The sequence below is a fragment of the Pelophylax lessonae genome, assembly GCF_965119305.1.
Source record: "Pelophylax lessonae genome assembly, chromosome: 6".
NCBI lineage: Eukaryota > Metazoa > Chordata > Amphibia > Anura > Ranidae > Pelophylax > Pelophylax lessonae.
Window position 1 is genome coordinate 281,338,878 of NC_138773.1, and position 72,089 is coordinate 281,410,966.

A 72,089-nucleotide genomic window follows, 5' to 3' on the forward strand; every position below is an offset into this window, starting at 1 on the left:
GGCCCTTGTCCTCATCAACATGGGGGCAAGGTGCTTTGAGGTGCGGGGTGCAGAGCCCCCCCCTGCCCCAAAGCACCCACACCCCCCCCCCATGTTGAGGGCGTGTGGCCTGGTATGATCCAGGGGGGGTGGGGCCGCTCGCTCGTCCCCTCCCCTTTCCTGGCATGCCGGACTGCATGCTCGGATAAGGGTCTGGTATGGATTTTGGGGGGGACCCCACGCCGTTTTTTCGGCGCGGGGCTACCCTCAAATTCCATACCAGATCCGAAGGGCCTGGTTTGGAACCTGGGGGGGAACCCCACGCCGTTTTTTTCCCCATTTTGGCGTGGAGTTCCCCCTCAAGATTCTCACAGTGCAGGTCGCACCGCAAGTCGGATCACCCTGATCCGACCTGCGGTGTGACTTCCATTCAAATCAATAGGCTCCCATAGGGAACCATTGATTTTGAATGGAGGCAGAAAAAAAACGTATAACGTGGCTTAACGCACGTTAAGCAACGTTATGGAGCCTTTAGCAGCGTCAGACGTTTTTTGCAGCTTGACGCTGGAGCTCCTGAACCCACAGTTTCTGGGTTTTTTTTGGAGCTGTAAAACGCCTATGCCACTTGGAGCTCCTAAAAGCTCTATGTGTGCATGAGGCCATAGAATAACATGGATGGGCGTTCTGCAGCTGCAAAAAAAAACGTCTGACGCTGCTAACAGCAGCTGTAAAAACGTCCAGTGTGCATGAGGCCTTAAGAAACCCTATATACAGCCTCAACTGAAAAAGGGTCTAAAATCTCTGTGTGAACAGAAAGACCTCATAGTGCGCCCTGCAGACAAGGGCGGCGGTATCGTCGTCCTTGATAAACAGGACTACTATGATGAAATGGGTAGAATCCTAGGCGATCAGGACACCTATATCAAAATACAAAATAACCCTACTACTTCTTTCAAGAAGGAATTGGTGAGACTGGTGGAGAAAGGCTATGAAAGGAACTTAATAAACAAGAAAGAAAGATCTTTTTTGGTTCCTACAGCCCCTCGCATCCCAGTCATGTACTATTTACCGAAAGTACATAAAAACCCGGTAAATCCTCCTGGTCGCCCTATTATTAGCGGCATTAATTCTATTACATCACGTATTGGAAAATACATCGATTTCTATAATTTCTATCTACAACCGCTGGTTATTGAAACTCCTTCCTTCATTAAGGATACCTGTGATGTTATCAACAGGCTGAAAAATATCAAGTTAGAAGGTGAACATCTGATGGTGACAGCAGATGTCACCTCGCTCTATACTTGTATCCCTCATGATCAGGGTTTAAACGCTGTTGACCACTTCTTAAAGACAGATAAATCTATCTCTCCTTCACATCGAGATTTCATTCTAGATCTGTTGATATTTGCTACCGGGAGGAATTATTTTTGGTTTAATCACCAATACTTTTTACAACAAAGGGGTGTGGCCATGGGGGCGAAGTTCGCCCCTAGTTTGGGCAACCTCTTTATGGCCAAATGGGAGGAGGATGTCGTCTTTCCTTATGACGCACCCGAGCTGGTTCTCTGGGTGCGTTATATAGACGACATCCTCCTCCTGTGGAAGGGGGACACCTCATCTCTCGAGACATTCATGTCATTCTTGAATGATAATACGAGAGGTATCCATTTATCTTTTGAATATAGTTCCACTAATATTCATTTCTTAGATCTCAATATTTCCATAGTGGACAATCAGTTTGTCACCAGTACTTTTTTCAAGGACACAGACCGTAACTCGTACCTGCCTGTTGACAGCTGTCATCACAAGGCTTGGCTGGGTGGAATACCTAAGAGTCAATTCATCAGACTTAGGAGGAATTGTACTCATGAACATGAATTCCTCCAACAAGCCCAGCTGCTAAAGGATAGGTTCTTAGTTAAGGGTTATAATTCTGATGTTCTTGAGTCCACTATAATGGAAGTAACCCAGATTGATAGAGCAAAATTACTTTCTGGGTCAAAAAATAAAAATAAAACAAAAAACCAGTCTGACTTTGCTAAATGGTCCTTTTTTACCAATTTTTCTATTCAGCATAATTCCATCAAGAGAATTATTTCTAAACATTGGGATGTACTTAGAAATGATCCCATTTTGGGTACCGTATTACCTGTACGACCCTCGGTCACTTTCAGAGGTGCCCCTGCATTAAGAGGACAATTAGCTCCCAATGTACCGGATGAACCAATTAAACCAAAAAAATTTTTTGCTGATCTTATTGGTTTTTATCCCTGCCGGAAGTGCAGAGTGTGCGAATATAATTGTGATAAAAGAAGGAAATTCACATCTTTTCAATCCTCTGTCACAGGGAGTCTTTACCATATCAAGTTTTTCGCCACTTGCATAACTACTCATATTGTTTATTTGTTAACGTGCCCCTGTAAAAAGCAGTACGTGGGACGCACTATAAGGTCCTTTAATGTGCGTGTTAATGAACATATTACGAGCATTCTCACAGGCAAGGATAAGCATACTGTAGGTAAACATTACCTTCTTTATCACCATAAAGATCCCACTGGCACTTTATTTCAGGTCATAGACCAGTATGTACCTCCCTGGAGGGGTGGCTCAAAAATTCGTGGTGTCTCTAGGAGAGAGACATACTGGATCTATACTTTGAAGTCCTACCATCCTTTTGGGTTGAATATAGAGTGGGATATAAACGCCTTTATAAACACAGCTTAGCGTATTAAATATCCCACTCCCACCTGCCTTTCTGGCTATCATTTGCCTTTTACGTTCCCTTTATCCTTATTCGTTCTTTTATGTGATTTTATCATTTTTATTCACGGTATTTTTTTAAAAATATTTTTTTAAAAATATTTTTATTACATTTGTCTTTTGGCTGTATACATCATGTAGTTATTTAATAAAAATATTATTTTTTGTTATAGATATCCTGTATTAAGGGTCACCTAATATGGAGATAGACTATGGACTGTATATAGACAAAATTTGTTATTATGTCCCTTCAACTGTGGACAATTGACATTTTTGTTTTTTCCAAATATTGGTTTCTCATTTTTTAAATGAGCCCACTATGATGATATACTATGGTTTAAGATAACTAAACCGATTTTTTCCCCTCCTTTTCTACTCTTTTGTTGGCGCTGTTTAACTATAACGTCATCATTTTATTTTTATTTTCCTCTTTTTTTGTTCTCTTATTGGCGTTATTCACTATTTGCTGAATCGGCCAATCTGAGTTGTCTCCATTTCTGGTTTGTTGACCTGGTGCAATGATATGCCCTAACTTCCGGTAAAGAGGTTCGCCTTGCCTTGCTGACATCGCTTCCGCCCAATCCCGGATGTGATGTCGGCATATCCGGTTTTACATTTCAGATGGAGGCTTGGGGTTGATGATGGTTAAATGCCGTCCCCCCTCGATGTTTTGACGCTGACATCACTTCCGCCCAGTCCCGGATGTGATGTCAGCATATCCTGTCTTACAATCCAGAAAGAGGCTTGGAGTGTACGATGGCTAATGCCATCCCCTCCAGGCATTTCATCACTTCCTGTTAAATACTTATTTTCCCCTTATGATTTAATAGGCTTCATTTTTGGCGCTATACCATAGTGAGGCTTGGAACGCACGCCGGTTTTACTTCCGGTTTCCATGCAGTCCACTGCCTACTTCCTACAGGTGTACCCAATTAATTCTACCTCTATATATATATGAACACTGGCTACCTGCTGACTTTATCTTTTGAAAAAGGCATTTATGCCGAAACATGTAAAGAGGACTTGGTCAGCCCAGCTGTTTTACATCTTATATGCCTGTCTTTCACGGATGTCTGTAAGTGTATCAGCTTTATTGATATTAAATTGATTTTAGCAATATTACGCTATATGTCCCTCCATTTTTTTCGGTTTTACCACCCACCATGTGGAAGGGGAATCTCTGAATTATTTCATCTACCGGAGATTTGCATGGTTGCCGTTGGAATCGGTGAAAAATCTGTGGGGACACTCCATCATTCTTAAGCCTGTTTGACTCCTACACTATAAGGCGTTTTGGGGTCCCATCCATCTGGTGAGCGCAATATATTTCTACCTTCACTGGTGACGGGATTTGCTGCACTTATATATGATTTGCACCATTATATATTGGACTTTTTCTCACCATCCATTGTTTATGTTACTTGTGGAATGCTTCCTGCGATTGGACAATTTATTTTGTTGGGAATTTTTTTCTTCTAGCGCTGCACATATTTTTGTATTTGTATTGATTTATCACTCTCCTTAGTTCAGTGATTGATGTCAGCTGCTTACATTTTTTAAGTTAGCGCAACAATCTCTATTTTATTCTGTTTGTACACAGCTACAGCGCGGTTGTCTAGTTCTGGGAGGGAGTCAATAGACTTCCTCCCAGAACCCCACCCACTTTGCGTCTCCTGCGGTGTGCTCTGCGGCCACTGTGCCGGAAGCACACAGCTGATCACAGATTGAGGTAAAGGGCCAATCACAGCAGCCCTTTACCATGTGATCAGCTGTGTCCAAATCACACCTGATCACATGTAAACCGACTTGCTGGTTATCGGCAGTCATTTCCTCCCACACTCTATCTATGGGAGGAAAGAAGAGCCAGTAACCGGTAAGCCTATCAGCACATCGTTTACACTGCAGCTCCACCATGTCACCCATCTAAGCCCATCTATCAGTGCCGCCTATCAATGCCCATCTATCAGTGCCCATCAGTGTCACCCATCAATGCCCATCAGTGTCACCCATCAATGCCCATCTATCAATGCCCATCAGTGTCACCCATCAATGCCCATCAGTGTCACCCATCAATGCCTATCTTTCAGTGTCGCCCATCAATACCCATCTATCAGTGTCACCCATCAATGCCCATCTATCGGTGCTGCATATCAGTGCCCATCAGTGCTACCTCAACAGTGCCAGTCAGTGACACCTCATCAGTGCAGCATATCAGTGACGCCTCATCAATGTAGTCTCACCAGCGCACATCAATGAAGAAAAAAAAATATATATATTTATTTGCAAAATTGTATAACAGAATCTAAAAGAAAAAGTTTTATTTATTTTTTTTCCTGTCTTTAATTTGTTTAACAAAAAATAAAAAAAACCCAGAGGTGATTAAAATACCACCCAAAAAAGTTTTCTCAAAAAATGATAAAAATTTCATATGGGTACAGTATTGCGTTACCGCGCAATTGTCATTCAAAGTACAACATAACTAAAAGCTGAAAATTGGCCTGGGCTGGAAGGGGGTAAAAGTGTCTGGTAAGAAAGTTGTTAATATGATTTTATACCTCCTTGTAGTGTCCTCTATGAGCTCCCGAACCTCTTATTCCCCCTCCACTTTTGTATATTTTGAAACAATCAGTGCACGTTAGTTGCAGTCATATGCACTGATCTATACACATTATAAATCTCATAGTCCATCTTGGAAGTAAGATAGGGTAGCCTTGTTCCTACATACAGTGGGACCATGGAGAACAACTGTAGCCACCCTCTAACGAGAAGTCAGATCACAACAGCAAAAAAAAAAAAAGTTGGAGATTTGGAGGGGACTGAGAACAATAGAAGGTGCTTTTCTGAGTTAAGAACACTTATGCCTCGTACACACGTTCAGATAATCATACGAAAATAATCACTTTCGACTTGATCGCACGATAATCTGATCGTTCGTACACAGCTTTCGACAGCCGATCACGACAGTTCGTCCAACAAAATCCGAAGGGACAAACACGAAAACTTCTGTCGTATGATAGCCTAGGGAACGACAATCGTTTAAGCAGTACAGTGTGCGTCCGCTAAAACTCGATCAACAGGACCGCGCGTGATCAGAAACACTAAAATAGCACGGAAAAAGCCTGGCTGCCATTGTTTTTGTTTTTCACCATCTGATATGTAGCTACGCAACCAGGAAGCTTTTCCGAAATCGTACGAAAAAAAAACCTACGTTTATATGCATTGTTGAATTTGATATTAGTATCATGCAACAAAATGCGACCGATAAGTTGTCCGATTATCTGAACGTGTGTACGAGGCATTACTGAAATAGATTTAATTGATTTAATTTTTTTAACCAGAGTTTAGTGTCACATTAGCCCAAACCTAATGCTTCATATTACCATTAACACATAGCTTTCCTTTCCTGCGAAATTAAGAGTATCTTCAAAGCCTACTGAAGTACTGAAACCAAGAGAAATGTATGTAGTTTCGCTTTTCCGCTGAGTTCTACTAAAGAGATCGTTGTTTTTTGTAGGCAATATGTGAAGTCAGGTTGTCTGGAACAGTGTGGGTGGATGGGTGATGGCACTTTCAAAACATGACATTTGTTGAAAAAACCTACAAAGACGACCACAATTAAATCATGGTGAGTCATGGGCAGCACCCAGACAGCAAGCTGGGGAGGCGGAATGTTCTGTCCTGACCAAGACAAAGGGACTAATGTATCAGCAGTTAAAGGGGACCTAGCACATTACCTGTAGCCTATTAGGATGATAAAACTAAAGGAAATCAGTCACATTGCTTGTCTAGAGCCAAATTACAGGTTCTTTTGAAGATTCACACTCCCCATTACACTGATTCTTTCCTGATATTCTCTTCATCTGCTATAGCCCTGAGTTTTTACCTTGTGCAAGCTCTGTGTTGGGGGTTACACAATGCTGAAGACCTTCTTACCTTATTCCATTTTCAGGTATTTCCAGAAGCTCCGAGAGACCAATGGAGCGGCAGGAGAGTAGCAGTGGTGGTGGTGGCGGCATCAGTGATGGTGGTGGCGGCATCAGTGATGGTGGTGGCGGCATCAGTGATGTGGTGGTGGTGGTATCAGTGATGTGGTGGTGGTGGTATCAATGATGGTGGTGGTGGTATCAATGATGGTGGTGGTGGTATCAGTGATGTGGTGGTGGTGGTATCAATGATGGTGGTGGTGGTATCAATGATGGTGGTGGTGGTATCAGTGATGGTGGTGGTGGTATCAGTGATGGTGGTGGTGGTATCAGTGATGGTGGTGGTATCATTGGTGGTATCAGTGATGGTGGTGGTGGTATCAGTGGTGGTATCAGTGATGGTGGCATCAGTGATGGTGGTGGTGGTGGTGGTATCAGTGATGGTGGTGGTGGTATCAGTGATGGTGATGGTGGTGGCGGCATCAGTGATGGTGGTGGCGGCATCAGTGATGGTGGTGGCGGCATCAGTGATGGTGGTGGCGGCATCAGTGATGGTGGTGGCGGCATCAGTGATGGTGGTGGTGGTGGTATCAGTGATGGTGGTGGTAACAGTGATGGTGGTGGTGGTGGTATAAGTGATGGTGGTGGTGGTGGTATAAGTGATGGTGGTATCAGTGATGGTGGTGGTGGTATCAGTGATGGTGGTATACGTGGTTGTAGCAGAGGTGGTGGAGCTGGTGATGGTGGTGGATGGGATATGCAAGAGAACTTTATTTTTCCTGAATAGAACAGTGACAGATTCCAAAGGAAAGGATTTAAATGAAAGCACATTCACCTAAATAGCGACCGTCCTAAATCTTGCAAGAGGTACCCAGAGTCATGTGCCTGCCCCATCTATCTGGTGTTAGTATCAATAGCTTAATCTTCCTCTTTTTTTTCCTTCCCAGGCTTGCAAAACAAGGTACTAATGAAGCACTGCTAGGGGTGGCAAATCTATTTATTTATCTTAAGATTTAAGTTCACCTTTATCAAAAGCACACTATGCTGTCCCAGATGGGTATATTGTGGATATATTGCAGGTCTTCTGTAGAAAGACTACTACCTTCAAACAAAAATCAAGGGTCCTACTTTGCAGCATGCTGGAAGAGTACAGGCTGTTCTACTCTGGATGTGGCTGCTTTCTAAAGAAAATTAACTGTAATGCCTCGTACACACGGGCCAAGTGCTGGGCGCAATCGGCCAGTTCAATAAAAAAAAGTCGACGTTCAGCCCATGTGTAGGACACTTGGTCTGGCAGAAGCCAATGGCTGAGAGCACTGACTGGAGTGTTTTACCGGGGGGATTGTCCCCTTGTCAGAGCACAACAGCTCAGCAGGTGAGATCGCTGTGCCAACATTGGATTGGTAGTACAGCAGCTCTGACCGGCACTGCCAGTTTATTTCCGTTCAACCCTCTGACCGAAAAAAAAACTAATAGTATGTACAAAGCTTAAGACTTTGCACAGCTTCTGTTTTGATGCACATGGAATGTATGTAGATGATTTAAACTGAAATTATAGGTGAGTTTAGGTACATTTTTAGGGCTTAATTTTCCATATCTTACTGTCTGTTGCAAACTAGAGGTAAAACTTGAAACCCCCTAGTTAATTACTTTAACTACTTAAAGATTATCTATCCCATTGTGTTTCTTTATCTCACTAACCAGTTTTTCAGGAATAAGGCACATGTGATGGCCCTTAAGGCCTAGAATATAAATGGAATGCCTGCCTCCTGTAAACTTGTCCACACGTACAACCATCATAATGACCATGGGCCAGTTAAATAGTGTCACAGACCTTAGGTAATAGGAGCAGCCACAATTCAGTCCTTGTTCTGGCTGGGTCCATAGCTGCCATAATAAAAATGGAACAGTTGCTGGGGCTTACCGGTTTAGGGGGCCCACTACAATGGCCCTCTTCTTCCTGTTAATGTTATTGGTCCATAAGGACCAGTCAATACCTAGGCTGAGATTGAGACGAAAGGTCCTGTTCCACCAGTAACTTCTGCTGTAGAACCACACTTACTCTCAAGCATGGGACTTGTGGGAGGCTGAGCGGGCTACACCCCCAGAATCCAGAGCTATTGGAGTGGGTCGGAGGTCAGGCAGTCATTTTAAGTAATTTGACACTTTCCCTGTATCCCACCCAGGAGACATTTGAACCCACTTGTCCTATCGATGTTGGTCCAAGGTGATTGACTATAAAGTGACCACTGCCGAAAATGGTCACATTGGTCATAGATTACAAGACAATTGTGGATTGCGTTACAGGATGCAATAATAAACTTCAATGATAATCTTTACTAAACAAAAATAGAGGACTCCATCCGCCGTGATTGTTTAGATGGACGAATCCAATCGTCTTGTGGCCAGCTTTAGTCTGGAGGTGCAGGAATAAGGTGTATTACTAAACAAGTGAGGGGGTGCCTCCTAACTACAAGGGTAGTCCAAGTCTAATTCCTGGAGTTGGGTTGTAAAGCCTCAAGGTTTTTCACCTTAATACATTCTATACATTAAAGCGGAGTTCCACCCTCAAAATGAACTTTTCACGGTCCACTTGCTTTAACTTGCCAGAAAAACAATTGGATAATTAAAATTTTTTTTTTGATTCACTAACCTTGTTTTTAAAGAAAATATACTTACCTTCCTTCCTCTTCCTCCCTCTGCGGCCACGGCCCGCGCTGCCACTTCCTCCTTGCAGATGAACGTCATCGATCTCAGGAGTCAATGCGCCTGCACCAGCCCTGCTCATCACTTCCGGTGCAGGTGCGTCATTCCCTGCTGAACAGCTTCTGGGCATGCCCAAAAGCTGTGCAGGGATGACGCGCCTGCCCCGGAAGTGACGAGCAGGGCCGATGCAGGGCATTCTGGGACTCCAACGTCACCGAAGAGGACGCTCCGGCTTCAGCTGCCCACACCTGAGATGGCAGCGCTGGACAAGACATTTTCAAGGTAAGCATTTCTTCGAAAAAGGTAAGTGAAACAGGCTATCGTTGCTTAAATGCACTAGCCCTGACTGCCCTGGGGGTATTTTTATCTGAAGATTTTTTTGTTCAGGGTGGAACTCCGCTTTAAGGTGAAAAACCTTGTGCTGAACCTCCCCCAGATCCCCCTTTTTTCTTACCTGAGCCCAAACCGATCCAGCGATGTGCTCGAGCGCAGCGGCTCCAGGCGCTGTCTCTCTCCTCATTGGACAGATGGATAGCAGTGGGAAGCATTGGCTCCCGCTGCTGTCAGTCAAATCCAGTGACATGGGAGCATGGGGCGAGGCAGAGTCCCACTGTCTGTCATTGGACGCAGCAGCAGGACTCGGGAGCAAGCCCACATGGGTGCCCCCAAGGAAAGCGGCTTTCCGTGTGGGCACCTGATAAAGAAGAGGGACCTGGAGCACACCCAAGAAGAGGATCAGGGCTGCTGTGTGCAAAACAATGCACAGAGCAGGTAAGTATGAAATGTTTGTTATTTTTATTATAAAAAAAAAAAACCGAGGGTTTACAACCGCTTTAACTCAACAATGACCATAATTAGCAGCATTTCAAATGCTGAACATTTACTCTATTGTCTAAGCAAGTTCTAGTTTGTTTTATAGCAATGTCTGATCTTCCAAGACAGCATTGGTGCCCCTGAACATTAATCTTACAATGTTGGCAATTAGGCCACAAAACAAGAGCCTGAGTTGTTAGTAGATGACAGGTCCACTTGCAGTGGCTGGTCGCATTTGCCTCCTGTTTAATGCTATAGAGCAGGGGTGCTCAAACTACGGCCCTCCAGCTGTTGAGGAACTACACGTCCCATGAGGAATTGTAAAACTCTGACATTCACAGACATGACTAGGCACGATGGGAATTGTAGTTCCTGAACAACTGGAGGGCCATAGTTTGAAGACCCCTGCTATAGAGGGAGATTCAGAGGTCACCAATGCAGCAGGGGCTCTGAAGACTTAAACCGGACAGTAGATGATAAAAATGACAGTGTGTCACAGTCTGCCATTACCGAACAGGTGAAAAAGACAAACGTCTTATGTAAGCAGGTTTAACAAGGGATCATCACAGCTCAAAGCCTTTGTGGTTTCTTAATGATGGATCATTGAAGTCTGCCTGTGCATGCTTGTCTGCTGCCGGATGAGACAATTTTCTATAACTTCGGGATGGTGATGGGTAAGATGGGGCAGAATAAAGACGCTGTAAACCTGGGGATCAGCCCATCAAATAATATCAAAGGCAATTGCTGCTAGTTAAACTATTTTATTGGCTGTTTTATGACCCGGATCACAACCTAAGCCTAAATTCAATGCAAAAGTAATGTTTTCTAGCTTCAAGTAAGATGTGTGATGTATAGAATGTATATATTGTCAGTACCTGAAGTTGACCGGGTATCAGCTTCTAGAAGTCCCTGTACTGCAGGGATGGAATATGAGAGGATGAAGCAGCACAAGGAGCCAATCAGTCATGACAAGAAGCGTGATGATAGGAAGAGAATGCAGAGTGACAGAGAGATTTGCTCATCACTGTACTGCTTCTTCTGTCACTGTCCAATCACAGAGAGGGAGGGGGGTCCAGGAAGATGTGGGCTGAAGTATGTTGACCTTCAGACAAAAGGACATTTAGTTGCAGAAGAAAATGTTTTTGTAAGAATCAAAAAGGTGATTGTAATATTTTTACTTGAAATGTGTTGTTAACTGGTACTGATCTAGTCCATTTATCTTGTCAGATCCCCATATTTTTTGGATTATGTTCTCCCTATGTTGGTGCGAGGTTCCTTCGAACACTCATCCTTTCTCCCACAGATTAATGCAATTTTGTTACTACACAAATGTTACTAAAATCAAGGCTTCCAGTATAGATACTTACCAGATGCCCAATCCTGTCAATCTACTGGATCTTCAGCACCACTGGTTCCTCCTGCTGACCTCCACCTATTACAGTAATGACCTGGAAGTCTGCAGGGGGAACCAGTGAACGTTGCAGGGTCAGAGTGGCATTCATTCTGTTATCTAGCAGGTATGGCTTGGCTTAGTGATTTTGGTTAAATGAGTTGGTTTAACTGGCTCCCACCCAAAACATTAAACTGGCCGTATACTAGTACAAGGGTGTCAAAACGTAATTTCATTGTGGGCCGCATCAGCATTATGGTTGCCTTCAAAGGGTCGGTTGTATCTGTAAGACTAGCTGTCCAGCAGTGTTAATTTCGTCGACTAAAACCGACTAAAACGTTTTCGTCAACTAACATAATTCAGATGACTAAAATACGACTAAAACTAAAATGGCATTTTAGTCAAAAGACTTAACTAAAACTAAATGAAAATTTAGATTTTGAATATTAGATTTTTCACTCCAGGACCAGCAGTAGTATATAATATGTTTGGAAATTGTAGAGAAATGCTTAAATAATGCATTACAAAATTACAATTGAACTACACCCATTCGATTATAGATGACAAAAATGAGCTTTAGTCGACTAAAATGTAAGACATTTAGTCGACTAAAATATATTGGAGTTTTAGTCGACTAAATACGACTAAAACTAAAACACTTGCAGAAGACTAAAATGGGACTAAAACTAAAATGCCATTTTAGTCCTAAGACTAAGACTAAAACTAAAATTGAAATTTGCTGCCAAAATTAACACTGCTGTCCAGAGCAACTCACTGCCCCTTACATCAGATGTCAAAAGTCCCCTCACCATCAAAAGTCAAGAGTCCCCCACCATTCCTTACATCAGTGTTTCTCAACCTTTTTTCCAGTCATGGTGCCCTTGAAAAAGTATTTTCAGTTTTGAGGCACCCCAGTTTAAGGCTTGGTTGACATTACTGTGTGTTGGGGAAGGTGCGCAAAAGTGCGTGCTTTCCTGGCCTGCAAACAAATGCGCTGCGCTTTTAGCAGAAACACAGGGGTGTCATTAACTCTTAATGGTACCCCACGCACTGGCAAACGCAGTGCATTTTTGCAGTGGTGCAAAAAAAACAAAAAAAAATATGATATGATCGGGGACGTCTCTATTTTTCTGCAGATAGGGAAACCTATTGAAATTATTGGGCTGCACGCAGCAGCACAGATATGAACCTCCACTTTGGGATGTTCACCTCCATACCCCAAACCTCCCCTCTCTGCTCACCTCCCCACCTTGAACCCCCCCCCCCCCTTCTATGCTCACTTCCCCACCCCCCTACCTGCAGCTCAACTTCGTACCCTGAACCCCCCCTTTCTGCTCACCTCTGTGCTCACCACTGTACCCCAATCTCCCCCTTTGCTCACCTCTGTACTGCAAAACTCCCCTCTCCACTCACCTCTGTACTGCTAACCAACCTCTAAATTATTGTATTTTTACATTTTAAGAAATTCAGTACAAAAGGAAAAAATAGTGAAAAATAAATAGCCAATGATGATTTCTTTATGAATTATTCATGGTCTGCATGGAGCAGGGGGGCTGGCAGGTGTGTGTCCTTTGCCTACCTACCTGTAAGGTGTCTCCTGTTCCCATGTCAGGAATTTGGGAGTTATAAATATTGTACAGAAAAAAAAAAAAAATAACACACAACAATACCGGTCCCTTCCCTTCTATGGTGACAGGTGAGTTCAGGTCTTTCTGATGCTAATCGTGCCAATTCCTGGGAGGAGAGGCACATTCTGCAGAACAATGGCGGGTGTTGGTCCAACCTTATCAGAATATCAAAAGCTATTATTAACCATCAGGAGTTGGCTGCTGTCAGCCAGAGCATAGCTGGGAGGAGGTATACTAAAGTAATTAAGGGTGGTAATATCTCGATAAAGAACAGTTCAGACACAAGCCTCGAGCCATTAAAGTGTATGTACACCCAAAAAAAAAAAATGTACTTCTATTTTCTCTTTTTTGGTCTGTTTGGTAAACCACTGAAAGTGTTTTATTATATCTATTGAACAAGTGCAAAATATACCTGCTGACTTTGGCAGAAATATTTTAGCAGAAAAAAATGGAGTTGCACTTTAAATGCTACTGTTCCTCTCCGACTTTTCGGCCGAAAAAATCTGGTGTGCAGGCTATAAAATTTTTGTCCGCCGTCAAAACACGGCCGATTTTCGTGCAGTCAGTACAGATTTCTACAGGGAAAAATCTAATGAGCAAGACTGGGCATGCTCAGAGAAGAAAGAACACAAAGAAAGCAACCCAACACATGAAATCACTTCTGAAGTAGAATTTTGTCTGGCGAGAAAATTCGTGTGCAGTCTAGGCACATTCCAACCAACAAAACACAACTCTGGACAAAAGACGGAAGATCGGTCGGCCAATAATCGTTGCGTGTGTACGAGGCTTAAGGCTTCATTCACATATAGGCATTTCAGATCATGGGCAGAATTGTACAAGAACTTCTTTTGGGCGACAGGCATCCCGCAATTCTGTTTGCAGTGTGTTTGGGGTGCCATTGCAAGTCATGGGAATTGCATGGACGTCCCACGACTTGCAATGGTTCGGGATCGTGGGCAGACTAGTAGCAGTTCTGCCCGCAATCCGAAACGCCTGTATTTGAATGGAGCCTTAGAAAACAAGTAAAATGTGACACAAAATGATCTTCAGTAAATGTTGCATTGATAACTATAACATATGCACACATGAAAATTCTACCATTCTTTTTGAAGTATACGTAAACCCAAATCACTAAAGACATATATAATATTTCAATTGTTAATATAATTTCAAATATACTCAATATTTCTAAATCTGTAGCTTTAATTAAAATACCACCAAGTAAATTTCTGCCACAAAGATCTTTGTTCAGGGAGGAGACAACCCTCTGCACAGTTGCTCTTTTGTGTTGTCACCTTCTCACAAACCTTTTCAGTAGGGACTATAAGTGACCATTCCAAAGCTCAAAAACAGTAGTCAATCATGATTTTTCTTTTTTTGTACACTGCCTGTGCCACATGCACACTACAGAGTACACAATCAGCAACTCCAGAGTACATGTGCAAGAGGTAGATTGTCACCTCCTAAGCCTAATGCTGGCCATACATGTACAGAATTTCGGCCGTTTACAGACTGAACAAATATTCGTTGTTTGAAAGCGAATTGTCCACTAACTGATAGAATGAATTCCTTTTTATGTGATTGTTTCCATGTTCATAGTGATCATTCGATAACAATAAAAACATAATACAGAATATTCTTTGTTTCCATTATAACATACACATATAAACTTTAGTTAAAACAGTAGAAGTTGTCGTTTCAGATCCATCGACATTAGCTGGGCCAACGGTCGCAATCGTTGGTAAAGTTGGGTTCATTAACGGCACGAATGTCAAACTATTTTTCGAAAACGATCAGTTTCGGCCGAAAATTCTGTGCATGTATGGCCAACATAAGGCTCCATTCACACCTAGGCAATTTGAATCATGGGCAGAACCACCGCGATTTTGCCCACGATTGCGGCAAGACGCAGGACGTGTTTGTGATGCCATTAAAAGGATTATAAAGGCAGAAGGTTTTTTTTTTTATCTTAATGCTTTCTATGCATTAAGATAAAAAAACAAAAAAAAAAAAACATTCTCTGTGCAGCAGCCCCCCTCATACTTACCTGCGCCCATCTCTATCCGGCAATGATGCAGAGTGTCTCAGCTGCCCAGGACTCACCTCCTCATTGGCTGAGACAGCAGCGCGATTGGCTCCCACAGCGGTCAAAGTCAGTCAACCAGCCAATTAGGAGAGAGAGATAGGGCGGGGCCAGGTCACAGCTCCGTGTCTGAATGGACACAGGGAGCTGTGACTCAGTTTGGGTGCCCCCATAGCAAGCTGCTTGCTGTGGGGGCATTCAACAGGAGGAAGGGGCCAGGAGAGCCGAAGAGGGACCCCAGAAGAGGAGGAAGATCAGCACTCCCCTGTGCAAAACCAACTGCACAGAGCAGGTATGTATACCATGTTTGTAATTAACCACTTTGCCCAAATGGATGTACTGGTATGTCCTTGGGGGTTCGGTGGCAATACTGGGATGGTGGGTGCACCTACAGTCATCAATCTGGGTATTTTTTTTTTTTTTGCAGCCGGCAATTCCAATTCAGGCAGAAGTGATCCGAGTGGCTAAGTAGCAACTCAATCACTTCTGCAGGTGGCAGAAGGGGGGTCCCAGGCAAGGAGCGATGTGGCCGGCGGCAATAGCTGCCTGCTACAGAGAGAGAGGAACTGACATCATTCCCCTCTCTCTAACCCTGGAAACCTGGAGCGACGAGTATTCCTCACTTCTGATTTCGCCTCTGTTTACCTGGCCACCAGCGGCCAGAGAAGCAGCTGATCAGATTGATCTCGGTCTGATCGACTGCATGGGGGGCCACAGGAGAGATTTGGAGTCTAATAGACCCCAAATCTCTCCATAAAGAGGAGCTGTCACGGCCCATGCTGTCACAAGGGATGTTGTTCATCTCTTGTGATAGCAATAAAGTAATTACAAAAAAATAAAAATGTTTTTTTATAAAATAAATCAAAAAAATATAAAGTGGCACCGTCCCACTGTGCTTACACATACGTTACTCCCACATGCAATGGTGATCGCACCACACATGTGAGGCATGGTCACGAACGCCATAGCAAGAGTAATAATTCTAGCACCAGACCTCCTGTGCAACTCTAAACTGGTAACCTGTAAAAAGGAGTTTAAAGCACCGTAGATTTCCACCATTCCACGGTGCAGATTAAAAAAAAAAAAAAAAAAAAAAATTGGGCTAAGTTTATAAAAAAAAAGAAAAAAGAAAATAATGAAAGTGTTTTTTTCCCCCAAAAAAGTTGCGTTTGAAAAACCGCTGCGCAAATACCGTGTGACATAAAAAATTCCAACATATACCATTTTATTCTATAGGGTCTATGCAAAAAAAAAAAAAAAAAGGAGACTTTACAATCACTTTAATTTCTCAACAGTACCCTGAACGCGGAGCGATGTTGCCATGACTGTCCCATAGCAAAATCGCTGAAAAACAGCACAAACAATTGCGGGACGCGTGTTGCTTGGGTGACATGCGTCCTGCAATTTGTCGCATCGCAGCAAAATTGCTCCTCATTTGGGGTGCCATTGAGAAATAATGGCATCGCAAATGCATCCCACCTTTTGCCACGATTGTGGAATCAAATGTCCTAGGTGTGAATAGAGCCTAAAGCCTGGTACACACAACAACATTTTCTTTTCTCCTTCAACCCAGCGGGCTGAACGAAAAAAAAAAAAAAACTGTCAGCTCAGGTAGGATGTTAGTACAGCGATCTCCCCTGCTGTGCTCCCTCCACCAGCACATTTTGGTCAGCACTCTCAGCCATTGGCTGAGAGCACAGATCAGGAGTCGGTCGGCAGACCTTTTTTGGTCATGCCCCCTTCCTAAGAAGCTGGCTGAACGGCCGGCTTCTGTCGGACCGGCTGCAGTACACAGGCTGAATGTCAGCTGGATTCTATTGAACCGGCCAATGCGGCTCGACATTCAGCCCATGCGTACTAGGCTTTAACCTGGGGTTCAGCAGGAACCAGCTGAATTTCTATCCATTTCCATTTCTATCTATCTATCTATTCCCGCTCATTAAAAAAGTCTATCTAGTCTTCTACTTCTCATGATCCGGCTTGTTGGTAAATTTTCGCTCAATCTTTGCATACAGCGAATCGGCTGCATTGCAGATCAGTGTATTCTGATGATGAAGGGAGTCTCCCAATCAAAATACAATGACACATCAAGGAGGATTCCCGCATCCACCTCGAATGTGTGGACAGGGGAAATCGGCTCCGTTTTTTTCATTCAGCCATTTAACACTGAAACATGTCTTGGCAGGTTACAATTTCTCTTATTCAACCTGGGAATTAATTTGACTCCCCCATTCACACCAAACAGCATGGATGGAGGAATCTCGACAACTCGCTATTGTATTCTGACAGTTGTCACCTGTGGGTGTCAGAATACCCAAACAGCGACTGCATCTGATTGTTAAGCCATGGTGTCATAGGCAGAACAACAAAAACGTATACATTTATTAAATAAAGAAGACACTTCTGACACTAGACTTGCAATTGGTGTAATTGGCTGCGGCCATTTTATTAAATTAAAATAAAGCACTTAAATTAGGAGTATAAATATAAAAATTATACTTTTATGGTTCAGCCAAAAAGCTTGAACTAACCATACTGTTGTATCTATTAGACAACAAATAACTTAACATTGTAGTTCAGTCAAAAAACTCGAACTACCCATAAATAATAAAAAACAATCCCCCATCAACACAATGACGACCGCGACAGAATCCAGGGCGGGAGGGAGGGATGAATTTTCTTCTTCTGCTCCCGCTGACTGATCGATCTAACGGATCTACCTTCTTTTATAGGAAAAATCTTGTGTCTAGGTGGTGGTTAAATTTGTCAATTTTAACCAATTAGAGCCCATTCACATTAGCGCAACTTGGCAGCCTGACAAGTCGCGGTCCATTGAGTAGTACAGGACCCGTTCTAATAGGAGCGACACAAGTCGCTCCGACTTAGAAAAAGGGTCCTGTACTACTTTGGGGCGACCTCGGAGCGACTTGCATAGACTTCCATTATGTGAAGTCTCTGCAAGTCGCGCCGAAGTCACGGTGCCTCAATGTGAATGGGCTCTTAAAAAAAGGTAATTATCCTAATGACCAATTAAATTGTTACTTCACTAACCAATCAAAATTATTTTGTTAATAGCCAATTAACTGTTATAACATTTTTTTTTTAAAACTTGCTGTCATGCCACGGCCCCATACATGCAGCGCGGGTACAATAAGACCCGCTCTGCATTTTCATTAGTTTTTCGCCAGATTCCTTGGGAGTTTCAGATCAAAGAATATCAGGCAGGAAGGTGCCAACAGGCCCACCCAGGATTGGCATTTTAGTTGGTTTATCAGGAACTGGCCAAAATTGTCTCCATGTATTGCCAGCTTAAATTCTCCTTGGTGTACTCTACTTTCGATGTTCAGACCTGGTCATGTCTCAGACATTCCTGAATCCTTTTTTGAATGACAACACAGTAATGTTATCTTCTGCCCTTCTCGTAACCCGACAATGAAAATCATTTGGCTTGATGAACGGACACAGCTATTGACCCTACACATATTTAAATGATTTTCTAGATAGGGCTAAACATGTCATTAGATGAAGTCAGGTAATCATCACCTGAGTGTCTATTGTCCAACATCTCAACCATCACACTCTAAACAAAGGATGTAAATCTACTGAAGTGTAGCTGTGACAAAACCCACTCATTATTCTTCATTATCATAAGAATGACTGGTTATCTAGAAGCTGAATTAACTAGGACAAGTTAGAAAACCTTCCACTCCTCTATTTATTCAGACTTTGTACTTTGTCCATTCGGAGGATCCATCGCAATGACTGCCGCAGATGCGCTGTCCTGGGAACTCCATTATAAGGACCATAATGGATAAAGCTAAGCATTTGAAGTGGATAATAAATATCCATATTAAAAGGGGACAACAGAAGTGGTGGTACAGCAACAAATGTGTGCCAGTGCAGGCTTTATATCTGGCCGAATATTAGAAAAAAATGTCTAAAAACGTGTCTCCTGTAAAGCCCAGCTCTTTACAACTCCTTCCTTTTTTGAAATTTTAAAGATTACAATGAATGATGAAAGAGGAGTGCAAAGCAGTCTCTGAATGGTGCTTGTGCTGAGCGATTGGAGATCACTGGAGAAGCAATGTCTACATCAATTTCCAGCTCCCAGGGGGATCAGCCAGGTATATACATACATAGTCACATTAGTCCAAGCTGGACCAATGTAACCACATATCACAAGTCAATGCCTGGAATTCTTTAAATTGAGGACATTTTACTGGGTGTCCGTTTGTGTAGCCTCAAGCCCCGTACACACGTACCGATTGTCGGCCGTAAATATTCGGCCGACGACCGATCGGCCGATTGTAGGCTTGTTAGTATGATGCTTCCGACAGCGCACTTTCGGCCGAACAGAATCTGTCGTGTAGGCATTAACATTTTTGTTGGCCAACACCAGAACGGCCGATTGTTCACCAGTCAGTACAGAATTTGGCCGACAATATGCATATTAGCAAGACTAGGTATGCTCAGAAAAGAAAAAACACACGGAAAGTAAACCATCACATGACATCACTTCTGCAGTCGGCTGTTGGCCGACAAAATTCATGTGCAGTCTTTTGCAGTTTTTCAACAGACACGACAGCCCTGGACAAAAGACGGCCGATCGTTCGGCCGACGATCGGTACATGTGTACGGGGCTTTAGACAAGAGTTCTCCTTTCTTCCTGGTCTGTCCAACCTCATGGGGGGACACATGAAAATCAAATCCTGACCGATTTTAAAGTTGTTCATTTGTGAAGCCCAAACATTATATATTTTCTGAAAGCAGACACCCAGGAGAATAAAATATTGGCATTTACAATTTATGTCACACAATATTTGCACAATGGTTTATCAAGCACAAATTTTCAGTAAACAATACACTAAAGTTCATTTTAGGACACACAAACACAATAAATTATTGGTTAGTGGAATATAAAAGATGAGCTTGCACCAAGTAAACAGATATCCAACATGTCAAGATTTAAAATTGCGTACACTCGTGAAACTACTTCGAACTTTGGTACCATAAAATTTTCACAGGCAACACTTTAAAAGCCCCTTCAGGTCATCACTTTAGAGTAGAGATCGTCCGATTATCGGCAAAGCTGATATATCGAGGGCCATTATGCACTTTCCCTGATATATCGGAATCGGCCACCAAGGTGACCGATATTGTCGATATTTCAGGAAAGTGCTTGTACTGGAGTGATGCCTGCAGCTAGAGGCATCACCCCGATACCGGCGTCCATAGCCGACGGTCGGCTGTCTTGTAATGACAACTGATGCGGCTGAGAAGCCACTCGGCTGTCATTACAAGAAGCAGGAGGGGACGCCCCCCGTGAGACCCGGGCAATCAGCCTACACTGGCCCAGAAGACCCAATTCGGCTCTGATCAGGTCTCCATGCAAAAACCCAGAAGTGATGTCATGAGGGACATCACTTCCGGGTACTGTCTGGCGCCAGATTAAAAAAAATGACAGCATTCATAACAGCCAAACTTGGCGTTTTGAAAGCTTAAGTGCAGAGGAGGGGTTTGGGGTCTTTTAGACCCCCAGATCCCTCCACAAGAGTACCTGTAAAGTAAAAAAAGGAAAACCGATATTGGTCGATCACTACTTTAGAGTTCAAAGGTCAATTCGCCTTTACCAAAAAACTGCCTATGCAGGCAAGGGGCGCCTGTAGATAAAACAAAGATTTTGCAGATTTGGCCAGTTCATGCTCTTGCTATAGGTGTAGGCCATTTATGTACCTCCTGAATCCTGACTGGAATACTCTCTGGATAATGCTAGGACGTTGCTAAGAGAGGTCCAGGTCTTATTGTGCACCTCCACCATCCCAGGAGTGAGCACGTTCTCTGAATCATACCCCCTTACATACTCTTCTCGCTATCTTTTTGGGGGGGGGGTAAGTGCTTGGGTGGGGTGCCAGTGATATCTGAAACTGGAAGTGATGTTATATCCGATGCTTCTTGGTTCTCTGCAGCTAGGGAAGGTACCGTATATACTAGAGTATAAGCCGAGATTTTCAGCATGTTTTTTCATGCTGAAAATGCCCCCCTCGGCTTATACTCGAGTCACTGTCTTTTTAAAAATGGCGCCGCCCGGCTCCGACGTGTCACCGCGCATGTGACGCATGCCCGAGAATAGCTGAACGTGTACGGGCTTTCCCGAGCATCAGGGGCGCATTCGTGGTGACGTATTGGCGCCGGGCGGCGCGATTTTTAAATCAAAGGCGCCTCACCGAAAGGTAAGTGATACTCCTCCGCAGCCCCTGCATTTCCTCATGCAGTGCTGCGGGCATGGTACAGGACATTCTCCTGTACCATGCCCACAGCACTGCATCTCCTGTGCCATGCCTGTGCATACTGTGCCACGCCTATACCATCACCTGTGCCATCTCCTGTACCATGCCCGCAGTCCCTATTGTGTCTCGTGGTGGTCCAGTTGCTGCTGCATTTCCCACCCTAGGCTTATACTCGAGTCAATAAGTTTTCCCGCTTTTTTGTGGTAAAATTTGGTGCCTCGGCTTATATTCGGGTCGACTTATACTCGAGTATATACGGTAGATGGTTTCCCTCCCCTTTACCCTGCAATTCCTGCAGGTGGGACAGTAGAGTCTGGGAAGCCTGGCCGGGGCGTCACATGGAGAATTAGGGAGGACGCCTCAGTTGCAGGCAGAGAATGCATGTAAAACCCCCCACTGCCACAGCATAAGCCTTACGTTGGTGGCAGTAAAGGGTAGAGTGTTTGTATAGCCCAAACCTTTTTTCACCTCACAGGAAAACGCCTGGAACTTTACACCCAGAATATTTTCAGCCTCTCGCCATCCATGCGCTTGAGGCCTGACTTTTTCTCAACATGAAAGTGCAGTCAAAGCCCTAAGTGAGTCTCACACTGTATGACAGTGGATACAGTAAACCCCCCTCCATTGCGGGGGTTACGTTCCGGACCCAGCCGCGAAAAGTGAAATTCCGCGAAATAGAAAAACCCTATTAAAATGCATTGTAGGCATGATTTTTTTACTGTCACTGTACGTGTAGAAGCATTTTAAGGTCTTTAAACACACTTTTAAAACAATAGAAACTCATTTAAACACATAAAAGATACTTAGAGACAGATCAAGAGCTATGAAAAACACAAAAATCTTTCATTTTTAATGATTTATATAGTAAAATAACATTACAAAAAAAAACGCGAATTACCGGGACCGCAAAAACTGAACCGCGATGTAGCGGGGGATTACTGTATATCGGGGAAAAAAAAAAAAAAAAAAGTAGATTGTGGTTGGTTGCCCCAGGCAACAAGAACATATTTTCATCTAACCTTTGCATAAACAAGGCCTAATATTTAAAATGCCAAGTTAGATATTAAAAAAAAATGACCTCTCGTTGCCACAGGCAACAGAACCATTTTTCAGTAGTCTTCCATTTAGTATCGGGATCGCGGGAGCATAACAAAAACATTTCCTTTACAATGAAGTATTATGTGTTAACGCCAGCAGCCATCACAGAATGCCTCAGAGTGGTGACACTGATTAATGGCTGTTCCCGATCCTCCACCATAACATCCACACATGTCACTGGATTTCATTTACTGAGATGTTCTGGGGCACACGGGTCAGCATGTAGGTCACCAAAGAAGAATGGAAGCAGAGGCCTGCTTTGGTAAGTACACACCCAGTGCGTGTCATGGACAGAGATGGCTTCAAAGACAAGGTGTGAGGACCACACAAGCGGTCCTACCTGGACACATTCAAAGGGAGAACCAGCAAATTCAACCACCAGCACAACCCTTCACACAACAGATGACTGACATCCAGGAGGACCTGCAGGTCCCAGAGCTTCATACCAGAAGATATTACAGCACTCTGCAACCCCCATCAACATCTACATGCCCCCATCACATGTGACGTTCAAAGTTTTCATCATCCATCTTCCTTTACCGGTCATCCTGGAAGTGCAAGAACTTTCACACAATTCTAATTACAGCTGAAGCCGTTCAATCAGCCATGTAGAGCATTACTCCACTGCTTTAGACCCTGTTCACACCTGAGCGTCTTGTCACGCTTATGCCGAACGATCAACGGGTAGAATCATATTCATGTCAACAGACCCTGTTCATTATTGTGTGTTGCTTGTATCAGGTCACACATCACGGAAAAAAGGTACAGGAGCATCTTTGAGCCATGTTTCCGGTCCACATAGACTGAAAAATGCTTGATACACATGGGTGCATAACATAATTCCTGAAACGTGACACTTCCGTGTTTTGGTATAAGACGTCATACGCACACGTGGAGGTAAAACACCAATGTAGAGAAGCATCAATGGGTACAGCCATTCATTTCTATGGCCGGCTGTATACCCCACCCTGTGGCTCCCCTGGCACAGGAAAACATGCTTTTTTATGCTAGGCATATTTTATGCCCAAGTACTTTCTTGTAAATGTAGCCTTATAGGTATCAGCCTGAATTCACACTAAAGCCCCGTACACACGCACCGATTGTCGGCCGAACAATCGGCCGTCTTTTGTCCAGTGCTGTCATGGTGGTTGAAAAGTGCTCAAGACTGCACACGAATTTTGTCGGCCAACAACAACCAACTTCAGAAGTGATGTCATGTGATGGTTAACTTTCCGTGTGTTTTTTCTTCTCTGAGCATGCCCAGTCTTGCTCATCTGGCTTTTGTCGGCCGAAATCTGTACTGACTGACGAACAATCGGCCGTTCTGGTGTTGGCCAACAAAAATTTTATAGCATGCACACCAGATTTTGTTCGGCCGAAAAGTCGCAGTCGGTTGTCGGAAGCATCATACTAACAAGCCGACAATCGGGCGATCGGACGTTGGCCGAATATTTACGGCCGACAATCGGTACGTGTGTACGGGCCTTTAGTGTTACCTAAAATTGTGCCACACATATGCGTTTTATGCGCCACACGCGTAGGGAAGCCTTATCATTTGAATAAGCTGCCCTACATGCGGCAAAGTACCTTATGCAACTTTTTTGTGCATTAAGCTTTGGTTGTTTTTCAATCAGCTTGTTTTGTGTTTTTTGATACGTTTGAGGTGCAATTAACAATTAGCGGAAATACACACAGGACATGCATTTTTTGCGCATTTCATAAACACGCACAAAGTTACATGATTTTTCACAGGTTTATGAAATGCTAAGTATAAATGCAAGCTCTGAGTTTAGATTTGTAGACAATAAAGACCCCAGCAATGTTAAGACCGTAACACCCTTGTTATACTTCCTATCCTGGTGGCACAAAGAGGAATAACTCCAGATAATATTTTTTCCTCAGTGTTTGGTAGAATTTGGTAGAATTGGGAAGACTTAAAGAGGAAATAAACCCACATACAAAAAATGAGAAAAAAAAAAAAAAAACCTGTAAAAGACAAAAGGCAAATGAGTTAGTATGCATCGCATGCGCGCGGGATCCGCCGTTTACGGCATAGGGCTCTGAAGGAACGGCACAGATGACGTCATCGGCTGCATGCACTGTAAATATCTCCTAAACTGTGCATGTTTAGGAGATATTTATAGCACCTATAGGTAAGCCTTAATATAGGCTTACCTATAGGCAAAAGCATTTAAAGTGGGTTTACAACCTCTTTAAGATACCTGTAAGGATTTTATTTCTCTCTGTAACCACATTGGGTAGATTTGTACCCACTTCCTGTCACTGTGACACCCATATATGAAAAAGGGAAGCAGCTGTCACTAAGACATGAACATATAGACAGCAATATAAATATTGTCAGAGGTTCTAACTTATCCCCACTTTTATAAGTACAGTATATTGTCAAAAGTATTGGGACACCTGCCTTTACACGCACATGAACTGTAAAAGGCACCCCAGTCTTAGTCCGTAGGGTTCAATATTGAGTTGGCCCACCCTTTGCAACTATAAGAGTTTCAACTCTTCTGGGAAGGCTGTCCACAAGGTTTAGGAGTGTGTCTATGGGAATGTTTGACCATTCTTCCAGAAGCACATTTGTGAGGTCAGGCACTGATGTGGATGAGAAGGCCTGGCTTGCAGTCTCCACTCTAATTCATCTCAAAGGTGTTCTATCGGGTTGAGGTCAGTCAACCCAACCAGGCCAATTAAGTTCCTCCACCCCAAACTCACTCATCCATGTCTTTATGGACACAAACGATTAAAGGGGCCCCTTGCCATCCCATGTCGTTCCCCTCTGTTTGATGTGGTCCTAAGCAATGCGGCCTTAGTCCTAGTTCTTAGATTGCCTTCCCAAATTTGAAATGTTGGATCAACTATCGTCAACCAGGGTTCCATTGAGAATCCCAGGGTTACTCCAGAGGTGGCCAGGGGTTCCTTGAGCTGTGGCTACTGACCTCCCATGTAATGGGGTCTTTGTAATTCCAGGTCTAACATCACTTGGCAGAGCCACAGGCATGACTGCATAGGGGACATTCTCACCACCATTGTAAAGCCCCGTACACATGCAACGATTATCGGCCGACCGATCGTCCGTCTTTTGTCCAGAGTGGTGTTTTGTTGGTTGGAATGTGCCTAGACTGCACACGAATTTTCTCGCCCGACAAAATTCTACTTCAGAAGTGATGTTATGTGTTGGTTTGCTTTCTTTGTGTTCTTTCCTTCACTGAGCATGCCCAGACTTGCTCATTAGTTTTTTCCCTGTCGAAATCTGTACTGACTGCACGAAAATCGGCCATGTTTTGACGGCAGACAAAAATTTTATAGCCTGCACACCAGATTTTTTTTTCGGCCGAAAAGTCGGAGTCGGTTGTCGGAAGCATCATACTAACAAGCTGAAAATCGGCAGATCGGTCGTCGGACGAAAATTCCCTGCCGATTTTCGATGCGTGTGTACGAGGCTTAAGGGGAGAATTTTTCTTTTGGACCTCCACCAATTTTCCCAACAATAGGACTAATCTCAGCAGGGTTACAGAGACCTGAAAACCTCTGCAAGGGTTCCATTGGGGTAAAAAGGTTAAGATGGGCAGTGAGAACCGGAGATCCTGCCTATAGAGTAAGCAGAAATTCCATTATTTTATCGTGTAGTCAAAGGCCAAAGCACAGTGTTGATAAGACCTGCATACACCTGTGTGGTTATCTCAGATTGTACACCAGCAGCAAGATAAACGGAGATCAGAGCAGTGGACAAACACATAGCACAAAACTAATTCTTTCCTGTCAATGCATTTAAAAAGGTCCCTACAGACACAATATAATCAGTAATGTGTGTGTCCTGCAACACCCTTAGTCAATTCAAACTCGGGCAGAATGGATTTTTCCAGTCCTATCTTTCTCCTTATCTACATGAACATGGCCTGCCAGGTGATACCACCACAGATGTCTATGAAGCTCTCTTTAAAGGGCAATCCTACCTTTATTAGAAGTTGACCTTGGGGCCAATTCATATCCTTGCGGTGCGATAACACGTCATGTCGTGCCTTAATGTGTGTTGTGTTAAGGCAGATTGTTAGAACCAACAAGTAAACAAGTCAAAAGAGCGCCAAACTGTCGTCTCAAGAGTCCATCATTTACAACATGACTAACAATAGAGAATCAAAAATTGGCCAACATGGTTTGGGGGTCAGCGATCCTCTATCATCAGGGCTTAGACCAGTGTTGCCAACCTACCAGACTGACATTTACTGACAACACCCAAAATTTATTGGCACAGCCAAGTTTTTACTGGCATGTCCAAAAGTTACAAAATTACAGTTTCAAGAGCAAATTTCAGTATTTATGCTACAAACAATTACATTGTGCAATTAGCAATGTGATTTAGTGCCGGTTCACACTAGTACGACTTGTCGGGCGACTTGGTCAGCCTGGCAAGTCGTGCATCGTTGCGGTCCATTGTGTAGTACAGGACAGGTTCTAATAGGAGCGACACAAGTCGCTCAGACTTAGAAAAAGGGTCCTGTACTACTTTGGGGCGACCTGGAGCGACTTGCATAGACATTCACTTTATGAAGTCCGTGCAAGTCGCGCCGAAGTCGCGCTGCACGAGACTTCACAGGTTGCCCTGAAGTTGGATCCGACATAGTGAGAACGGGGTCTTAAGATAGATTAAGGCAAAAAAAATATTTATTTTTTTATTTTCGATATAGTAAGTAGGTAGCTCAGGGACAGGACTCAGAAGGGCAGGAAATTAGAATGGGTGGCACACATACATGACTCTCAGTGACATTGACAACAGTGTGCAGCAGCACAGATCACCAACACGACACGTCCCCTCCTGAGTCACAGTTTCTCTCCACACCAGGTGGTTCCTTCACTCCACTCCAGTCCGAACAGCACTGACAGTCCCGCTCCCGGCTTGCCTTGCTCCCGCCCCACAGACCCACACACGGGGCTCCGGCCACTCCACTTGACTCCCTTGAACTATGACATCACACGTCACACTCTGACACCTCCTCCGCCAAACCCGTACTGCCCGAACACACTATAGCAGGCACTTGGATGGTCCTAGCCGGCTCCAGACTGAAATTGCGCATGCGCAGTTCTGAGTTGAGCGTCAAAGCCATATTTTTTAGTGGCAACCTTTTCCTGTCACTGGCATTTACTGGCAGGAGAAAAGTGTCCGTTTATTTACTGGCAGTCAGTAAAAATACTGACGGTTGGCAACACTGGCTTAGACAATAGAATGAAAGTTATCGAACTGAACCCAAAACAAAGTTTCTACATAGACATTTCAATTCCGAAAGAAAAAATGATTAGCAAGAAGTGATTCTTTGTATCGCAAAGGCCTGTGCCTGTATATTCGAGATGCACTGAAATTTCCACTGCCGAAACATATCGGTCGAAAATGGCGTTTTATGCATTTTGCCAAATGACAAAAAAAAAGTGCCAATAATGGCACATGCATTATTGATGCGTTCTTGCATGCGGGGGAGGTGTGTTTTTGGTTTTTTTTTTTTTTTTAACGGACCAAAAATGTAGCAAGCAAGATTTTTAACACCACAGACCAGTGTGAAGACATACGTAGAATTTAAAGGGATGCATTTTCTTGAGCTTATTTTGCGATAAGGTGCCCATAAAGGCCAACAATAAATTCATATCAATTTAAATTCTTGATATTAATTAAAAAGTGGAATACAATACATCTTTCTAGAACATACTGTATGTACACACACACACATACATACACACACACACACACATACATACTACATAGGATGGTCAGAGACAGAAAACATGCTATATAAGCCTGCAGTCTCTGATCATCCTATATAGCATGTGATCAGTCTCTGACCATCTTGTGTAGTATGTTTACAGCCTCTAGTCACAGTGAAAAAGAAAAAAAAAAAAAAAGGCTTTAAAGTGATACCACATCCTATTTATAGAGAAAATATAAGTAAATGGGGGAAATGGAATACGGACTTTAATGGTATCAGATTGAGACAAGTCGCTGTGTGTTGATAAAACAACAAATTTTATTACAAAATAATAATTGAATAACACTTTAAAAACAATACATGCTCTCATACTGCATATACATAATATGTAGAATATATCTCTATCAAAACATCCAAGAGGTCAACGTGTTTCACAAAGTTTGCTTCCTCAGGACCTTTTGTTTTGGTAGTAGATCAGCTGAAGGGCAATGATTTGACGGACTGTGGACAGGTATGCACTTTTGTGTAGATTTGGCAATATCGCATTGGCCCGGGAGCTCTGCTGTCTGTTACTGCTTGTGATACCGGTTGCTCATTGTTTACTTGTGAGCTCTGCAGCCTGGGTTTCCTTTCGGGCATATACTTGCAAATAACCACAAGGAAACTTTTCGGCACATAACCAATATATTCCACTTTATGCACCTTAAACATCCTATGAATTGGCCATCGTGATTGAGCCTCTCGAGTGGTCATGATATCTCTCTACTACCAAGATAAAAGGTCCTGAGAAAGCAAACTGCGAAACATGTCAACCTCTTGGATGTTTTATTAGGGATATTCCACATATTATGTATATGCAGTAGGAGAGCATAACAATGTATTGTTTTTAAAGTGTTATTCTATTATTGTTTTGTAATAAAATTTGTTGTTTATCAACACACAGCGACTTCTCATTCTGATACCAGTAAAGTCTGTATTTAATTTCCCCATTTTCCTTATATTTTCTCTAATCACAGTCTCACTGGAGCAAGTCCATGCAAACAGAGCCTCTGACGGACACACAATGTGCATGCAGAGTCAGCGTTTGTGGAGTTCTGGCTGCACACAAGTAGGCCGCAGTCTGTATGCAGCCATAGCAGAGAGTTGCTGTGTGTACAATTGATGTTTAGCCGCCTCTGAACACATCAAACTATCCGCAGTTGTACACCCGTGTCCTTATTGTGCTACAAATCCAGCAGCCATATCTGCCCCACCAAAATCATTCCTGTTCTGTTCATTTTCTGACAGGAGAATACACAAAAGAAAAAAAAAAAAAGGAGATGATAAAAAAAGAAAAAAAAAAAAAAAAAAAAAATCACATTGAATAAAAGAAATATTTCTATGGCAGAAAACATCAGATTTCGTGGTTATACATTTTAGATCAGTGTCCCTTCCCACTGGAGGTATTCCAGGTATCTGAGAATGTCTCAGCCTCTTCATATTATAGCACACCTTATTGTTTTAATCCCTTCAAGGGAAATCTTCATTTTTTTTCAGACACGCTATTGTCACAAATATATAAATTCATTCATTTAGTTCTTGCTTTATTTAATAGCCATTAGGCAAATTAAAGGGCAATGACAAGAAAAAATGATAAATCGCATCTACAGCAACCCGAAACAAAAAAAAATTCTGCAGTAGGAAGCTTTACCCTTTGACGTAAAAGTAATTTTCAATATGTTGAATCTGCAGCTTTTAATAAAATAATACCTGTTCATGCTGCTAGGAGGGGCCTTGTTTGGACACTTCCTGTTATAGGGTGACAACGCTCTGTCCCCGTCTCTCAGTTGTGCTCCTGCGTTGTCACCCTGTCCAGGTTCTTCCAATGGAGACTATATGAAACCTTTTTTTTCCCCCACTCTCTCCACTGTCCCCATGGATATGTTCGCTTATATTATAATTTTTTTAATATGTAATATTGTCATATACTGTATTCTAATTGTTTTTTAACACACATCAGTGCCTGACCTCACAAATGTGCTTCTGGAAGAATGGTCAAACATTCCCATAGACACACTCCTAAACCTTGTGGACAGCCTTCCCAGAAGAGTTGAAGCTGTTATATTGAACCCTACAGACTTATGCCTCGTACACACACAATGATTATTGGCCGACCGATCGTCCAACTTTTGTCCAGAGTTGTGTTTTGATGGTTGGAATGTGCCTAGACTGCACACGATTTTTCTCGGCCGAAAAGTTGGAGTCGGTTGTCGGAAGCATCATACTAACAAGCCGAAAAACGGCCGAACGGACGTAGGCCGAAAATTCCCGGCCAATAATCGATGCGTGTGTACGAGGCATAAGACTGGGATGCCATTAAAGTTTATGTGCGTCTAAAGGCAGGCATCCCAATACTTTTGGTAATATAGTGTATGTTATATGGCTCCACATATGATGTTTTTAAAGATATACTTATGCATTTTACTTTATATTGATGTTTGTAATAAAAATGTGGATATCTTTTTGATATTTATTTTTTAAAAAACATTTAAAGTTCCCTTCTCTCCGTTAAGGCGGGGGAATAATTAATTTGTCCTTCTAAAATTTAACCTTTCCATTACATACCTTATTTTAGACCTGGTGATATTCATAGGTTCATAGTATAGATATTGTCACTGGTTCCCTTTACTGTCCTGGGAAGGTTTGCTTTGTGTGCAGATATGTGATGGCGAGCCTCCATGATTGAAAGAACTGAAGTGCACAGGCCAGGGACAGTCAGGCTAGGGTGGAAGAGCTAGATGATGCTGGATGTCCTCCAGCCAGGAAATGATGCGGTCTCTATATGCAGCTTCTGTGTGAAGCTCACAGCGTGCAGTGAAATCAAAGTAATCAATATCCATACAGGGAGCAGAACTTGTACAACTGTGGAAGACCTGAAGGATGGACTGCAGTTCAGCTCAGTAAAGTTATATCATTGGAAATATAAAGGCTGCTTCTACCAAACTTCCTTCAGAAAAAGCTAGTTGCCTGGCCATCACTGATTTCAATACTCTGAGTTACTGTCCCGAAACAAACATGCAGCAACTCCTGCCAGGGCTGCTGTTAGAAATCATGGGGCCCCGTACAGTCTAACTTTTGGGGTCCCTTTGACCCGCCCTTGACCCCACCCCTGGCCCCTCCCCTGTCCCTGCTTCGAACATTTAATAGAATGAGCCACGACTGGTCCTCTTTACGGAGAGATATGGGGTCTATTAGACCCCATACCTCTCCTCTATCCACCAAAGGATCTTATTATAGTGAGATTTCTGCTCCTACAGGGCTTTAGAAAGCGCTGTTTGTTATTTTGCAGAAATTAATTATAAAAAAGGTGCCCGGGCCCCCCTATTGAGCCGATAGGGCCGGTCCCGGTACAACAGGACTGGCTGTACTGCCTTAGCAGCCCTGACTCCTGCTAGAACTCCTCATTTGTATCCTTGTTCCAGGTGATTTGTCGGGATTGTACACCCCTCAGGCCACTCCCAGGGTCAGAGCAGGCCACTCCCAGGGTCAGAGGTCAGCAATCACATGGTCTGCATTCTCCATTATAGGTCAACGTCCACAGGAACCAATCACAACAGTCCTGCGCTGCCTCTGGAATAAATCCTTTCATGTCAGATCTTTGAAATAACTGATTACGGGGATTAGGCCTTCATGTCATATTTTTAATTAAAGATCCGAACAAAAAGAAATCCTATAATTATCATCTCAGATAAGGAGATTGAAGAAGCCGCCCCATCACAGAAGAGTGGTGATGTCCCAGGCATCCCGGAACCTGGGCCGCCCCCCCCCTCTTCCGTATGCCCTTTAGCCAAAATGTCAGAATGCGACGCAACCCGCCGCCGCAAAGCTTTACAAAGATGAAGGCGTCCCCATAAACCACATGAAAAAAAAATGGGCAAAGCCATCAGTTTGAATTTTTTCCCTACGGTTTTTATTCCACACCGGGGATTACACACGCATCTCTGTGATGTTTTATTGATTTATCCTAATAAGTAATTATCGAAAAACAATTGGAATTAGACCGATCTCCAGCCTGCCCATCAGTTTGCACAGTTCAGGTTCCTCCTATACTGAAACTGCTTACTCACAATTACTTAAAGGGTAAGCGCCGCGTAAACTGTTGGCGCTATATAAATCCTAAATAATAATAATAATAATAAAATAACTCCACTTTCGTTGGGGAAAAAAAAATCTGCAAAAAAAACAATATAACATATACAATTGCAACACAAATCATATTGTAATTGAGTGTTATTAAAAATTACCTTTCATTTTAAATCTGCAGCCGCTGTAATTTTTTATTAAAACGCAATACAATATGGCTACCTGGAGGTGTTCTGTACACAGAATGTATACTGACCACACCCCAGAAACATCATTTCCTGCTTGTGTGATTGGCTCCCCAATTTTCACAGAAGTCTGTCTAAGATACAAGTCAGATTTCTGTCATCCTCGCAACAAAAATGTAATTTTTGGTGAGATACTCCCAATAGGAACACTGCTAAAGGATGCAGGTCCAGCAGATTTCTTCATTAGAGCCCTGCAGCTGCCACAGCTGATAGATAATTATAAAACCACTCCCATTACACTCACTCAGCACAGAGGAACAAACAGTGATTTCTTCAAAATAACAAAAGGTAGGAATCTGCAACAAAGTTTGTTAAAATCCCTGCAATGTACAGAGATCACCCAGAGGGGAATGTTTTTTTCTCAACAAAAGTGGAGTTCCGCTGTAATTTTATTGCACACTGTGAGCGGGTTCACACATATGGAGGCACGGTTACAGTGCGGCAGTCCGGTGCATTTCCGTTCACCAGCTCAGGTGCAAATTTTTACCTGAACTGGACACAAAAAACACTCGGGACCTTTTGTGAAACCGCACTGTGGCCGCCCAGCACATGTGTGAACCAGCTGCATTGAAAGCCGTTCACATTCACATGTTAAAAATGCATCCAATTTCCATATATGTGAATCCAGCCTCACAGTGTGCACTAGAAGCTGCAACAAGTCAGAGGGAGCCCGCCTCATTTTCTGGCTGGAGGACATCCAGCATCATGTAGCTCTTTTCTCCCCAGCCTGACTTTTCCGGGCCTGTCCCTTTCATTCATTGGGTAGCGGCAGCCCATCATAAATGAATGGACTGGAAAAGCATCCTTATTGGGTGCTTGGGGACCTTATCCTGGAACTGGAAGCAACATCACATCTCTTCCAGGGGAGGGCAACCTCTGCATTTCAGCTTTGTCAAAACTACAAATCCCATCAACACATGCAAGATAATGGCACTGCCACCCAGTCATGCCATCAGGGCCGGCAAAAGCTCTCCGTTTCCATTCGCTGTGCCTGACTTGCTGTCTCCACCCTGCAACACAAGAGTCCTTCCATGTGAATAAAGTCGGCAACCAGTTGAGGATGAATACAATTTCGCTATGAACTATAACGAAATTGCCTTGATAGGCTGAAACCCGTTTGGGTTTGCAACATGTGTACTCCTTGGACAAAATAAAGAGAAAGGTTATTGATCCTCACCTGCTTGTCCACTTTATCTATATGGGGGGGACAAATCCCATCAAGCCTTGGCCTCTGGGAGTCATGCCCGTGGCTGTCCAAGCTTTCCAGTGCCCCATGGGACTTGTGGTCCCACCACCGCTGGAATGCTGGATTCACCTACCTTGGATCTATCCTAACCTAAATACATACCAGCAAACTGATGTCATGTCTTACAGAGGAGAAGGTTTCTTTAGGGCCCCTTTCAGACTTGTGCAACTTGTCCTGCGACTTGGGAATGCAAAGTCGCATTACAAGTTGTACCCCATGATTTCCAATGAGTACCATTCATATCTGTGCGACTTCAATTCGCAGCAACTTTAAAGTAGTCCCTGCACTACTTTGGTCTGACTTTGATGCGCCTTAAAGAAACCTTCTCCTCTGTAAGACATGACATCAGTTTGCTGGCATGTATTAGTTTAGGATAGATCCAAGGTAGGCGAATCCAGCATTCCAGCTGCATCTGCAGAAAAATATGACAACTATTAGAGCGATGCATCAGTCAGCACAATTACCGCATTCTAGCCGCATTACAATGACTAACCGGATTTATGAATCTCAAAGATCACATTCGCTGTGTAAGCAAATACCATACAATGGAGGTATTCAATTGCAGATAGAAAAGCAGAAAGAGACTAGGCAGATCCAAAAAAAAAAAAAAGTTTCTCTAGAGTTGGGCATTATTAAAAGAAAAAAAAAAAAAAAATAAGAATCAAAAGGGTTAAAGTGGACCTGTCACAGCAGCATAATCTTTGCTTATCTTAAGGTATCGGTACATTAATAAAAGGCAGAGACTATGGCAGATGCCTCATGCATTGTTGCTTGTCTAGAATATTTGTAAAGCAAAAAGGTTTTGAGCAAATGAAAAAAAAAAAAAAAATCAAAATGAATAATAAATGTAAAAAAACAAAAACAAAAAAACACCAGTATAAATGGTCAGCTTTACGCAAGAATTCAACATTCATGTGCAGAAATCAGCCTTTGTAATGGCATTTCTCCTCTACATTGGCAGTCAGTATGAGTAGCAATGATGATGGGTATCAGTATGGCGACTTCCATAGAATGTTTTGCAGATTCATAAGTCCATGTACAGGTGCATCTCATCAAAAAAAGTTAAATTTTTTTTAGTAATTCAATTCAAACAGTAAAACTCGTATTTTTTTATATAGAGATTACACACAGTAATATAGTTCAAGTATTTATTTTTAAATTTTGATGAATGTGGCTTTAACCATTTAAGCCCCGGAGGATTTGGCTGCTAAACGACCAGGGGGTATTTTGCGATCGGCCAATTTGTTTTATGCTACCAATGTTTGGTAAAAAAAAAAAAAAAAAAAAAAAAAAATCGCAAAAAGCGTATTTTGATTGGTTTGCGCAAAAGTTATTGCGTTTACTAACAAAGGGAAAGATTTTTGTCATTTTTGTTGTTTTTTTTTTTAACGCATAATGGCGGCGATCTGCGATTTTTTTTGCGGTACTGCGACATTGGGGCGGACAGATCGGACCCTTGACTGACATTTTTGACACTTTTGGGGTTACCAGTGACATTTCTACAGTATACATATGCACTGTTACTGTAAAAATACACTGGTAGTGAAGGGGTTAACTTTATTTGGGAGGGAGGGGCTGTGTGTGTCCCTAGGGGCGTGATTCTAACTGTGATTGGCTGTGGCTTGAGCTGTAAGGACACTGATCAACGGATCTACATAGTAGTAATGTGATCAGTGTCTTTACACCGAGGAGAATGACAGGCAGCTTGTTTACACAAGCTGCCTGACTTTCTCCCTCTCCCCCGCCGATCGCAGAGTGGCCGGCGGACATCGGGTCCGCCGGTCACACGCGTGGGGGGTCCGTGACCGCGCGACGGTGCGCGCTCGCTCCCCAGACCCTCCCAGGCTAGTGACGTTAATTAACGTCACTCTGCCTGGCAGGGGCTGACCGCCGCAGTATATAGTCGTGAGGCGGTCGGCAAGCGGTTAAGCTAGTGAAAACCCAAAATTCAGTATCTCAGAAAAATAGAATATTACAAAAGACCAAAAAAAAAAAAAAAAAAAAGGATTTTTCTAATACAGAAATGTTGGCTTACTGAAAAGTATCTCCATGTACAGTATAGTATGCACGGAATACTTGGTCGGAGCTCCTTTTGCATGAATTACTGCAACAATGCGGCGTGGCATGGAGGCGATCAGCCTGTGGCACTGCTGAGGTGTTATGGAAGCCAAGGTTGCTTTGATAGCGGCCTTCAGCTCATCTTCATAGTTGGGTCTGGTGTCTCTCATCTTCTTCTGGACAATACCCCACAGATGCTCTATGGCAGGGGTGTCAAACTCAAATTAATTGCGGGCCGCATCAGCATTATTATTTCCCTCAAAAGAGCCGGTTGTATCTGTAAGACTAGATGTCCAGAGCATCCCCTACTCTTACATAAGACGTCAAGAGCCTCCCCACCATCAGAAATTGAGTCCCCCCACCCTCCCTTACATCACAGTGCACCCCCTTATCTTGTGCTGCTGCTGGGAAGAAGCTGTAAGCATTGCTGAGAAGCAAAAAGTGCAGGGTCTGGAGGAGGGCCAGAAGAGGGCTGGAGCTTTCCTGCAGCTGCAGGAGAGGTGCGAGGGCCACATGAAATGGCCTTGAGGGCTGGATTCGGCCCACGGGCCTTGTGTTTGACACCTGTGCTCTATGGGGTTTAGGTCAGGTGAGTTTGCTGGCCAATCAAGCACAGTGATCCAATTATCATTAAACCAGGTATTGGTACTTTTGGCAGTGTGGGCAGTGCCAAGTCTTACTGGAAAATGAAATCAGCATCTCTATAAAGCTGATCAGCAGAGGGAACCATGAAGTGTTCTAGAATTTCCTGGTAGAGGGCTGCGCTGACTTTGGACTTAAAACACAGTGGACCAACACCAGCAGATGACATGGCTCCCCAAATCATCACTGACATTGATGCAGTAATTCATGTAAAAAGGAGCCCCAAGTATTGAGAGCATACTATACTGTACATGGACATACTTTTCAGTAAGCCAACATTTCTGTATTCAAAATCCTTTTTTTAATTGGTCTTTTGTAATATTCTAATTTTTTGAGATACTGAATTTTGGGTTTTTACTAGCTGTAAGCCATAATCGTCGAAATTAAAAGAAAGAAATGCTTGCAATATATTATATTATATATATATATACACACACATACACATACCCACTGTGTGGAATGCATCAATATAAAATATATAATGAAACTAAATTATAAGTCACTAAGTAATGGAATGACAACCCTGGAACATTCACCTTTAAAAACAATTTAGCATTTCCTTAAAGCCCAACCCCAGGAGATCTGAAAACTCTTTTGCAGTAGGGCTGCACCTGCACTGCATGGGTTGACTGTTCATTTATTCCATGGGGCAGTAAAAATTGTTACTTACCTGATCCTCCCCTGCCCTGGCAGGCGGCGCTCCCCTATGCATTAGCTGTGGATTATTTCTCACGGTCATCGCATCCTGTGCAGGACTTTGGACCCTGCATTTGATGTCAGCACCTTAAGCTGGATACACACTATCCAACTTTTGTGGTAAGATTTCCTTCAGATTTACCTTTTCTATGTAGTACAAGGGCCGGCCTGATTGCATACAAATTGAAAGTGTTTAGGTTTGACCTCATATTATATGGTTTTGGTAAATCTAAACGGAAAAAAAGTCTTCAGAAAATCTTATAGTGTGTATGGCCCATTAGGCTACTAAAGCATGGGGAGAAGATGCTGAGGGGACCGGTCTAGCAGCATGGAGGATCGGGTAGGTGAATCTTCTTTTCCATGCCACTAGATTTAAATGAGCAGGTAACCTAAACAATGTGGGTGCAGCCCCTTGCAAGGGAGAATGTTCGAGTTTCCCAGAGATGGGCTTTAAAGTGTATCTAATCCCAAGGAGAAAATACATTGCACCTAACCAGTCCTTAGATGGGGGGGGGGGGGGCAGTGTTGACTCACTGCACTTTATCTATAGTGTAGCAGTGTTGTCAACCTAGGCCAGAAAGTTTGTTAGGACTACAGAACACCTCTTCCCTCTCCTCACCTAGGCAAGTCAAGGGGAGGTGTTCTGCAGTCCAAAGTGGGTTATCCACTTCCTAGATTTCTAAATAGATTATATAGAAGGTATTGCAGATTCATAAGACCATGTACAGGTGCAGCTCATAAAATTAGAATATCATCAAAAAGTTAATTTATTTTAGTAATTAAAATTCAAACAGTAAAACGCATAATTTATAAATAGATTTATTACACACAGAGTGATATATTTCAAGTGTTTCTTTTTACATTTTGATGATTATGGCTTAAAGCTAGTGAAAACCCAAAATTCAGTATCAACAGCTATTTTTTTTTGGCACTTAACAGGTAAAACAAACGTTTTCCATGATACATTTTAAAATACCAAAAAGGGAAAAAAAGAGACGTTCATTAAAGTTAGAATTTACATACACTTTGGGGATTTACTAAAACCAAAGAGTGCAAAATCTGGAGCAGCTCTGCATAGTAACCAATCAGCATCCAGGTTTTATTGTCAAAGCTTAATTGAACAAGCAGAAAGTAGAAACTGACTGGCTTCCATGCAGATTCTGAGTGCTCCAGTTTTAGTAAATCTACCCATTTAAGCCGGCCATACACAGTTCAAATCTGTTGAACCGGCTGAGATTCGAACCATGTATGCACAGGCTGAATGTACCCAAGTTGATCAATCGACCAGCCTATCAGATTTTGCATGCAATTATTGCTAGCAGCTGTTATAGCCGCTAGCAATCATCACTGTGCTCTCCCGGTGGGGACAGCTTCCCCCGCTGGGAGAGCACAATGGCTGTGTGAAGTCAGTATTGATGGGGAAACCAAGCAATTTTCCATGGGTTGCAAGAAAGAAGAATGGCTGGTCTTATGTCACAGGTTCTCTTTAAGCTGTCAGCTCTTAGTGTACACAAGAGGGTCATTGCTAAGTGAACTCAGACTTTGGTATTAACTTTGAATGCCGACACAATGCACATCCTTTCTTCCCTGGAGGCCAATCTAAGCAATGTAAAATGTATATACAATACATAGTATATGAAATAGTTTTTTTGTCCAATGGTCACACTGGGATATTCTATAATAATACAGTACAGAGCCTTGAGGATGTAAGACAAGTCCCAGTGCTATTTTTCTTTTTTTTTTTTTAGATCAGTCAGAATATTGTGCAATTTTCTTTCATGGTAAATATTTTCCTTGCACCAAAAGGATGCCAGTATAAAAAAATACTTAAAATAATAATAATAATAATAATAATAATAATATAAATGAATTATAAAAATAAACTATAATAGAACACATTAAAATACAAAAATAATAAAAAGTAAAAATAAATTAAAAAAAAAAGTTGACAAAAGAAAAAAAAAAAAAATGTATTAAGATGTATATGTTTATTAAAGTATTTTACTTAAAATATGGCTAAAAAAATTGCAAATTAAACTAATAATTCTACCTTTTCAAAGACCAGACCACATACATACATAATGATCTGTAGAGGTGTCATTGTGAAGGACGGCCAGCAAGGCGTCTACCAGTCCTCAGACCCCACCAGACCCTCTGGGATGTTCTGCACAACACAACCAATACTTGATAACAGCATTCACACGGTTAACACTTCCCTTTAGAAAAGGGTCAGCACCCACTTGGACACAACTTTTCCCAAACGCAGGAAATTCTCCGATGATCGGTAGTCCTTATTGCCTCCCAGGGCAGCCCTACAATGGCCCAAATCCCATTTAGTCATCTCAAGTAACCCTCACATTAAACTGCTCATAGTCACCCTAAATATACAGTAAGTAGAGTGCATTCTTCAAAAGGTTTATACCTTGTTATAGAACTCCGAATGTATGACAGCAAATAAATAACGACAGTCCACCCAAATGTGGCATTGAAGTTTTAGGTGTAACCTAATGTGCTGAGTCAGCTCCGGGATTCTAATCTGTCTTTGATGCTCCAACAGCGAGATCTCCTGGTTTTTAATTCCTCTCCACTCAGTTTTGGATGTCTCCGTCCACCTATTTGTTGTAGAAACTAAAGCCCCGTACACACGTACCGAATGTCGGCCGAACGATCGGCCGTCTTTTGTCCGGTGCTGTCCTGTCGGCTGAAAAGTGCTAAAGACTGCACACAAATTTTGTCGGCCAACAACAGACGACTGCAGAAGTGATGTCATGTTCTGGTTTACTTTCCGTGTGTTTTTTCTTCTCTGAGCATGCCCAGTCTTGCTAATCTGCTGTTTGTCGGCCGAATTCTGTACTGACTGGCGAACAATCGGCTGTTCTGGTGTTGGCCAACAAAAATTTTAATGCCTGCACAACAGATTCTGTTCGGCCGAAAAGTCGCTGTCGGTTGTCGGAAGCATCATACTAACAAGCCGACAATCGGCCAATCGTTCGGCAGCCAAATATTTACGGCCGACAATCGCTACGTGTGTACGGGGCTTCATGCTTCATTTCCACAATAAAATACAAAATCCAACAAAGAGTGGGAACCCCTTAGAATGGCCACACAAGGTGTGCAGACTCAAGCCATCAAGTGCAAAGATATTACCATCAGGATCCCCGAGAAACGTAGGGCTTGTGTACACTTTTGCGGTTGTGGGGGGGGGGGGGTGAAGGAAAAATACCTGGTTGAGGTTAATTTTTATCGCTCCCCTTTAATCTGCAAAGTCAGCAAATAGGGATGTACATCTACTGAAGCAAGAATTAATCCCCCTGTCAAGTTCGGCAGGCAGTAATGTAAAACATTTAACTGCACGAATGCAGCGTGGTGCTACCTATTTGGCCTCTTGCGCACTGCAGCTTAAAAAAGCTCAGTACAGCTTTTCTTTTTTTTCCTGAGTTAAAATACAGCCCATTCATTGTAATGTGCCTATGCACACAGGCGCGTAAATGAGCGCCGTGCATTTTTCATTAAGAACAAAATAGAAAAATCTGCATTTTGGACAGTAATTTATGCTTAATGCGCGTGATTGCGAACAAATGAACGCATACGAACATACTGATGATCTGAAAAATGCAAATTTGCACATTTTACAAGAACGCGAGAATACATTTGCGGGAAAAGACGCGAATTTGTGCGAAAAGACGTGAATTTGCGCGACCATATATGTGCGAAAATACACGCAAATGCGTGAATTTCAATAACACAAATACGCCTGGAGTATCGTGTGTAAGAGGCCTTAGGGATTGACATAAAGGCTCCCCACCGCCTGTCAAATACCTACTGAAGAGTGCCAATAAAACAAGCTCTTAAGGAATTGTCCAATGATTTAACTCTTCAATAGCTTCCAAAAAATGAAAGATCGGTTTGAACGTAAACCTTTATTAGCATGAACCCAATGCAACCAATCAGAATCCAACGTTGGTCAGTCTGACAGCAGCAGAGTGAATTCTCATTGGTTGCTGCAATTAAAAGCAAAGGGCTCATTTAGTCCTATGCATGCACATAGAGGTGCATTATTTAGTGTTAAGCAGAAGTGCCGCCATGCATCAATGTGCGTTTCCTTTATACATTGTCAAGTGCTATGAATGCACATTTCCTAAGCGTTTAAGTTAGGATTTGGGATGGATAGAATTAACAGCCATTGAACTTGCTGACACCTGTTACGGAAACATCAAAGGGCTCGTTACATGTGTTTTGATGTGTTGCCATTGACTTCTATTGGCCTCCCAAAGCACGAAAAGGCAGACAAAAAAAAAAAAAAAAACAGGTATGTTGTATTTTTCAAAATGCACTGCAAAACATGGCGAACAGGCATTATTTTTATAATACGGACACATACATATTAGCACCTTGTAACGTGCGTAAAAACATAAGTGTGAATGAGCCCTAATACTTTGATTGCATACTTCCGATAGACTGTCATCCACAAGCTATTCCAATCTTCTCTCACAAGAAAACAAGGAAAATATTTACCGCTGCCAAAACCCACTGTAAACCGCAAAATATCAAATATTCAAAACATGGCTTCAAACCGCGCAAACAAACAATGCCGATAAACACACAGACTGAAAACAGATTCATGGCACAACTTTCTATTGGCCAGGTCCCATAACGTCGCCACAGGCCATCAGAGTATTCTGCTGGGTTTTATATAGTGAGTGATTATTATTATTATTGTTATCATCTGCAATCATCAACAAACAAGTGCATTGAAAACACAATTCTGATTACAAATATTTTCAATGTTTTGTGTTCACTGTTTATGATCAGGAGAACATTCTCCAGTCTGATGACATGGCTGCAGGCAATCATTAGTCTGTCAGTTTAGAAAAGTATGCAGAAGAGGTAAATGGACAGTGTTAAATCAAACAAACAAACAAACAAAAAAAAAGGATACAATATTCAGTACTGAAAATCATAGTGATTTAACATTCGGAACAGATGATAAATAAGATAAAAATATTACATTCAGAAAAGATAATAAAAAAAATTCAGAACAGAACATATGAACACTAAAAGATATAAAATTCATAACAAACAATCAATAAAGATAAATATATACAATTCAGAACAGATGATCACTTAAAGATATAAAATTCAAAACAGATGATCAGTAAAAGATATAAAATTCAGAACAGATGATCAATAATGATAAAGATATGCAATTCAGAACGAATGATGAATAAAGATATACAATTCAGAAAAGATGATCGATAAAGATATACAATTCAGAACCAATGATGAATAAAGATAAAGATATACAATTTAGAAAAGATGATCGATAAAGATAAAAATATACAATTCAGAACAGATGATCGATAAAGATAAAGATATAAAATTCAAAACAGATAGTCAATAAAGATATAAAATTCCGAACAGAAGATCAATAAAGGATATAAGATAAAGATACGGAATTTGGTACAGATGATCTAAAATGAAAGCAGTTCAGAGTACATATGACTTATTCTGAAACAAAACTATGACTGAGCACGCGTTATCGATATGATCATTCAGTTGATGATTGATTAAAAATCCAAATTCACATTTAATTAAGTAATGTTTCAAACAATTTTGATATTGGACAATTGATCAGCTCCAGCAGAATGTTATCAATTGTTCTGATCACTCAGATGAATATCTGTAGGTGTGTCAGACAACTGATAATGATACAGATCATGTAAATGATGGTTTCTGATAAATCATATTATAAATTGATAAAGCTGACATACACTGTTCAATGTGTTATAGATCTACCATCAACTACATAGAGAAAGGACTGGCCTGGTATGAATGTGTAGGCCTCGTCTCCCATTTTTGGTAACTCTAAGGAGATGTATATTCTGATTGTATAGTGTATGGCTAGCTTTATATCAATGATATCTTAATTGATAAAGAATCACTTTTTTCCAATCACTCTTCCCTAGATCAACGACAGATCAGTACATGACAACCTTAACTTGTCTTCCCCCTTTGCACACAATAGGTCCCTTTCAACAGTGACGGCATTTACAGAAGCACTTAATAAAAATAGTCATGTAGGAGGACACCAAGTGTTACATTGTAGTCTTATTTACATCATAAAATACAGAATCAGAGAATCTTCCTATGTTCACAGTTCAATCCTCTCCATCAATGTGCAGCACAGCGATCACACCCTCCCCAGCCACAATGATCGGTGACCTCTGACCCCTCCAGAACTTCACCTGCTGCCCCCCCTGCCTAAAACTTTATCCAGACTTTTTCCAGCAGGATGAAGTTTTGCTCCATACAGCCCCCCCCCTCCCCCTCCCCACACTGCACAAGTGTACATTAAAGAGGCTGTCTATTTTAGGCTGAGAGTTTACTTTGGGAGATAGTTCTGTGCCAACAAAGACAGCCCAGTGTACAAGAGAGAGTATAGTGTACAACAAGAGACAGTCCAGTGTACAAGAGAGAGTATAGTGTACAACAAGAGAGAGTCCACAGTACAAGAGAGAGTATAGTGTACAACAAGAGAGAGTCCACAGTACAAGAGAGAGTATAGTGTACAACAAGAGACAGTCCAGCGCGCAACAAGAGACAGTCCAGCGCACAACAAGAGACAGTCCAGCGCACAACAAGAGACAGTCCAGCGCACAAGAGACAGTCCAGCGTACAACACGAGACAGTCCAGCGTGCAACACGAGACAGTCCAGCGCACAACAAGAGACAGTCCAGCGCACAACAAGAGACAGTCCAGCGCACAAGAGACAGTCCAGCGTACAACAAGAGAGACAGTCCAGCGTACAACAAGAGACAGTCCAGCGTACGACAAGAGACAGTCCAGCGTACGACAAGAGACAGTCCAGCGCACAACAAGAGATTTCTAGTGTATAACAAGAGAAGTCTAGTTCATTTAGTCCCTATCACCCTGCAGAGGAATCCCATCCTAGTTGCACTAACAGTCACATTTTCAGGAGAAGTTCTCAGATGATGTCACTATTGGTGAGAATAGAAGAGAGATCTCTGACAGTTGCTGAGTTATTAGAAGTGCAGTAATGTGTAATGATAGGAGAGGGGTCACTCACCCTGCTAGTCCATGATCCCCAGCTCCAGCAGCTGCTCTATGCTGTATGGTGTATGGGGGAGCTCTGCAGTCTGCTATGGAGATAGACACACTGTCACTGAATACATTAAGGAGACAACAAGAGAGAGCCTGATCTTTCAGCTCAGAGCAGCCAATCACCTCCCACTGGGTGTGGCTAGAGAGGAAAATGTAGACTGGGATTGGGTGATAGACAATGGCAGTGTGCCCTACCCTGTGTGATCTGGGGGAGGGGAGGGGGGTGATCAATTTCATGTTCAACTGCAGGACATCAAGTCCTGGAAAGTTTACTGTACACAAGACACACCGACTGGGACAGACACACCGACATATATCCATACACAGGACAGACACACCGACATCCATCCCTACACAGGACAGACACACCAACATCCATCCGTACACAGGACAGACACACCGACATCCATCCTTACACAGGACAGACAAACCGACATCCATCCCTACACAGGACAGACACACCGACATCCACCTGTACACAGGGTAGACACACCGACATATCCATACACAGGACAGACACACCGACATATATCCATACACAGGACAGACACACCGACATCCATCCGTACACAGGACAGACACACCAACATCCATCCATACACAGGACAGACACACCGACATATATCCATACACAGGACAGACACACCGACATCCATCCATACACAGGACAGACACACTGACATCCATCCCTACACAGGACAGACACACTGACATCCATCCATACACAGGACAGACACACTGACATCCATCCCTACACAGGACAGACACACTGACATCCATCCATACACAGGACAGACACACCGACATCCATCCATACACAGGACAGACACACCGACATCCATCCCTACACAGGACAGACACATGGACATATATCCATACACAGGACAGACACACCGACATCCATCCCTACACAGGACAGACACACCGACATCCATCCTTACACAGGACAGACACACCGACATCCATCCGTACACAGGACTGACACACCGACATATCCATCCGTACACAGGACAGACACACCGACACATATCCATACACAGGACAGACACACCGACATCCATCCATACACAGGACAGACACACCGACATCCATCCTTACACAGGACAGACACACTGACATCCATCCCTACACAGGACAGACACACTGACATCCATCCATACACAGGACAGACACACCGACATCCATCCATACACAGGACAGACACACCGACATCCATCCCTACACAGGACAGACACATGGACATATATCCATACACAGGACAGACACACCGACATCCATCCGTACACAGGACAGACACACCGACATCCATCCCTACACAGGACAGACACACCGACATCCATCCGTACACAGGACAGACACACCGACATCCATCCGTACACAGGACAGACACACCGACATCCATCCTTACACAGGACAGACAAACCGACATCCACCTGTACACAGGACAGACACACCGACATATCCATACACAGGACAGACACACCGACATATATCCATACACAGGACAGACACACCGACATATATTCATACACAGGACAGACACACCGACATATATTCATACACAGGACAGACACACCGACATATATCCATACACAGGACAGACACACCGACATCCATCCGTACACAGGACAGACACACCGACATCCACCTGTACACAGGACAGACACACCGACATCCATCCGTACACAGGACAGACACACTGACATCCATCCGTACACAGGACAGACACACCGACATCCATCCATACACAGGACAGACACACTGACATCCATCCATACACAGGACAGACACACTGACATCCATCCCTACACAGGACAGACACACTGACATCCATCCATACACAGGACAGACACACCGACATCCATCCATACACAGGACAGACACACCGACATCCATCCCTACACAGGACAGACACATGGACATATATCCATACACAGGACAGACACACCGACATCCATCCCTACACAGGACAGACACACCGACATCCATCCTTACACAGGACAGACACACCGACATCCATCCGTACACAGGACTGACACACCGACATATCCATCCGTACACAGGACAGACACACCGACACATATCCATACACAGGACAGACACACCGACATCCATCCATACACAGGACAGACACACCGACATCCATCCTTACACAGGACAGACACACTGACATCCATCCCTACACAGGACAGACACACTGACATCCATCCATACACAGGACAGACACACCGACATCCATCCATACACAGGACAGACACACCGACATCCATCCCTACACAGGACAGACACATGGACATATATCCATACACAGGACAGACACACCGACATCCATCCGTACACAGGACAGACACACCGACATCCATCCCTACACAGGACAGACACACCGACATCCATCCGTACACAGGACAGACACACCGACATCCATCCGTACACAGGACAGACACACCGACATCCATCCTTACACAGGACAGACAAACCGACATCCACCTGTACACAGGACAGACACACCGACATATCCATACACAGGACAGACACACCGACATATATCCATACACAGGACAGACACACCGACATATATTCATACACAGGACAGACACACCGACATATATTCATACACAGGACAGACACACCGACATCCATCCGTACACAGGACAGACACACCGACATCCACCTGTACACAGGACAGACACACCGACATCCATCCGTACACAGGACAGACACACTGACATCCATCCGTACACAGGACAGACACACCGACATCCATCCATACACAGGACAGACACACTGACATCCATCCATACACAGGACAGACACACTGACATCCATCCCTACACAGGACAGACACACTGACATCCATCCATACACAGGACAGACACACCGACATCCATCCATACACAGGACAGACACACCGACATCCATCCCTACACAGGACAGACACATGGACATATATCCATACACAGGACAGACACACCGACATCCATCCCTACACAGGACAGACACACCGACATCCATCCTTACACAGGACAGACACACCGACATCCATCCGTACACAGGACTGACACACCGACATATCCATCCGTACACAGGACAGACACACCGACACATATCCATACACAGGACAGACACACCGACATCCATCCATACACAGGACAGACACACCGACATCCATCCTTACACAGGACAGACACACTGACATCCATCCCTACACAGGACAGACACACTGACATCCATCCATACACAGGACAGACACACCGACATCCATCCATACACAGGACAGACACACCGACATCCATCCCTACACAGGACAGACACATGGACATATATCCATACACAGGACAGACACACCGACATCCATCCGTACACAGGACAGACACACCGACATCCATCCCTACACAGGACAGACACACCGACATCCATCCGTACACAGGACAGACACACCGACATCCATCCGTACACAGGACAGACACACCGACATCCATCCTTACACAGGACAGACAAACCGACATCCACCTGTACACAGGACAGACACACCGACATATCCATACACAGGACAGACACACCGACATATATTCATACACAGGACAGACACACCGACATATATTCATACACAGGACAGACACACCGACATATATTCATACACAGGACAGACACACCGACATATATTCATACACAGGACAGACACACCGACATATATTCATACACAGGACAGACACACCGACATATATCCATACACAGGACAGACACACCGACATCCATCCGTACACAGGACAGACACACCGACATCCACCTGTACACAGGACAGACACACCGACATCCATCCGTACACAGGACAGACACACTGACATCCATCCGTACACAGGACAGACACACCGACATCCATCCATACACAGGACAGACACACCGACATCCATCCTTACACAGGACAGACACACCGACATCCATCCCTACACAGGACAGACACACTGACATCCATCCCTACACAGGACAGACACACTGACATTCATCCGTACACAGGACAGACACACCGACATCCATCCATACACAGGACAGACACACCGACATCCATCCCTACACAGGACAGACACATGGACATATATCCATACACAGGACAGACACACCGACATCCATCCGTACACAGGACAGACACACCGACGTCCATCCATACACAGGACAGACACACCGACATCCATCCATACACAGGACAGACACACCGACATCCATCCATACACAGGACAGACACACCGACATCCATCCATACACAGAACAGACACACCGACATCCATCCCCACACAGGACAGACACACCGACATATATCCATACACAGGACAGACACAACGACATCCATCCATACACAGGACAGACACACCGACATCCATCCATACACAGGACAGACACACCGACATCCATCTGTACACAGGACAGACACACCAACATCCATCCATACACAGGACAGACACAACGACATCCATCTGTACACAGGACAGACACACCAACATCCATCCATACACAGGACAGACACACCGACATCCATCCGTACACAGGACTGACACACCGACATATCCATCCGTACACAGGACAGACACACCGACATATATCCATACACAGGACAGACACACCGACATATATCCATACACAGGACAGACACACCGACATATATCCATACACAGGACAGACACACCGACATCCATCCCTACACAGGACAGACACACCGACATCCATCCATACACAGGACAGACACACCGACATCCACCTGTACACAGGACAGACACACCGACATCCATCCATACACAGGACAGACACACCGACATCCATCCCTACACAGGACAGACACACCGACATCCATCCCTACACAGGACAGACACACCGACATCCATCCATACACAGGACAGACACACCGACATCCATCCCTACACAGGACAGACACACCGACATCCATCCATACACAGGACAGACACACCGACATCCATCCGTACACAGGACAGACACACCGACATACAGTGGGTACGGAAAGTATTCAGACCCCCTTAAATTTTTCACTCTTTGTTATATTGCAGCCATTTGCTAAAATCATTTAAGTTCATTCTTCTTCCTCATGAATGTACACATAGCACCCCATACTGACAGAAAAACACAGAATTGTTGACATTGTTGCAGATTTATTAAAAAAGAAAAACTGAAATATCACATGGTCCTAAGTATTCAGACCCTTTGCTGTGACACTCATATATTTAACTCGGGTGCTTTCCATTTCTTCTGATCATCCTTGAGATGGTTCTACACCTTCGTTTGAGTCCAGCTGTGTTTGATTATACTGATTGGACTTGATTAGGAAAGCCACACACCTGTCTATATAAGACCTTCCAGATCACAATGCATGTCAGAGCAAATGAGAATCATGAGGTCAAAGGAACTGCCTGAAGATCTCAGAGACAGAATTGTGGCAAGGCACAGATCTGGCCAAGGTTACAAAAAGATTTCTTCTGCACTTAAGGTTCCTAAGAGCACAGTGGCCTCCATAATCCTCAAATGGAAGACGTTTGGGACGACCAGAACCCTTCCTAGAGCTGGCCGTCTGGCCAAACTGAGCTATCGGGGGAGAAGAGCCTTGGTGAGAGAGGTAAAGAAGAACCCAAAGATCACTGTGGCTGAGCTCCAGAGATGCAGTCAGGAGATGGGAGAAAGTTGTAGAAAGTCAACCATCACTGCAGCCCTCCACCAGTCAGGGCTTTATGGCAGAGTGGCCCGACGGAAGCCTCTCCTCAGTGTAAGACACATGAAAGCCTGCATGGAGTTTGCTAAAAAAACACCTGAAGGACTCCAAGATGGTGAGAAATAAGATTCTCTGGTCTGATGAGACCAAAATAGAACTTTTTGGCCTTAATTCTAAGCGGTATGTGTGGAGAAAACCAGGCACTGCTCATCACCTGTCCAATACAGTCCCAACAGTGAAGCATGGTGGTGGCAGCATCATGCTGTGGGGGTGTTTTTCAGCTGCAGGGACAGGACGACTGGTTGCAATCGAGGGAAAGATGAATGCGGCCAAGTACAGGGATATCCTGGACAAAAACCTTCTCCAGAGTGCTCTGGACCTCAGACTGGGCCGAAGGTTTACCTTCCAACAAGACAATGACCCTAAGCACACAGCTAAAATAACGAAGGAGTGGCTTCACAACAACTCCGTGACTGTTCTTGAATGGGCCAGCCAGAGCCCTGACTTAAACCCAATTGAGCATCTCTGGAGAGACCTAAAAATGGCTGTCTACCAACGTTTACCATCCAACCTGACAGAACTGGAGAGGATCTGCAAGGAGGAATGGCAGAGCATCCCCAAATCCGGGTGTGAAAGACTTGTTGCATCTTTCCCAAAAAGACTCCTGGCTGTATTAGATCAAAAGGGGGCTTCTACTAAATACTGAGCAAAGGGTCTGAATACTTAGGACCATGTGATATTTCAGTTTTTCTTTTTTAATAAATCTGCAACAATGTCAACAATTCTGTGTTTTTCTGTCAGTATGGGGTGCTATGTGTACATTCATGAGGAAGAAGAATGAACTTAAATGATTTTAGCAAATGGCTGCAATATAACAAAGAGTGAAAAATTTAAGGGGGTCTGAATACTTTCCGTACCCACTGTATATCCATCCGTACACAGGACAGACACACCGACATCCATCCGTACACAGGACCGACACACCGACATATATCCATCCGTACACAGGACAGACACACCGACATATCCATACACAGGACAGACACACCGACATCCATCCGTACACAGGACCGACACACCGACATATATCCATCCGTACACAGGACCGACACACCGACATCCATCCATACACAGGACAGACACACCGACATCCATCCGTACACAGGACCGACACACCGACATATCCATACACAGGACAGACACACCGACATCCATCCATACACAGGACAGACACACCGACATCCATCCGTACACAGGACAGACACACCGACATATATCCATACACAGGACAGACACACCGACATCCATCCATACACAGGACAGACACACCGACATCCATCCGTACACAGGACAGACACACCGACATATATCCATACACAGGACAGACACACCGACATATATCCATACACAGGACAGACACACCGACATATATCCATCCATACACAGGACAGACACACCGACATCCATCCATACACAGGACAGACACACCGACATCCATCCGTACACAGGACAGACACACCGACATATATCCGTACACAGGACAGACACACCGACATATATCCATACACAGGACAGACACAAACCGACATCCATCCCTACACAGGACAGACACACCGACATCCATCCGTACACAGGACAGACACACCGACATATATCCATCCGTACACAGGACAGACACACCGACATATATCCATCCGTACACAGGACAGACACACCGACATCCATCCGTACACAGGACAGACACACCGACATATATCCATACACAGGACAGACACACCGACATCCATCCGTACACAGGACAGACACACCGACATATATCCATCCGTACACAGGACAGACACACCGACATATATCCATCCGTACACAGGACAGACACACCGACATATATCCATCCGTACACAGGACAGACACACCGACATATATCCATCCGTACACAGGACAGACACACCGACATATATCCGTACACAGGACAGACACACCGACATCCATCCATACACCGGACAGACACATCGACATCCATCCGTACACAGGACAGACACACCGACATCCATCCCTACACAGGACAGACACACCGACATCCATCCGTACACAGGACAGACACACCGACATCCATCCGTACACAGGACAGACACACCGACATCCATCCATACACAGGACAGACACACCGACATCCATCCCTACACAGGACAGACACACCGCCGACATCCATCCAATGATCACTTCCTTTATTTATATCCATCCAAAAATAAACTCATGTTACAATCTGATTGTACAATCTCCTTAAGATGATGTAATGTGAGGGTCGGCCAGACTGGAAATATTTAGAGGATTGTTTTATATGGACTTTAAATTACATTTATTCATTTATCTATCATTTTCTTTCTTCCTTTCTCATCTACGTATCTATTTTTTATTGTCTGTCTGTCCGTCTGTCTGTCTGTCTGTTCATTATTTTTCTTTCCGTTCTTCCTTTTTCTCTTTCTTTCTAGAAGTCGCATGTTACTATCCTGAAAGTCTTTCTGACAATCCTATGATCTATGAGTATATCTAAACCCAAGGACAAAACTGAAATATATTGCCGCTTACCAGTCCTTAGATGTGGTGGCTGCATTCCTTTTTTCCGTTTTTCTCCTTTCCATCCACCTGGTGATCCTGCCAGTAACACTTCCTGTTCTAGGGTGACAACACTCACCCACCACATTGTATCTTTGGAAGAGCAGCGTTCTCACCCTGGCTGGAGGCTGGAGGACTATAAACACCTCCCCCTCTCCTCATCTCCAGTACATAGGGGGTGAGCTTTTGTAATTCATAGAAGATAGGTGCGAAAACTAAAATCGTTATTTTCTATGTCAGTTCAGTGCACAGACAATTACAAGGACATTGGATTTCTGGTGGGAGTAGCAGATTCTATATATATATATATATGTATATATATATATAGTTTCTATGCAGAAAATGTAATTAGCCTGATAAGAAAAAAATAAGAAAGGTATCACATGGATGGACCATTGAGCGGCAGCATGCTGTATTCCATATTCCGGGTTTAGATTGACCATTACTATGATCACATAGAAGAGGGGTCATGTGACCCATGCTGATAAATTTGGTATTCGGATTCTCATAGTGACGCCGTCCTGAGTGACTCTCATTAGGCAGATGGCAGCAGCTGTGTTCATGGATCACTGATTGAGCCCTTTATACATTTCTCCATTATAATCAGGTCATTGTCACCGCAGGCACACCCGTCCCTCTACAAAGCTCTGCAATATTATTAGCTGTACATGCAAATGTCTTATTTATAGGATGACTTTATGTATGGCCGACATTTACTAGCTAGACTTAGCGTGTGTCTATGATCAAAATGTAAAATCATAAATTAATTCTAATATTTCTAGCCTACTGCTATTCATCTGAACGATCCTGAAGTTTGTAAACTTACTTTGTAAAGATCCCCACACATTTACATCCTTCAGTTCTGTGACAGTAGTCACTATGTCCTGTAGGAGGCACTGCTGAGTCACACATTTCACAGAGCCTCCCTTCTGAACTACAAAGGAACTGAGAGGAGGAGTTTCAGGAGGCGGAGTCAGTACAGGAATCGCTGATTGCAGGCAGCAAGGTACTATGGGATATGTAGTCCTTAGAAATTGAGGATCAGGTGCAAACCATGCTGGGAATCCAGGAAGTTATGGAAAGAGACGACCAGCAGACAGGCAGCACTCACATTAAGGGAGATTTTTCTAGTAAACTTATATTGGACTGTGTCAAATAGAACTATTGTTCGTATTGGTATTGCAATGCATATGTTATAAGATGAAAGTGTATGTTGTGGGCGTAGAACTCCTTTAAAGTGAACCTGTCAATTATGACCAGTGGGGGCAAACATTGTGTGTGCTGGACTGATATGCAGCCAATCTGTTTGCTTAGAAGTGACATCATCGAAGCATGAGCTGCTACTAACAGATTTTTATTATAACTCAGTACTATGAAGAATTCAAACAGAGCATCTGCTATATCAGTGTGCTTTATAGCAGGGAAGTTCCTTAAAGGAGACGTATGAGCTTTAAAAAAATAAAATAAAAAAACAAGCATGTATATGTAGCTCCCTGCTGCAGCAATATATGATCCTGCAGCTGTCCCATGTTGGTTTTAAAGCTATAGACCAGGGGTCTTCATACTGTCTAAACAAAGGGCCAGTTCACTGTCCTTCAGACTTGAGTGGGGCTGGAATGTGCCAATTGGGAGTAGAAATTGTTTTGGCGACATTGGGAATAAACAGTGCATCTTTGGCATGAAGAAGAGGAATTCCTCCCACTGACACCCATCATTGGTGTCACTGGGAGAAATAGTGCCCCATAGTTGTTATCAGTGAGAGGAATAGTGCCCCACCCTTGCTGTCAGTGGGAGGAATAGTGTCCCATTATGGGTGTAAGTGGGAGAAATAGTAACCCATCATAGGTGTCAGTGGAAGAATAGTGCCCCAGTATTGGTAATAATGGGAGGAATAGTGTCCCATCATTGGTATTAATGGGAGGAATAGTGCCCCATCATTGGTATTAATGGGAGGAATAGTGCCCAATCATTGGTATTAGTGGGAGGAATAGTGCCCCATCATTGGTATTAATGGGAGGAATAGTGCCCCATCATTGGTATTAGTGGGATGAATAGTGCCCCATCATTGGTATTAGTGGGAGGAATAGTGCCCCATCATTGGTATTAGTGGGAGGAATAGTGCCCCATCATTGGTATTAGTGGGAGGAATAGTGCCCCATCATTGGTATTAGTGGGAGGAATAGTGCCCCATCATTGGTATTAGTGGGAGGAATAGTGCCCCATCATTGGTATTAGTGGGAGGAATAGTGCCCCATCATAGGTGTCAGTGGAAGAATAGTGCCCCAGTATTGGTAATAATGGGAGGAATAGCACCCCATCATTGGTATTAGTGGGAGAAATAGTGCCCCATCATTGGTATTGTAGCAGGTTTTCCAGGCATTGAGCCTGATGTGGGTCTGCCATTGTTACCGGTTACTTCTCCAGCCCATGTGAGCTGTGACCCTGGGTGTGAGAACTGAGACACAGACAACTCCGGCATCTTTGTTTTGTTGTTTTATTGTATCTAAGGGGATGGGAGAAGGGAACGAGTGGGATACTCCTTTAGGCTCAACTAGGTACAACTTGGGACTTTCTCAGAAAAATGTCTGTTAACGCTGTCTTGACGCTAGCCAACGCTCACTGACTTTTAGAACACACTGTAACTTGAAAGAAGTGCTAGATCCTCTGCTTTGCATCCAGAAGATCCAGGACTGTAGAATAATGAGCTTCTGACCAGTGGCGGCTGGCGCTCAAAAATTTTGTGGGGGGGGGGGCGCAAACAGAAAAATTTAATAGGCATTGCTTTGCGGCAAAAAACGCTGTAAAAAATTGCGTGACTTTGAGGTCGCAAAAGTGTGAAAGGGGCCTTTAGTAATTAAGGTATAGTGTGCTCCCTTTCAATGCAGAGAGACCAGCGTGCCCCCTTTCAATGCAGAGAGACCAGCGTGCCCCCTTTCAATGCAGAGTGACCAGTGTGCCCCCTTTCAATGCAGTGACCAGCGTGCCCCCTTTCAATGCAGAGAGACCAGCGTGCCCCCTTTCAATGCAGAGTGACCAGTGTGCCCCCTTTCAATGCAGTGACCAGCTTGCCCCCTTCAATGCAGAGAGATCAGTGTGCCTCCTTCAATGCAGAGAGATCAGTGTGCCCCCTTCAATGCAGAGAGATCAGTGTGCCCCCTTCAATGCAGAGAGATCAGTGTGCCCCCATTCAATGCAGAGAGATCAGTGTGCCCCCTTCAATGCAGAGAGATCAGTGTGCCCCCTTCAATGCAGAGAGATCAGTGTGCCCCCACTCAATGCAGAATGACCAGTGTGCCCCCTTCAATGCAGAGAGATCATGGTGCCCCCTTCAATGCAGAGAAATCAGTGTGCCCCCTTCAATGCAGAGAGATCAGTGTGCCTCCTTCAATGCAGAGAGATCATCGTGCCCCCATTAATGCAGAGAGATCAGTGTGCCCCCTTCAATGCAGAGAGATCAGTGTGCCCCCACTCAATGCAGAATGACCAGTGTGCCCCCTTCAATGCAGAGAGATCATCGTGCCCCCTTCAATGCAGAGAGATCAGTGTGCCCCCTTTCAATGCAGAGAGATCAGTGTGCCCCTTCAATGCAGAGATCAGTGTGCCCCCTTCAATGCAGAGAGATCAGTGTGCCCCCTTCAATGCAGAGAGATCAGTGTGCCCCCATTCAATGCAGAGTGACCAGCGTAGCGTGCCATGCCCCCCCCCCCTCGAGACCAGTGCACTTACCTGCAGCTTCTCCTCAGTCCCCCTGTGTCTCCTCGAGTCCTCCCGCCTCCTCCTCGGCCAATGGTATGGTTTTGCCTTTCGGCCAATCAGGAAACGGTCTTGGACCTGCTTCCTGATAGACCAAGATGAGGATCCGTGTGACAATAGCGAATTGCCCCGGGTCCACCCTTTTCTGAAGCCTATTGAAACCTCTGGCTCTAATCAGGTGACTCAGAAAAATAAAAAACCCCATTGAGCTCCATGAGTCCGGCGCACCGGCCGCCACTTACTTCAGCGATTACTGTATGGCATTTCTCAGGGTGGGTACTTGATGATGACAACACTCGACCATGCCAGCATAATATGAGTTGAAATGGTCACTTGTAGTCTCCTTAGGAACAATGCAGGAGCACAACTGGCAGATGCGGACAGGGAGTTGTCACCTTATACCAGGGGAAGTGCCTTCATGGCAGGATATTCATGTTTTACTTTAACCACATGCCAACCGCCCTATACCTGATTGACGGCTACAGCGTGGACGGCCAGTTCTGGAAGGCTGTCATATGATGGCCTCCTGTTATTGCACCTGCCCACTGCAGGGCGCAGGGAGCATGCTCTGTGGATACAAGAGCACGCCACCTGCTGGTCACAGATTGAGGTAAAAAGCCAAGCAGCGCTATTTACCGTGTGATCAGCTGTGTCCAGTCACAGCTAATCATGGCTGAAAACAGATCCCGGTTATCGGCACTCATTTCCTCACGCTGACAGCATGGGGAGAGGAGAAGGCAGGCGATAACCCACTTCTCTAAAGGGGACATGTACACTGATAATCAGAGCACTGATTAGTTCTCTAAAAGGGACATGTACACTGATTATCAGGGCACTGATTATCAGTGTCCTGAATATAAGTGCAGTCCCAAGTGTGCCCACCAGTGCTGCCAATCTGTGCCCACCAGTGCTGCCAGTAAGTGCTCTCCAGTGCTGCCAATCAGTGCCCATCAGTGCTGCCTACCAGTGCCCATCACTGTCACCTATCATTGCCTATCAATGTCGCCTATCAGTGCCCATCAGTGCTGCCCATCAGTGCCACCTATCAGTGCCCATCAGTACTGTCTATCAGTGTAGCCTCATCAGTGCCTACCAGTGCTGCCTCATCAGTGCCCATCAATGCTGCCTAACAGTGCCCATCAATGCACATCAGTGTGGCCCCATCAGTGCTGTTACCTGTTTGCAAAATTTTATAACAGACTATGAAAAAGTTAGTTTTTTTTCAAAATTTTCGTTCTTTATTCATTTATTTAGCAAAAAATAAAAAACCCAGTGGTGATTAATAACCATAAGCTCTATTCGTGTGAAAACAATGCTAAAAATTCAGTTTGGGTACAGTGCTGCATGACTGCACAATGGTCATTCAAAGTGCGACAGTGCTGAAAGCTGAAAATTGGCCTGGGCAGGAAAAGGGTAAAAGTGCCCAGTAGGCAAGTGGTTAAAGCTGAATTCCAGGGGGGAAAAAACCCACACCCCTGCAATGGGGCTCTCCCCGCGCTGCAATGGATAAATACTCCTATATGCCCAGGGTACCAGTACAAAGGACTTTTATTTATCATATCCCTCTCTCCCCTCGGATTCAGTGCTCAACTCCACTCCCTGATGCTCCAGCTTGTGACTGATCCCTCATTGTCCTCATGTAACAAGCACATCCCCCCTCCTGTCCATTATTCTAAACAGCATATGAGTTCATCGTAAGCCTGATTTCAACCTTCAGTTGGTGAACAGCAACTCATCATAGATAGATGGAGTTTATGATCATAGTAAATAAATATTCATTTTCCATGATCATCAGCTCCACTTAGTGGCCATAATGTGGTATTTGCTGATTCATATAATTCCTAAAAAGTGTTACCAAACCCACAACAGTAAAATCAGTCTGTATATGCAGCAAAGCATGCTTGTTATACTCACTGTGGAACGTAAGGGGTTAACCCATTCATTGTGTAAAAATGCTATTTGATCATGTCTTCTCTGATCCTCCCCTTCTTCCACAGTCCCCAATCCATCTGCTGATAGAACAGAGCCTTTGGAGTCACTTGGAGGGTGCATGTAATCAATACACAGGGCCAATCAGCACTGTCCAGACAAGAGGGTCAGGGGTCCTACAGCTTCATAGCCAGTGTTGGGGTAGTTACTCAAAAAATGTAATTAGTTACTAGTTAAATTGTAAATTGTAATGAGATTACTTTACTAGTTACTGCATTTGAAAAGTAACTTCACATCTTATTACTTTACTTTCCTCTTTCTTAATTGACCGTGTAGAAGAAGATACACGACACTCTTTCTGCATAGAGTTTATTGTATAAACACAGGCTTTGGGAAACATGAGAACAAAACCTGAAAAAAACAGAATAAAACATAAAGTGCAACAAAAAGTCATAAACTTCATCCCTCTCTATTCTTCGAAATAACGATTGTATCGCACGGCTTGGGTAACGCAGGAAAGCACCTTCCTATAGCCTAGTAAAGTAGTGTAGTTACCTCCTATAGCCTAGTAAAGTAGTGTAGTTACCAATATTAGTATTGTAACTAGTTACTTTACTTAGTTACCAAAAAAAGTAATGTAGTTACTGTAATCAGTTACTTTGTAACTAGTTACCCCCAACACTGTTCATAGCACAGTCGGAGGAGAATGAAAACTCCTCCTACAAGCTTTAACCATGCACTGATAGAAGTCACAAGACTGTTATATACTGCTGATTTATCAGTTTATATTCACTAAAATAATTGCATTTCCATGTTCTGTGCATTGTGGGAGAGCAGATATAGAGAATGCAGGCTCCTGCGTTTAGTAACACTTTAACCCTGTAAATGTTGCACACCTGTTCATGGCAGTAATGCCCACCAAATGCAGCAAGCTGCTTAAAGTTTGCCCTGAGCGGCTGCATGTCTGTATTCAGGTAAGTGGGTGGTTTGGTGGGGGGCGTAAAAACAAGGCTCAAACAACTGCTTTCACCACCCCTGGCTGCTTGTGTGAATGAACCTTGAGACATTACTGTACATTGTGAAAAGCTGTATTGGGAGAGGAGGGTCAGTTCCAATTTTACATGCATTGGGGGGGCATTCAAAATGTGAGAAGGGGCCCTAGGGGGGATGTTGGGTGGAGAAGGAGGATTATTTATAGGTCCCCCTGTACAATATACTGCATGTCCTTTATATAATTTCATATATTTATTTTCATATAAAGAAACTCAATTGTGTTTTTTTTTTCTATGTCGCCCGGCCAGGCTCTTGAAGTTTCCACTTTGTTCAATACTGGAATCAGGAAGGTCACCTATGCAGTGACTAGAGACACGCGCTCATTGTTACCCTATTAGGCCCCATTCACACCTAGATGATATACTGCACAGGAACGAGCTGCAGGCAAAAAAAGAAACATTCTTTTCAGCGGTGCCGGTTCCTTTTAAGAAAGGTTCAAGAGCATTTTTTGCAGCTTCCAAGCATGCTAAGGGGCCCTCTGTGACATATACACAGGAGGACTGACACAATGGGGGCCATTCACTAAAGGAGAAGATCATGATCACTGAACTTCACCGCATTCACTAAGTGCAAAATATCCTTTGCTATGTGAACATGTGCTTCTCCTTTACTAAATCGACCCCGGTGTAAGAAAACATTAATGCCCCGTACACACGTGCAGATTATCTGCAGACTTTTGTCTGTAGACTTACCAAAACCATATAATAGGAGGTCAAACCTAAACACTTTCAATTTGTATGCAATCTGGCAGGCCCTTGCACTACATAGAAAAGGTAAATCTGAAGACAAAAGTCTTCAGATAATCTGCACGTGTGTATGGGGCATAAATGGGAGACTGAGGAGCGCTGCACAGGAGCTGACAATCTAAAGAAATAGAGGACGTTTTTACTGTATTTTACCGTGTTTAAAAGGGGTTGTAAAGGCAGATGTTTTTTTATCATAATGTGTTCAATACATTAAAGCGGAGTTCCGGCCACAAAAACGACATAGTCGATTTTGGGTCATCCGCTTGCTCTGGGTCACCTGAAAAAGAAATGGATAATTAAGATTTTTTTATTTTTTTTTACTTACCTTGTTATTGCAGAAAAATATACTCACCTTTCTTCTACTTCCTCCCTCTGCGGCCGCTGCCCGCGCCATCACTTCCTCTTTGCATTGATTCCTGGGAGCGATGACGTTCATCGACTAATTAATGCGCCTGCACCAGCCCCGCTCGTCATTTCCTGTGCGGCGTCACATTCCCTGCTAAACAGCTTCTGGGCATGCCCAGAAGCTGTGGAGGGATGACGCGCCCGGCACGGGAAGTGACGAGCGGGGCCGGTGCAGGCGCATTCTGGGAGAAGAGGACACAGAAGAGGACGCAGAAGAGGACGCCGAAGAGGACGCGGAAGAGGACGCAGAAGAGGATGCAGAAGAGGACGCACTGGCTTCAGCTGCCCACATCCGAGATGGCAGCGCTGGAGAAGAAATTTTCAAGGTAAGTATTTCTTCTTGCAGGTAAGTGTGACCCGGGACAGATCAGAGGCTATCCATTATGGAATGTACTAGCCCTGACTGTCCCGGGGGTATTTTCATTGAAATTTTTTTTTTGTGGCCAGAACTCCGCTTTAAGATAGGGTGACCAGACGTCCCTGGTTCCAGAGACTGAGCACACTGTCCCCGCACCAGGTCTGTCCCCCGGTTCTGTCTCTGGATTCAGGAGCGGCGCCCATACCTATTGCTGACAGCCTAGCAGGACCTGCAGCAGTGTAAACATCCAGGAATGCAGTGACAGTGAGAGTGAGTGGAGCAGAGCTGTCAAATCAAAGCTCTGATGTCGGGAATAGGCGGGCCGATATGTGGAGCTCCTCCTCCCTTCCATCCACAGCCAGTGAACAGGCAGTATAACCCTCCTCCCCCGCCCCTCACCAGCCCGCCACATTTGACTGTAAACAGGTGCTGGAGCGGGGCTGAATTGGGGCGCTGGGAGGGAGATATAAGAAGGTATGACCACAACTACAGCAGGGGAAAAAACGTCTTCCTGATCCCCCCCCCGAGAGGCAATCGGATATTCCCTGGATCAACTTTACCTATAAATTTTAGTACCCATTTATATTATCTACACCTAGGAAAGAATATATAGCAATCTACTGAGCTGGCCAGAACCACCTCTGGAGGGAGTCTATTCCACATTTTCACAGCTCTTACTGTGAAGAAGCCTTTCCATATTTGGAGATTAAATCTCTTTTCCTCCAGATGTAAAGAGTGCCCCCTTGTCCTCTGTGATGATCTTAAAGTGAATAACTCAACCCTAAGTACACTATATGGATCACTTATGTATTTGTACATGATGATCACATGACCCTCAATATTTAGACTAAGGATTTTAGACAAAAGTATTGTCTTGTACACTGAAAAATCCGGTATTTATTGCAGTTTACCAGTCCGGAAATGTGGTGGCTGCATTGGTTTTCTTTTTTCAAGCTTTTTTTCTTTAGTTTCACCCGGTGATGGGGCCAGAAACGCAGCTCTCCACTCTATGGAGGAGCAATGGAGACACCTTTGGACAGCAGCACCTGGGGAAAGGGCAGTTTTAGATGCAGTAGTAGATTAAGATGAACTTGATTTATAAATTATCCACTTCAGCTCTGGAAGGTTTTACCCCCTTCCTGACCAGGCCATTTTCTGCGATACAGCACTGCGTTGCTTTAACTGACATTTGCCCGGCCGTGCAACGCTGTACCCAAAAAAATCAATGTCCTTTTTTCCCCACAAATAGAGATTTCTTTTGGTGGTATTTGATCACCTGTGCAATTTTTATTTCTTTCTTTATTTCTTCCTTTTCACCTATAATCCCCGTGCTACCAGGTTTTCCTGCACCACCAGGTACTCCAGGCTCTCCATGCAAATAATATATATACTTAGCCAACATAACCCTCTTTAGAGGAGGCCAGGGTCCCCATAGATCCCCTGTAGAGCAGGCCAGGGTCCCCCTAGATCCCCCTTTAGAGCAGGCCAGGTCAGGGTCCCCCATAGTTTACCTTTAGTGCAGGGTCCCCATAGATCCCCCTTTAGAGCAGGCCAGGCCAGGATCCCCTATAGATTCCCCTTTAGAGCAGGCCAGGGTCCCCATAGATCCCCCTTTAGAGCAGGCCAAGGTCCCCATAGATCCCCCTTTAGAGCAGGCAAGGGCCAGGGTCCCCCATATAGATCCCCCTTTAGAGCAGGCCAGGGCAGGTCCCCTGCCAGACCAAGTTGCCCCCATATAGATCCCACTTTAGAGCAGGCCAGGCCAGGTTCCCCCATATATAGCCCCCGTTTACAGCAGGCCAGGCCAGGGTCCCCCATATGGATCCCCTTTAGAGCAGGCCAGGGCAGGTCCCCCATATATATCCCCCTTTAGAGAAGGCCAGGGCAGGTCTCCCATAGATTCCCCTTTAGAGGAGGCCAGGCCAGGTTCCTCTATATCGATCCCCTGTTTAGAGCAGACCAGGCCAAGTTACCCCATGTAGATGCCCCGTTTAGAGCAGGCCACGCCTGGTTCCTGCATATAGATCCCCTTTAGAGCAGGCCAGGCCAGGTTCCTCCATATAGATCTCCCTTTAAAGCAGGCCAGGGTTCCCCCCTGTAGATCTCCCTTTAGAGCAGGTCAGGTTAGGGTACCCCACATAGATCCCCCGTTTACAGCAGGCCCCGCCCAGTTCCCCCATATAGATCCCCCTTTAGAGCAGGCCAGGCCAGGTTCCTCCATATAGATCCCCTTTAAAGCAGGCTAGGCCAGGGTCCCCCCTTTAGATCTCCCTTTAGAGCTGGCCAGGTCAGGTTCCTCCATATAGATCCCCCTTTAGAGCAGGCCAGGCCAGGTTCCCCTATATAGATCCCCCTTTAGAGCAGGCCAGGCCAGTTTCCCCTGTATAGACCCCCCTTTAGAGCAGGCCAGGCCAGGTTCCCCCATATAGATCCCCCTTTAGAGCAGGCCAGGCCAGGGTCCCCCACATAGATTCCACTTTAGAGGAGGCCAGGTTCCCCCATATCGATCCCCTGTTTAGAGCAGGCCAGGCCAGGTTCCCTCATGTAGATGCCCCGTTTAGAGCAGGCCACGCCCGGTTCCCCCATATAATTCCCCCTTTAGAGCAGGCCAGGCCAGGTTCCTCCATATAGATCCCCCTTTAAAGCAGGCCAGGCCAGGGTCTCCCATGTCGATCTCCCTTTAGAGCAGGCCAGGCCAGGGTCCCCCACATATAGATCCCCCTTTTAGATCAGGCCCCGCCCAATTCCCCCATATAGATCCCCCTTTAGAGCAGGCCAGGCCAGTTTCCTCCATATAGCTCCCCTTTAGAGCAGGCCAGGCCAGGGTCCTCCCTTTAGAGCAGGCCAGGCCATGGTCCCCCATGTAGATCTCCCTTTAGAGCAGGCCAGGCCAGGTTCCCCCATATAGATCCCCGTTTAGAGCAGGCCAGGCCAGGGTCCCCCATATAGATCCCCGTTTAGAACAGGCCAGGGTCCCCCACATAGATCCCCCTTTAGAGCAGGCCAGGCCAGGATCCCCCACATAGATCCCCCTTTAGAGCAGGCCAGGCCAGGGTCCCCCACATATAGATCCCCCTTTTAGAGCAGGCCCCGCCAAATTCCCCCATATAGATCCCCCTTTAGAGCAGGCCAGGCCAGGGTCCTCCCTTTAGAGCAGGCCAGGCCATGGTCCCCCATGTAGATCTCCCTTTAGAGCAGGCCAGGCCAGGTTCCCCCATATAGATCCCCGTTTAGAGCAGGCCAGGCCAGGGTCCCCCATATAGATCCCCCTTTAGAGCAGGCCAGGCCAGGGCAGGTCGCCCATAAAATAGATCCCCCTTAATCTTCATACTCTTACCTTTTTTTTCCTGTATATAGAATAGAATCCCCAGGTATTCCACTCATCGAGTTTCCTTGCTTCCTCCTGCACTGGGCGGCCACAGCACAGTCCCTCCCCCAGACAGTCCCACAGATCTCTCCGCACGCAGTCAGGAGTCTCCACCACCACTCCGCATAAGTGGGTGGCGCCTGCCAGATCTACATCTCTCTCTACACAGTACACAGGAGGGACTGGAGCCGAGCGGCGGAGCCATGCATCGGAGGTGAGGGACGGATGGTCTCAGCGAGTCAGAGAGCAGAAAACTCATAAAAAGGTCAGCGGCAGACCCTGCAAGGACCGGTCACCGACACCTTGCTGAACCCTGATTCCAGGGGGGGAGGGGCACTTGCAAACACCCATGGTTACATTGGTCAAAGCTGGACTCCTGTAACTATGTACTGTATAATATATCATGGAATTATTGAATTCATCTTTAACCACTTACTGACCGCCCCATAGGAAATTTACTACTACAGGGCGGCTGCTCTGTGCAGTTCCGGGATTTGGGCGTGAGCGCGTGCCGCCGTCCGCTTGCTCCCACTTTGATTTTACACAGATCAAGGGGGGCCCGTGGTCCCGATCTCCACCAGGACCCATTGATTGTTCGCTACAATGACAGAATACCAGTCTGCCTATGTAAACAAGTCTAACTGTCATTCTGTCAGTGCGGAAGGCATGGATCCTGTGTTCCTGTAAAGCAGAAACACCGATCCATGCCTTCCACTAGTAAAAGCACCTCCCCCACTACACTGAAACATTAACTAGGCACACAATTAACCCTTGATCGCCCCTGGTGTTAACCCATTGCCAGCCAGTGTCATTAGTACAGTGCATATTTTATAGCACAGATCACTGTATTAGTGTATTAGTGTCACTGGTCCCCAAAAAGTGTCAAAAGTGTCAAAAGTTCCAGTTAGTGTCCGATTTGTCCCCTGCAATATCACGCTATAAGTCCCTGATCGCTCTATTCCTTTAAAAAAATAAATAAATAAAAATATCCCATAGTTTGTAGACGCTATAACTTTTGCGCAAACCAATCAATATACGCCCATTGGGATTTTTTTTTACCAAAAACATGAAGCAGAATACATATTGGTCTACAATGATGAAGACATTTTTACATTTTTTTTTTTTTTTGGATGTGTTTTGTCTCTTAGATTGTAAGCTCTAGTGACCAGGGCCCTCTGGTCAAAAGTTGTAAAAAAGTTGTTAAAAATCACACGAAAGTTCTATGGATGAAAATTCTCACCCGATTTTCTTATAGTGTGTACAAGCCTTTAGTCTTTTCCTCCGAGCACCAGTTAGTTTCAGATTGTCCGCCACAATATCGCAGTCCTGTTATAAGTCGTTGATCGCTGCCATTAGTTCTATAAATAAATACAAATTCCGGTATATACATGCTATAATTTTCATGCAAACCAATCAATATACACTTATTGGGTTTTGTTTTGTTTTTTTCACCACAGACATGTAGCAGAATACTAGAATTATTTTTCATTTTATTATTGGGTATATGTTTTAGCAGATAGTATAAAAGATTGTTTTTTTTTTTTTCAAAATTTTCGTTTTTTTTGGTGAATAAATCAAAAAAATAAAAAAAAATAAAAAAAAACAGTGGTGATCAGATACCACCAAAATAAAGCTCTATTTGTCTGGAAAAAAAAAGATGATATAAATTTATTTTGGGTACAATATTGCATGACCCCGCAATTGCCAGTTAAAGTAGTGCAGCGCCCAATAACTGCGCTACTAACCACTTTTTCTGGACAGCTTGGCCTGTTAGCTTTTGGGTTTAGATACTTTAAAGGAGTTGTAAAGTCTCATAGTTTTTTGTTTTTTTTTCTCTATGCATTCAGGTGAAAAAACTTTTCTGCTTCAGCTGCCCCCCCAGACCCCCCCCCCCACACCTTTTTCTTACCTGAACACGATCGTTCCAGCACTGAGCATGAGCCCAGCAGCTCCAGCCACTGTCTCGGGTCCTCATTGGATAGATTGTTAGCAGCAGGATCCATTGGCTCCCGCTGCTGTCTATCAAATACCGTAACACGGGAGCTGGGGGCTGGGCAGAGTCCTGCTGTCTGTGTTAATGGACGCAACAGCGGGACTTGTGAGCGTGCCCGCAAAGGTGCCCCCATGAAAGCAGGTTTCTGTGGGGGCACCCGATGAAGAGGAGGAGCCAGGAGCGCCGCCGGGCCACCCCAGAAAAGGAGGATCGATGCTGCTCTGTGCCCTTGCACAGAGCAGGTAAGTATAACGTTTGTTATTTATTTATTTTTTTTCAAAACAAACCTTTAGTCCCGGTTCACACTGCCACGACTTGGTCGCCTGACAAGTCGTGCTCCATTCCGTGCAATGGAAATGTTCCAAACAGAGCGACTCAAGTCACTCCGACTTAGTGCCGGTTCACACTAATACGACTTGTCAGGCGACTTGGTCAGCCTGGCAAGTCGCGCACCGTCGGGTCCATTGAGTAGTACAGGAGCCGTTCTAATAGGAGCGACACAAGTCGCTCCGACTTAGAAAAAGGGTCCTGTACTACTTCGGGGCGACCTGGAGGCGACTTGCATTGACATTCATTTTATGAAGTCCGTGCAAGTCGCGCTGCACGCGACTTCACAGGTCGCCCCCGGAGTCGGAGCGACCTAGCGTGAACCGGCACTTAGAAAAAGGTTCCAGCACTACTTCAACATCGGAGCGGCTTGCATTGACTTCTATTATAGAAGTCGTTTGCAAGCCGCGATGAAGTTGTGCTGCACTGGGGGGCTCAAAGTCGGGGAGACTCTGAGTCGCCCCAGTGTGAACCGACTCTTTCAGTCACTTTAGTTTTGGGGAGATTTTGGCTCACTTCATGTTGTGCCCCATGACAGGAAATTAAGGAATTTTCTTAATGATGGGACAGTAAAAAAAAAAAAACTGACAGTCTCATCTCTGTCTAATGTTTTCAAACGTAAAATAAAAAAAATAAAAAATTGGCATAAGATATACCGTACTTTATTTCTTATGATGCCAGTTCAGCTAATTACAACTGATGACAGGGGTGCTTTGATATAAGCCAAAATACAAATTAAAAAGTCAGTGCAGATAATTACGTTTTCTCGGAGGTTATATCCTATGTGGAGGTCTCCGTTAGTTTTTATTTGAAGTTGAACTACGGGATCAGCAAATATTTTCTAAATATATGAGCCATGCTTATTCTTCCTTCAATCTTGGTTTGTTATGTGTATTTCTTCCACATCTGTGCAGTAATCCAGCATTAAAAGTTACCTCTGTGCAGGAACGTCCTGTAATAAAGTCACTGCTGCTCTCTCTCCTTGTGCAGGGTGACTGGTCTTGTCTCCGCCCCCTCCTGTCGTTTTCTACAAGCGGCCTGTAGTGGGTGAAGCCTGCTGGGTCCCTCCCACAGCTCTGCTCTCTGCACAGGCTGCACATTGCAAAGTGATGATGTCACTGCTACTTTTACAAGGCAATATCAAAGTTTGCAAAGGCATTTGCTGCTAACAAAGTGCATTTCTATCCTTTGTGGCTAATGAGGAATATATCCAAATGTAAGTTTGGAGTTCTACTTTAGGAACCCATTTACACTTCTCAGTTCAGTAATGCATTACTGCAATGCATGCCACATGCACTGCTGCCGTATGGTGCCTACATAGGGTGCGTAGCCTATTGCATTAGGGTGTGCGCACCAAAGCTCAAACACGCATGCATGTGTGTATATATATATATATATATATATATATATATATATACACACACTATATCGTCAAAAGTATTAGGACGCCTGCCTTTACACACACATGAACTTTAATGGCATCCCAGTCTTAGTCCGTAGGGTTCAATATTGAGTTGGCCCACCCTTTGCAGCTATAACAGCTTCAGCTCTTCTGGGAAGGCTGTCCACAAGGTTTAGGAGTGTGTCTATGTTTGACCATTCTTTCAGAAGTGCATTTGTGAGGTCAGGCACTGATGTTGGACAAGAAGGCCTGGCTCACGGTCTCCGCTCTAAATTAATCCCAAAGGTGTTCTATCAGGTTGAGGTCAGGACTCTGTGCAGGTCAGTCAAGTTCCTCCACCCCAAACCTGCTCATCCATGTCTTTATGGACCTTGATTTGTGCACTGGTGCTCTGTTGTGTTGGAATAGAAAGGGGCCATCCCCAAATTGTTCCTACAAATTTGGGAGCATTAAATTGTCCAAAATGTCTTGTTACCTCACAAATGCGCTTCTGGAAGAGTGGTCAAACATTCCCATAGACACACTCCTAAACCTTGTGGACATCCTTCCCAGAAGAGTTGAATCTGTTATAGCTGCAAAGGTTGGGCCAACTCAATATTGAACCCTATGGACTAAGACTGGGACGCCATTAAAGTTCATGTGTGTGTAAAGGCAGGCGTCGCAATAATGTTGACAATATAGTGTGTATATATATATATATATATATATATATACACACACACACACATACTGTCTTCCTTGCGGCATTCTGCCCCATCAACACAGGTTCTCCCTGCATGCAGATTCAGATTGTGGGAGAAATGCTTCCACACTTCTCAGAGTTGCTCAGTGGGCGATCTTTTCTATCCCCCAACCAGCACAAAGAGCAATAATGCTAATACAAATGGGGTGATTAGGATGTGCCCAGGCACAGCTGGCACACCCTGTGCACACGCCTATGGGTTCCCTTCATATTTAATGGCACTCCAATGCAATAAAATGGTTCTAAAGGCTGAAGGCTTTTTACCTTCAGTGCGCAGCTCCCTTCTCTATCCCCCCGGCCCCAATACTCACCTGAGTCTGAGCCCAATCCAGTAATGTGCACATTGGCTGATCAATTACTGCCAGGGAGGCGGGAGCAGGGGGTGGGTCGGAGCCACTCTCTGTGTGTCTCACAGAGATACAGAGTTGGCTGAGGAGCGAGCACACCCGAGTGCTCCTAGAGCAAGCAGCTCGCTATGGGGGCACTCAGCAGCGGGGGGGGGGGGGGGGGCAGGAGCGCCAGCTGGGGAGCAGAGAAGAGAAGGATTTGGGCAAAATCATTGCACAGCGCAGGTATGACATGTTTGTTATTACAAATGCTCTAAGGCAATGTATGGTGGTGCATTGCATAAAAAGCAAAAAGGGTCACATCTGATTTTCTGCACGTCAGGCTGCAATGGGCTGTCTTAACGCAATTCACCTTAATGCATGACATAATGCGTGTGAATGCATGTGTGCTAATGCATTGCAAAAATGTGTATAGGCCGTTAATGAGACCTTTCAAGGAAGACACAGGAAAGCTGCAGACGCTGCCATCTCATTCTGCAAATGCTGCCTGCCTGTCCTCCTGATCCTGTGGCTTCGATACACCAAATCTCTAACCTGCCACACATAAGCAGATAGACATCTGACTTTCTCTACTGTTCCTGCTTACAAGTACTAGGTCAGTGTCTCAAAGAGGACTAAAGCCAGGCGATGAAGATAACAGCCATGCAAATGGCATTTTCAGAAGGAGGGCAGCAGTGGCCATCCCCCATACTTTTTCTTTAAACTGAGACAACACTAGAATGGGGTTAATACAGGGAGGAGATGTTCTTCAGCCTCGGGTCCTCTCTTGGTTGGAACATTGTAGAAGTTGTAGAAGTAGTTTAGATGTGGAGTCATGGCCCCCGGGCAGAGCGAGGTTCTGCCAAGTGCTAAAAACCATTGTGTCAGTGAGAGGGGTGAGGAGCGGAGCGTTGCTACTACAGGCCGGAGTTACCACGCAGATGTGTCTGAGCTCAGCTACTAAATAGACAGCTCTGACGTATAGACAGCCAGGTAATGGTGACAGCGATGTCATAACACAGCTCCCGAAATACGAGGACACGTCCTTTATTTATAGATACTCCTGCCATGTCACCGCTCTGATTAACAGCCTTCATAGCTAGATTATTATCACATATTTTATACATGGCCAAGCGACGTTCACACCTTCAGTGACACCGAGGGGGGAATTACTAAAACTGGTGCACTTAGAATCTGGTTCAGCTGTGCATGGTAGCCAATCAGCTTCAGCTTGTTCAATTAGGTTTGGCAATAAAAACTGGAAGCTGATTGGTTTCTTTCGAGCTTTAGTAAATAACCCCCTTGGGCTCCATTCACGCCTGAGCGCTGAGCGTAGCGATTACCTGGCATTTTTCAGGTGTTTTTTAAAGTTTTTTTACAGCTTTTTAACAAGCTTTTTTAAAGCGTTTTAGAAACATATTACAAGTGTAGCAGGATTCCCAGCCGTTTTGCTGGATATGGGTCCCCCTGGATCACCGGGTGCAACAAAACCCCTGTGCATATTCCTCTAAGGGTGAGCACTGAGACGATGACCAGTCCAGTATCTTTGGGTTTTTTGTATTTATTGAAAACTTGGATGGGTGAAGGGAATGAGTGGGATACTCCTTTTGCTCAACTATACACAATTTGCTAGGGACAACTGAAAAATGCCGATTGGCGCTGACTTGACGCTGGCTAGATGCCGGTCAACGCCGGTTGACGCTGGCTTGCTGCCTGTTAACTCCAAACTGACCCTGGACTGCTTTCTTGCATAAAGAAGTCCTTTTTGAGCTCCCTTAAGCACTCCTTGCTGAGGTAGCTACTTGTACTACTGCTGCGCTGCTAAACACTTCAGGGCCCACACCAGCACCCTCTTCCTCTCCCTTATCTTCAGGGCTTAGACACTGGCACCCCCTTTTTCTAAGCCTTCTCCTCAGGTTAGCTGGCTCCCGGATCCCTTTGACCATCTGGAGTGGTCCCCTCTCCTAGGCAGGCCCCTGGGCGGTTTTCGAGTACTCGCAATACTGTTTTTACCCGAAACTTCTGCCCAGCAGCTCCACTCAGCCCACAGCACTCTGGATCTCTCTCTGCAGCCCAGCTCAACCTTCCTCCTCTAGGCCGACTGCCTAGGACACCCTCACTATCGCTGACAGGAGGAGAGACAGCTGTCACCCTCCTCCTGGGACTCTACTTCCCGCCAAAGATGCCCTGTCACATGCTCCCCTCAGACTTATAGCTCATCCCAGGGTGCATTGCAGCAAACTCTGCCCACTGAGATAGTCACAAGCCCTGGTGTGCTATTGGCTAGGTTTCCTCCACTGTCCAATAAGAGCCCTCATTGGACACAGTGGGAAGACTCCCCAGGCACAACAGGTCACACCTGGAAGCATGTGACAGCCTAACAAATGATCAGGCCCCCCTGATATGCAGACAGGGCCACCCATATGCTTTTTCCTAGCACCTACCTAGGAGGGTGCTACAGAAGCATTTTATAGATTTAGGCGTTTTTGTTTAGCCAATAGAAAGCACATGGGGGGAGGAAAGGGAGAGGAAATTAGGGGTGGAGAGCTGCTATTTGAGCAGAAAATGGTCGTAAAACACTCAAGTCAGGCGATTCTATTGAAGTCTATGGGGCCAAAAACGCTTGTGATCTACCAAAAAGAAGCTCATGTACTTTTTTGAACTTCAGGCATTTTGCTTCAGGTGATAGAACGCCCAGATGTGAACAGGGGCCAATTAAATTAATGGGATGTGGCTTGTTGAGCATTTTAGAGCTACAAGCTTCAAGCAGAAAATCGCTCAGGTGTGAATGGGGCCTAAATGATATCCTGATTTTCAAAAATACTCCATACCCATCCACTACCTAGTGGCTC